We start from the raw sequence: 72,089 nt of genomic DNA, 5'->3' as shown, positions 1-72,089 counted from the left end.
CAATTTAATTCCCAATGTATCCCAGTCCAGTGTAACTTTCCTCAAGTTTGGAGCCAAAACTGACTGCAGTACTCCAGATAAAGTCTCATTGAATTGGTGACATTGATGGCCTCATTTGATGCCTTTTGCCTGTAGTATTTGCTGACTCCTTCCATTACTCCCGTGGAAGCTAAGTACCACCCCATCCCCGTCTGCCAACATGTGTTTGTTGGGAAATATCTGTATTGAAATATACAAATTTATTCCATCTGAACATATGTCATGCTGCTGATGTGAGATTACCAATGGAAATCTGAAATAAACATAAATTTACTCAGGTGCTATGTATTAAAACAGTAAGTGACTAGTGATTTTTGAGAAGATTTGTAGCTCAGGTTGATGATACATCTGTAAGTTAGCTCACTGAGCTTGAAGGTTTGTTTTCAGACATTCTGTCACCATGACTAGGTAACATTATCGGTGAGAGTCTCTGGTGAAGTGCTGGTGGTATGTCCCGCCTCTCTATTTACGGATCTTGGTTTCTTAAGGTGGGTGATGTCATTTCCAGTTTTTTCCCCAAGGGAAGGTAGATAGGATCTAAGTTGATGTGTTAATAAATAGGGAGGTGGGAACTTACAGACTTAACAGTAAGTGACTCCCATTTACTGCTGTCCATAACTGTTTTGCTGCTCCTGGTATTTTAACTTGGGCAGAGTCCTGATGACCCATTATGCTCTATGCTTGCAGTTGATTTTCCTGTTTGGCAATGCCATAATTTAAAGTCTATCTTTCCAATGTCCTTGCGTCCTACAGCCCTCAAAGTTTTCTGGTTTTCACCACTTCTACAGCTTCAATTACAATCACTTCAGAAAGTTTCCTCATCAACCTGTTCAGAGACGTTAATATGCACCTCTGGAGCAGGTGGGACTTGAACCCAGGTTTCCAGTTCAGAGGTAGGGATACCATCACTGCACAACAAGAGCCCTCTAAAATCCCTTCACTCACTGACAATGAAATGCTTTCAGCTGCCAAGGTGCATAACCCAGAAATTAATTCCCAAAACATTTTCACCTTTCACTCCATCTTGAAGATGTTCTTTAAAAACTTTCACCTGCTCTAATATCTTTCTTTGAAAGTTGGTGACAAATTTTGTGCAATAACACCCCTGTGATTAGCTTCCAATGTCTTGTTGTTCCAAAAGCATTGTTGAAAGCAATGTCTCTGGATTCTAGGGATTAAGGGGGTGAATTGCTATGAACATTTCTTTCCCTCAACTGTCAATATTACAGAGAAGTGTCAGAAATGTCTAAAACACACTTCTTCCTAGAGTTCCTGCATATCTTCTGGTGATAAGCAGGATAAAATGTAATGAAAAGTAATGTCCTACAGAGTATCATGACATATTCAGTTATGACTGATGTATTGGCAGCATCCTTGATTCTGAAAACCTACGGACTCGAATCTCACTGTAGAGATATGAGTTTATAATCTCAGTCAAAGTTCCCAGTTCAGGACTAAGGGAGTGCTGCACTGTTAGCGATGCAGTACTTCTGATGAGACTTCAAGTCAAAACCTCTGCGTGGCTGCTCAGGATGATGTAAAAAAAAATAATGTAATCTCCAGCCTCCCCCCCACCACCCCTCCGTCATTTTTGAAGAAGCATTATACTCAAAATGTCGACTTCTCCATCTCCTGAGCCACCTGGCTTGCTGTTTTCTTCCAGCCTCCTGCTTGTCTACTTTGGATTCCAGCATCTGCAAATTTTTTTGCTCTAACAAGGTGAAGAAAAGCAGATAAAGTTCTTCTTGGTACCCTGATCGGTACTCCTTCCTCAATGAGTATCACAAAAGCAAATGACCTGATCATTATCTCTTTGCTGTTAGTGGAAACTTGCTGTCCACTCAGTTGATATTGATGTTTCTTGTGCTGCAACACAGAGTCCACATGCAAGTTATATTATTGCTGCAAAGTGTTTTGTGATGCTCAGAGCTTGTGAAAGGAGGCATATAAATTCAAATCTTTCTTTCTATTTAAGAAGAAATTGGATAAACATTTGAAAAGCCACTAAAAGATGACAGGGAATGAGTAAAGCAATCGGAATAATGCAGCCATCTGCCATTGCCTAATAGATATGATGTACTAAATCGTTTTCTTCTGTGCTGCAAACTCAATGATTCCATAGAATCTATCAGGCTCTGAATGGGGAACAGATAGATTCATGTTTTGGCTTGAGACTTTTAATAGATTTCCACAGGTTTTTCTGTTCAAGTTTCAGAAGTTGGCTGTACTTGGAGTGGGATTGGAAAAAGGGAAAACATAAAAAATTGATAATAGACAGACAGAAATTATAAGGCAATGCACAAAAGAGTGAAAATGCATTTGTACAAATTTGCACTAGCACTGGCTGCTTGGCTATTTGATTGTCTCCACTCCAATGAAATATTACATTGATTTTCAAATGATGAAGGCAGCATAAGACCAAGCTTAATATAGGTGAAGGGCAACCCTGGAGGTCAATTGTTTAATGCTGGCCTTGCATTATATATAATAACAGTAATTTGCATTTAACTAATGTGTCTTATGCAGTGAAACATCTCCAGGTTGTTTCTCAAAAAGAAAAGTGAAGGTTGTCGTGATTGGACATTGAATGGAATGGGATAAAATTGTGCGGACTGAATGCGATTGACCGTCTAGTCAAACAGACAGACTTTAGAAGATTTTTGAAGGGGGGTTGTGTATAAGAAGTCAAAGAAGCTCAGAATGTGGATGTTTGATGTTAAAAGGCTATGACAGAACATGAAGGATGAATGGTAGTGGAGATGATTAATATAGACTTAAATGGCCTTGTCAATGCCTGGTTAGTCGCTCAGGTTATTAGCATCCATGAATGTTTAAACTGCCAAGTTTCTGTCATAAGTTTCATGAACACATTGATAGATTTGTGAAGAACTGGGATTGGGGGAGTCATATTCAGTCTTGTAAATATTAAAAACATCTGTGTCTGCTGTCATTTAATGTGGACCAAATAAACACCAATGTGAAAGTAGAGGTTGTGCACTGAAGGAGTTAATAAGTTCAGGGAGTAGAAAGGAACAGGCATATGGAGATTTAAGGCAAGATGAGACCTGTCAAGGTACGAACTGAATGAATTCTTTATTGTTATAAGGAGCATTATTTTCACTCGGAAGCAACCGGCAAGAGCCAACAGCTCCTGCAAATGGATCATTTCCCAGCAGGTGTGATACTCATTTCCTGGGCTCTTCACCATCAAAAGGATTCACTAGAACATGGCTCTGTGTGTGTGTGCGCGTGTGTGTGTGTCCTATCTTCAACTACTTAGGGACAGCTTGCACATTTCCTAGGGTGTAACTTTTGTTTATTCAGCAAACAGACCTTTGAAATAACCTGCTGAGCACTTCCAGAGAAGGGTGGATTGATTAAGCTAAACAGTTTTTACTTTTGTCTGGGAGAGTGTAGCACCAGACATGTGCTTCTCCCATGTACCCCCTGCATATCCTCATCTTATTTAGACTAGTTCCAGACTTCTTCTGAGCTGATACTGAGTGTGATACCCACTCCTCCCAGCCCACAAAATTCCTGTGTTCCAGTATCTGTCACATGCACATATATGACTGTACTCAAACTTGTACAGTGAAGCAGTTGAGTAGAAGGGTTCTGATGACTAGTCAGTCTTGAGTATCTGACATTGCTTTGAGATGCTGAGTAAGCTCAATGTGTTCATCAGCCCATTGGGAACGTCAAAGCTCAAATTAGTAGCTCAAAATGTACTTGTTCTAAAAGTATAATTTTACTGGCATCCATCAGCTAGAGGCTACATGTATATTTACATGAGCAAGTGAACTTGAATCCGTACCATATGTATTGCGAGTCAATTATATTGGAGCTATATAAAACCATTTTTACTCAATTCTTCTGAATAAGAAATCAGTCCTATGCTGAAATATGTTTTACATGGTCCATGTAATCTTGTGGACTGATTTGATCACTTGAAGTGCTCAGAAACGGACATTCCAGAGTAATGTTCCCCTTACAGACTTCCTTTTATTTTTACTTCTCTCAAGACACTATGTGTTGGTGGGTGAGGGAGAGAAGGGAGGAAATACCTTCTTATAGTGTTCTGGCCATCATGGTGTGAGGTCAGGACCAAGGGACCAGCTTGTCTTTTCTATGTTGTATAGATGTACATGAGTGAATTTACACTAGTTTGTTTTGGCAACCACAGGGGAACATCCGATTCAAACCAGTATCTTTCCTTGCCTTTTATCCACTGTCGCATTTTCCAACATGCCTCATTCAAGACAGATCAGAAAGTGGTATTTTCCTCCTTCCTTAGTATAGAGGGCACTGAGGTCAGTTGTAGTGCTTTGTCAGTTGTTGCTAAACCCACTTGAGAGCGACTTACAAATGAACCTCTGATCTTCCTAATCTGTCTGACGGGTACCATGTAAAATGCAGCATTTACACAATGAATAATAGGCTAACCATAATAATTCCTTTTCCACCTCTGTTTCTGCCACCAATCTTTTGTTGTCTTGGTTTTGGATTGAAATATCACAGACATGGTATGAATGGAGCCCTGAAATTCTGAGTCACAATGACTGATCATTTTTGACCTATTTGAATGCTGCAAGAGATGAATTCATCACTGCTGTAACTGGCATTTTGTAATAAGCTGTAATGATCAGTTCATCTGGAGCCGTAAAATGGGAACCCACAACAAATGTGTAATATATAACCCATTTAGTGCTGAAACCCCTTGAAGTTTCATTTTAGTTCTTTTCGACTCTAATGTGTAGAAGGTGTGAAAAACCTGTTGTCAGTTGGTTGTGTTGCTGTTATACTAGTGTTAGTTCTGCCTCCCAATAAATGCAAGTGCTAAAACAAATGCTGGGTGCTGAATTGTGTTCACACTTCAAGTATTTGGAAAACTTAGGTTATCACATTTCTATAAATTTACTTGCTTCTCCTGATGGCTTTTAAACATTTTACTCATTTTTCATGGAGGCTGTGAAAATACAGGAGCTGATTGGAGGTCTCCCACTAATAGTTGCACTTCAAAGTCCAAACTAATTCAATTTCCAGGAGTTATCAATATTCTAAAATCCTAAAAGTTTGGGCCTGGGATTCTGTAATACAGAGTGCTTGAAGCACCCTCAATTCATCCTTTCTTCTGGAGGCTTTGACTCCTTGCAGTGTGGCTCAATACCCTTATATCTCCTTTGTCTCAGCACCCAATTTTAACTGATAACCCTCCTGGGAAGCATCCAGAGATTGTTTACTGTTTTCAAATTGTGATATGAATTCCAGTTTTTATTGAGGTCACAGTTGAGCTCACTTCTCACATGCAAAGTCTTGTAGCAACAATCTCCAGATATAATAATCCAGAGTGGCAATCATGACTGATTATCTGTACCTTACCCTAGGTACCCAATTATAGCCCCGTGCTACTGTGCAGGCATGCCAGCTCGCTACGGTGGGTCTGAGCTGCTGTTCCTGATGAATCTTGCTGCCACAATCCACTTTGAAGTTGGAAACTACAGTGCCTGCTTGATCTAGTGTGGTATGGGAAGACTACTTCCTGTTCTAACCAGAAGTATTTGTGGTATTCAATACAATACAGTTTATTGTATGGTAGCATACAATAGGAAAGAAAGGAAGTCAATATTTTGCTTGAATTTGTCTCTTCTAAGTCACGTCAGCATCTAACGTTAAACTTCAATCTGTTGTAGTGATTTGTTCACCAAACTGTGCCTCAAGCTACATCAGTGATAGTTGCAATAATTGCCTTCAGCACTTCAGTCAATTGGATATCTCATTGCATATTTCTCCTCCCAAGATGAACTGGATCTCATACTGCTGGAACTCTTCAGTGCTGATAGCATTGGAAAGCAGCTGTGCCTGGGAGAAATCCCCAGACTTATTACAGTTCCAGATTGGTTACCCCAAATTACTAAGCTCGTGTATAAGGAGGGATGAACTGGATCTCATTCTTTATCCATCTGCCTCTTCAATTGGCTGGAACAACCCTTGTTAAAATGGCTTTCCTGCCTTGTAGATATCTTTCTCCAAGACCAAATTATTTTATGGTTTAAAAGGAATGAATTTAACCAGGCTTTCTTGAATTAATGGAAGAGATGAGTCTATTAATTAATAAATGGGAATTTAAGTAATAACTACACACACATTCACACAGATTAGCAATTGGAAATGAAACCAAACAAAAAGATAAAGACTAAGACGTAACTGGATCAGTTTCTGGGTCATTTAGGCAAAACAGATCATGGAATCTTGTTAGGCAGCATCCAAGGAGCAGGAGAATCGATGTTCAGGAATAAGGAGAGTTGTGCCAAGCAGGCTAAGATAAAAGGTAGGGAGGATGGACTTAGGGGAGGGGAGTTGGAAGTTCGATAGGAGGTTAGGTGAGGGTGACAGGCTGGAGTGCGGGTAGGGGCGGAGAGGTCAGGAAGAAGATTGCAAGTTAGGAAGGTGGTGCTGAGTTCGAGGGTTGGGACTGAGACAAGGTAGGGGGAGGGGAAATGAGGAAACTGGAGAAATCTGAGTTCATCCCTTGTGGTTGGAGGGTTTCTAGATGGCCTCCTTCTTCAAAGACCGCAAATTCCCCCAGACGTGATCAACGATGCTCTCCACCGCATCTCCTCCACTTCCCGCTCCTCCGTCCTTGAGCCCCGTCCCTCCAATCGCCACCAGGACAGAACCCCACTGGTCCTCACCTACCACCCCACCAACCTCCATATACATCATATTATTCGTCATCATTTTCACCACCTCCAAACAGACCTCACCACCAGGGAGATATTTCCTTCCCCTCCCCTATCAGTGTTCCGAAAAGACCATTCCCTCCGTGAATCCCTCGTCAGGTCCACACCCCCCACCAACCCAACCTCCACTCCTGGTACCTTCCCCTGCATTCACAAGAAATGCAAAACTTGCACCCACACCTCCCTCCCTACTTCCTTCCAAGGCTCCAAGGCATCTGCCACAAATTCACCTGCACCTCCACACACATGATTTACTGCATCCGCTGCACCCGATGTGGCCTCCTCTATATTGGGGAGACAAACTGCCTACTTGCGGAACGTTTCAGAGAACACCTCTGGGACACCCGGACCAACCAACCCAATCACCCCGTGGCTCAACACTTCAACTCCCCCTCCCACTCCATCAAGGACATGCAGGTCCTTGACCTCCTCCATCGCTAGACCATAGCAACACAACGGCTGGAGGAAGAGCACCACATCTTCCGCCTTTGTTTCCCTGTCCTGAGGTGATCCAGAGTTACGATCCGTGGTCAATAAATCCCACCTAATATAATCATAGGCTCCCATCTCATTGACAATATGAAATAAACATCATATACCATTGCAACTAATTACAAATGACTCTTTTTTGATTTAGGTTTAGCTATGAGTCGAGAGAATCCTATGAAATCTTCTATCACAGGCATTTCACTGGATGTTTCTTGACCAATTGTTTCTTGGCTGGTTGTTCCTTAACTTTCTATGAGATGAACTCAGATTTCTCCAGTTTCCTCATTTCCCCTCCCCTCACCTTGGCTCAGTCCCAACCCTCGAACTCAGCACTATCTTCCTAACCTGCAATCTTCTTCCTGATCTCTCCGCCCCCACCCCCACTCCGGCCTATCACCCTCACCTTGACCTCCTTCCACCTATCGCACTTTCAACGCCCCTCCCCCCAGTCCCTCCTCCTTACTTTTATCTTAGCCTGCTTGGCACACTCTCCTCATTCCTGAAGAAGGGCTCATGCCCGAAATGTCGATTCTCCTGCTCCTTGGATGCTGCCTGACCTGCTGTGCTTTTCCAGCAACACATTTTCAGCTCTCATCTCCAGCACCTGCAGTCCTCATTTTCTCATGGAATCTTGTTAGCTGAGCATTTAATTTTGAGGTTCTTGGCTTAGAAATTAGCTGAAATTATTTTGTCCCAATTCCTTTTGAAGTGGCATGTTAAATGGCTTCCAGCACTCAGAACAAAAGGGTCTTTCTTTTGTTCCATTTTGTTTGAACTGTCTTGCTGGCCAGCTTCCAGCAGTCAGAGTGAGAGAGTCCTTTACCTGCAACACAGTGGGTGGTTCTTCAACTGTTGATATACACAGCACAGTAGAGCTTGAACCCAGGCTAGTACACATGAGTACTTCAGCTCACTGGCATACACAAGCTCTTCAGCATACCTTATTCCATTAGAACACACAGACTTGTCTTTTAACCCCAATATTTGCTTAATCTTAAGAAGAAGAAACTAGAAACATGCCTTTTGCCCTTACTGTTTTCAATCAAGTTGATGTTCAGAGTTATTCACAGGAAATTACAGCCCAGTTTGTAGTACATTATCCCCTTTGGCACTTCCTTGCCACCTTCCGCAGTAACATTCCAGAATTTCTATCCAGGTAGCCACTGAATTTACAATTATAGCCACTTTTTTTTTAGCCGTATTACTTTTTTTTAAAAATAAAAAAGCCTTTGTTTCTCTGTCCTTAAGTGATCCAGAGTGATGATCCATGGTCAATAAATCCCATCTAATATAGTCATAGGCTCCCATCTCATTGGCAATATGAAATAAACATCATATACCATTGCAACTAATTACAAATGACTCTTTTTTGATTTAGGTTTAGCTATGAGTCTAGAGAATCCTATGAAATCTTCTATCACAGGCATTTCACTGGATGTTTCTTGACCAATTGTTTCTTGACTGGGCTGTTCCTTAACTTTCTATGGTGATAACGAAGCAAAATATACATTATTATCACTTGGGAAAGTAAATTTGTAAAACATTTTGCATTCGATTCTTTTAATACAACTTTTTTTAAGTGATTAGAAAATAATTTGGAAAAGTCACTTAAATCAACCATTTCAATGATAGCATGAAGCATGAAAACTAGGAGGGGAAGTTCAAGGTTGCTGTACTATTCAATTAGATCATGGCTGATTCATTTGTTCAGAATTATGCATTCCCATCTACACACAATAATCTTTGATTCCTGAAACAAGAATCCATTTATCGCTGTCTTAAGTGGATGATTCTTACTTTGATGTTACGTCCTCTGGTCTAAAACATTCCTGGAAACTTCTCCAATCTCCTGTGTTTAGCCCACAAAGAGTTTTGTATAATCTTGTTTCAATAATGTCACTTGCCATTCTTCCAAACTTTAACGAGTACAGTCCCAACCTACTCAACTTCTCCTCATAGGAAAACCCTTCAAATCCAGGATCAACTTACTGAACCTTCTCTGATGCGATCAATACCAGTAAATCTTTCTTCAGATAAGGGAACCAAAACTGTTGACAAATTCTAAGTGTGATCTAAATAGTGCCTTGTGTATTTTAGCAAGGCTTCCCTGTTTTACACATTGTTCCCTTTGAAACAAAGGCCAAGATTTCATTTGCCTTCTGTATTACCTCATTAACTTGTGTAGTAACATTTTGTGATGTGATATAGGAAGACTTCTAAATACATTTGGAAATATAAGTTCACTTTTCACCATCAGCTATGTGAGTGAATGTCCATCTACTTGCAGCTATGAGAATGAAAGGTCAGAGCCCAACAATCTTTAGTGGTGCAAGAGGTTACATAGATCAAAGTGTACATTAAGCAGCTCTTGCACCATCTGTAGGCTATGGGTCCTTGGAATTTCCTTGCTACTTTGGTAGTGACAGTGAATTAATCTCGCTGCAATACATTACATAGACAACAGAACTGGAATTAAGTCTTCAACAGTTACCATTTGCTGCCTTTGAGACCAACAATCCCAAACTGTTTCAGCAATCCAAATATGAAACTGGGAAGAATCATTTCAGGAAAATATTAAAGAGTTAAATTAGGAACAAACTTTCTCTGGGATTAAATGTCTGAAAAGATAAGTAAAGTCACCATAGTCGTGCTGTCTCATTACAGAGATAACTGATAGTGGGCTTAATCTGAGGGTCACCATGCCTCAGGGAAGATGTACTGCTGAGAAGGCCAGAACACATGGTAACCTCAACCATTTGTGAGAATTAAATCCATACTATTGGCATTGTTGTGTTATAAACCAGCCATCCAGCCAACTGAGCTAACCAACCCCCAATTTGGGAGGAATATTGTTGGGAAAAGGGTTGAAACTCTAGTTTTCCAGTAATGTATGTTATTTTTGAAACATACGTATATGTATAGCTTTGTTTGTGTTTTCCTTCTTGTAATAAACATGTTATTTCATTAAGAAACATTGGCAGATTGAGTGAATTTGTTCAGTGACTAATCAACATGGGAACAATCTGCAAAAACTACATTTAGGATCTACCAAACCAGGTTTCACTCTGACATCTGCCTTGCTTAATATTCCCATCAGCTGGAATCATTACAACATAGTTTAATTCCTTTTGCTAATGGAAGAAGATTGAGGTCAAGACATGTATTCCGACTGAACAGTGCAAATTTTGATTACGATGTAGGTTTTCTAGTTTTGGCATCCTATAACTTGGAATGTTGCTTGGTCTATATCTTTGATGCTGAGTGCCATGCTTCCTGAACTACATAATTGCAGCATTGTCAGCTGTTGACAGTGTTTTCTTAACCATGACTGCCTGATAACAACGATAATTGTCATGCCTGTAATTCGAAATTTACGAGATGACCATTCATATAAATATCATCTTAAAAAATTGCAAGATCAAATATTTCTCATGGAACAGTTTGGGTTTGTATTCTGTTGTAGACTTTGTATGGATAAACAGTTAATTTTTTGCTTTGCTAAAATTATGTCCCATTTCTGCACGTTTTGTGCAAGTGACCTATATGACAGATAAAACAATTTTAGCAGGGCATTTATCCCTGCAGGACTCCTTTGCTCCACAGTGCTGACAAGGACTTTTAGTAACTGGTGCCTGTCCTAATTACTGTCGAGTCATAGAGATATTACAGCAGAGAAACAGACCCTTCGGTTCAACTTGTTCATGCCGATCAGACATCCCAACTCAATCCCTACCTGCCAGCACCTGGCCCATATCCCTCCAAACCCTTCCTATTCATATACCCATCCAGATGCCTTTTAAATGTTACAACTGTACTAGCCTTCACTCTTCCTCTGGCAATTCATTCCATACACGTACCACCCTCTGAGTGAAAAAGTTGCCCTTCGGTCTCTTTTATATCTTTCCCCTCTCACCCTAAACCTATGCCCTCTAGTTCTGGACTCCGCTACCCCAGGAAAAAGACCTTGTCTATTTATCCCATCCATGCCCCTCATGATTTTATAAACCTCAAAAGGTCACCCCTCAGCCTCCGATGGTTCAGGGAAAACAACCCTATCCTATTCAACCTCTCTCTATAGCTCAAATTCCCCAACCCTGGCAACATCCTTGTAAATCTTTTCTGAATACTTTCAAGTTTTACAACATCCTTCCGATAGGAAGGAGACCAGAATTGCATGCAATATTCCAAAAGTGGCCTAGCCAATGTCCTGTACAACCACAAGATGACCTCCTAACTCCAGTATTCAATACTCTGACCAATAAAGGAGAGCATATCAAATGCCTTCTTCACTATTCTATTTACCTGCGACTCCACTTTCAAGGAGTTATGAACCTGCACTCCAAGGTCTCTTTGTACAGCAACACTCCCTAGCACCTTACCATTAAGTATATAAGTCCTGCTAAAATTTGCTTTCCCAAAATGCAGCATCTCACATTTAGCTGATTTAAACTCCATCTGCCACTCCTCAGCCCATTGGCTCATCTGATCAAGATCCCGTTGTAATCCAAGGTAAGTTTCTCCACTACATGTCCAATTTTGTTGTCATACGCAAACCTACTAACCATATCTCCTATATTCACACCCAAATGTGAATTTATATAAATGACGAAAAGTAGTGGGCCCAGTACCGATCCTTGTGGCATTCCATTGGTCACAGGCTTCCAGTCTGAAAAACAATCCTCCACCACCACCCTCTGTCTTCTACCTTTGAGCCAGTTCTGTATCCAAATGGCTAGTGCTCCCTCTATTCCATGAGATCTAACCTTGCTAACCAGTCTCCCATGGGGAACCTTGTCGAACACCTTACTGAAGTCCATATAGATCACATCTACTGCTCTGCCCTCACAAATTCTGTTTGTTTTTTCTTCAAAAAACTCAATCAAGTTTGTGAGACATGATTTCCCATGCACAAAGCCATGTTGACTATCCCTAATCAATCCTTGCCTTTCCAAATACATGTACATCCTGTCCGTCAGGATTCCCTCCAACAACTTGCCCACCACTGATGTCAGGCTCACTGGTCTATAGTTCCCTGGCTTGTCCTTACCACCTTTCCTAAATCGTGGCACCACGTTAGCCAGCCTCCAGTCTTCCAGCACCTCACCTGTGACAATCGATGATATAAATATCTCAGGAAGAGGCCCAGCAATCACTTCCCTAGCCTCCCACAGAGTTCTTGGGTATACCTGATCAGGCCCTGGGGATTTGTCCACTTTTATGAGCTGTATTACTTGCAATATAGTATACTGTGAGGAAATCGTCTACATTGAGGAAACCAAATGCATATCGGGTGACCATTTTTTAGAACATCTTCATGCAGTCCACAAGCATGACCCTGATCATTGTGTAACTTGTCATTTCAATTCTCTACCTTGCCTCCAGTATAATCTTCCTGTTCTTGGCCTGCTAAAGTGTTCCATTGAAGTTCTGGTAATCAAAGTTGACCAATATTGGGACAGAGTTGGTAGTCTGGGAACCGTAAGCAATATCAGTCTTCTCCTCTGAAGTTGCTGCTTTATACTGCACTACATTTCCATGGGCATTGACTGACCTCTATAATACTCCTGAAGCAGCTGCTATTTAATTGTGTGAGCCTAAGTCTTCTTACATTGGTTCATAGAAACAAAGAAATAGAAGTAGGAATAGATCATGGCTTTCCTATAGAAGGGCAACTACTATTGTATGCAGTAATCTAAAAGTGACCTCACTAATGTCCTGTATAGCCACAACATGACCTCCCAATTCTATTCTCAATGCACTGACCAATGAAGGCAAGCACGCCAAATGCCTTTTTCACCACCCTGTCTACCTGGAACTCCACTTTCAAGAAACTATGCACCTGCACCACTAGGTCTCCTTGTCAGCAACACTCTCCAGAGCCCTTTCCTTATTTGCGTAAGTACTGCCCTGGTTTGCCTTACCAAAATGTAATACCTCACATTTATCTAAATTAAACTCCAACTGTCACACCTCAGTCATAGAGTCAGAGAGTCATAGAGACATACAGCACAGTAACAGACCTTTCTGTCGAATTTATCCATGCCGACCAGATATCCTAACCTAATCTAGTCCCATTGCCAGAACTTGGCCCATATCTCTCTAAACCCTTCCTATTCATATACCCATCCAGATAGCTTTGAAATGCTACAATTGTACCAGCCTGCACCACTTCCTCTGGCAGCTCATTCCAGATCATCCTCTGTGTGAAAAAGTTGCCCCTTAGTTCCCTTTTATATCTTTCCCCTCTCACCCTAAACCTATGCCCTCTAGTTCTGGATTCCCCCACCTCAGAGAAAAAACTTTGTCTATTTATCTGATCCATGCCCCTCATGATTGTATAAGCCTCTATAAGATCCTCCCTCAGTCTCCGACGGTCCAGAGAAAACAGCCCCAGCCTGTTCAACCTCTCCCTGTGGCTCAAATCCTCCAACCCTGGCAACATCCTTGTAAATCTTTTATGAACCCTTTCAAGTTTCACAACATCCTTCCAGTCCAACAAGGTCCCATTATAATCTGAGATAATCTTTTTCACTGTCCACCATACCACCTATGTCATCTGCAAAGTTACTAACCATGCTTCCTATACTCACATCCATTTAAATGATGAAAAACAGTGAATCCAGCACAATGCTTGTGGCACGTTGTTGGTCACTGGCATCCAGTTTGAAAGACAACTCTCTACCACCACTCTCTGTTTTCAAACCAATTTTCTGTCCAGTTGGCTAGGTCCCCCGGATTTCTTGTGAACTAACTTTGCCAACCAGTCTCTAGGTCATTCTGCTATAATGCAACAGTTGCGTTCCTCTGCCACCTTGCTCTATAGAAAATCAAACAATGGAAAACCGCTTTGGAAAATCACACTGTTGAAGATCACTAATAGAAAATAGCCACACCTGCTCAGCAGAAAGATTGCATAATCCAAACAACATCCACAATTCGTCAATCATGTTATAACTAAGTCATGCTGATGGAACGCGCGTTAGACTAGAATGATCCGTACAATGCAGTACCTTGTTGAACATTTTGCTGAAGTCTGTATAGACAATGTCTACCGCTCTGCCTTGATCAATATTCTTTGAGATCTCTTGAAAAAACTCAATCAAGCTAGTGAGACACATTTCGCATGCACAAAACCATGTTGACTATCCCTATATACATCATGCTTTTCCAAATGCAGGTAAATCCTATCTCTCAGAATCCAACAACCTCCTCATGGCTGATACAAGGCTCACTAGTCCATAGTTCCCTGACTTTTCTTTCCTGTCTTTCTTAAATAATGGCACTAGTTTGGCTAACGTCCCGTGGTTGTCAATGATACAAATAGGAGAAAGTGAGGACTGCAGATGCTGGCGTTCAGAATTGAGAGTGTGGTGCTGGAAAAGCACAGCAGGTCAGGTAGCATCTGAGGAACAGGAGATTCGATGTTTCAGGCATAAGCTGTTCAACGGGAATGAAGAGCTTATGTCCAAAATGTCGATTCTCCTGCTCCTCGGATGCTACCTGACCTGCTGTGCTTTTCCAGTGCCACACTCTTGATGATGATACATCTATCGCAGGTAAGAGGCCTGCAATCTCTTCCTTAGTTTCTCACAAAATTGTGGGAAATATCTGATCATGTCTCAGGATTTACCTATCCTTATGCATGATAAGCCCTCCAGCACCTCCTCTTCTGCCATATGAACTCTTTTCAAGTCGTCACTATTTATTTCCTCAAGTTTTCTTGTCCTTCTCCACAGTAAATACTAACACAAATATTTGTTTAGTATCTCACCCATCTCTTGTGGTTTCCCACATCGATGGCCATATTGATCTTTAAGGAGACCTATTCTCTCCCGAGTTACTCTTTTGCCCTTAATGCATTTATAGAATCTCCTTGCATTCTCCTTGGCTCTATTTGCCAAGCTGTCTCATGTGCCCTTTTTACCCTCATAATTTCCCTTTTAAGTACGCTTCAAGTACACTTATAGACTCACTTGACCCCAGCTGTCTACACCTGATATATGCCTCTTTCTTTTTCTTGACCAGAGCCTCAATTTCTCCAGTCATCCAGCATTCCCTGCATCTACCGGCTTTGCCCTTCATCGTAACAGGAACATGCTGCCTCTGAACTCCTGTTGTCTCATTTTTGAAGGCTTTCTACTTCCCTTTATTTGCGAATAGTCTCTCCCAATCAACTTTTGAAAGTTGTTGTCTAATACCGTCAAAATTGCTCTTACTCCAATTTAGAACTTTAACTTTTTGATTGGTTCTATCCTTTTCCATAACCATTTTAACAGTATTATGACCACTTGGCCCAAAGTGCTCTCCCACTGACACCTCAGTCACTTGTTCCGCCTTATTTCCCAACAGAAGGTCAAATATTGCTCTTTGTCCACTAAGTACATTCACATATTTAATAAGGAAGTTTTCTTGTATGCGCTTAACAAACTGCTCTCCATCCAAGCTCTTAACATTATGATAATCTCAGTCTATGTTTGAAAAATTAAAATTCCCTACCATTATAACCCTATTATTCTTAGAGATGAGATTAGATTCCCTACAGTGTGGAAACAGGCCCTTTGGCCCAACAAGTCCACACCGACCGTCTGAAGAGAAACTCACCCCCCTATATTTACCCCTGACTAATACAGGTAACACTACGGGCAATTTAGCTTGGCTAATTCACCCAACCTGCACATTTTTGGACTGTGAGAGGAAACTGGAGCATCCGGAGGAAACCCACACAGACACACGGGGAGAATGTGCAAACTCCACACAGACAGTTGCCCAAGGCGAGAATTGAACCCCAGTCCCTGGCACTGTGAGGCAGCAGTGCTAACCACTGAGCCACCGTGCAGCCTATCTGAGATGTCCTTACAGACTTGCTTCACAATTTCCTGCTGAACAATAGGGTGCATACAATACAATCCCAACAACGTGATCAATCTTTTCAAATTTCTCAGTTCCATCCATATAGTTTCACTGGATGATCTCCAAGTAATATCCTTCCTAAGTAGAGCCTAATGTTATCCCTAACCAAAAACGGCACTCCTGCCTCCCTTTCTATCTTGCCTATAGCATCTATACTTTGCAACATTTTGGCTGCCAGTCCGGTCCATCCCCGAGCCACATTTCTGCAACGGCTATGATTTCCTAGTGCCATGTTCCCAACCATGCCCTACATTCATCTGCCTAACCTGTCAGGCTTCTTGCATTGAAGTAAAAGCAATTTAATTTAGCAGTCGCTAACTCATTCTCTGCTAAGCTCTTGTCTGTCTTGACAATTTTACTTCCTCCCCTTATCTACTGTATCACCCTGAACCTTTTCTCTTTTCTCACTTTGCCTTGGCTCCCTCTCTCTCTACAAGTTTGAAACCTCCTGAGTAGCACTGGCAAATCTCTCCCTGAGGATATTGATCCCCTTCCAAGTCAGGTGGAACTCGCTCTGCTTATACAGGTCATTTCCACCACTGAAGAGATCCCAATGGTCCAAAAGTGTGAATCCTCGTCTCCTCCCCACCCCCCCAGCACTAGCAACTCTTTAGCTGTTGATACCTTCAGTGTATGCACAATGATGAAAAGTTTCCCAGGTAAGACTGCTATAATTGTACCCTTCTGCTACGATGGAATGCTTCTGAAGTTTCATTTGCTCAACTAACCGAAATCATAATTTGTGTTGTGTTTTCGGAAATATTTCACAAACTGTTAACACACTATTATTGCCTGGAAGGCAAACGATGATGATACAATGATTAATCCTTTAAATACTGTGTGCCCTTTGATGATTTCAACACACGCACAATTTCTGTGGAGCATCTGCAAAAATGGGGCATTCTGGAACATTCTGCTGCTGAATGCTCTAAAGCAGAATTAGAGAAACATATGGTTCCATAATTAAATTCTGCAAACTCACTAGATTTTTATTTTTGGAATAGGCAGACTTGGTTGTGTTGCATCAAAAAGTCCAAATCTTTCTGGTTATTATTCCTTAAATTTATTTTACACAGACTTGTAGCTGCTATAAAGTTTACTTCATTAAACATTTTATGCTGTCTGCCGTTCCTTTCAATCTCTCTGCTGACCCATCACACAAAGATTGCAGCCAGATGTTTGCTGCAGAACTGTATGATCATTTTGTTTTGGAACACTGTCTCTCTACAAATGGGAACTGTGGTCAGAAGCGACCCAGCTGGATGGGGATTGGCGGTCTTGTTATCCTCTGATGTGGGACTGGGTAGTACAAAGTGTTCGAATATTGTCATTTCACCTTGGGGACCTTGGCTCAAATCCAAACCACTCTGATGGGTTGGAAGTTTCTTTCCCACAGTGTCACTCATGCTTCTTAATTCTTTGGGGACAATGACAGCACTCAGATTTTAAAGTGAAGCTGTGCGACAGAATTGTGGAATCATTTAAAACAGCACTGAAAGAGGCTACTCAGCCCATTTAGCCTATACCAGTTCTTTCAAAGACTCACTGATCTTTCAGAACTCTACAACTATTTTGTCCTGCAGGTATTAAGTAAAGACTGTGAGACCAGCAGGATTCTAAACAGGTGGAGAAGGAAAGTGAAAGTTCAGTTGGGGCAGTGTTGACCAGTGAGACCAGTATGACTATTAAGAGCACTGAGAAGGAAGGAGAGAGTTCAATCAGAGGAGCATGCTCATTGAGACCAAGGAGAATATGAACTGGTGGAGAAGACTGGTGAGAGCTCAATCGGAGCACTGTGGATGAGTGCGGATCAATATGGATCAGTGTGGATCAATATGGATCAGTGTGAATCTGTGAGGATTAGTGTGGATCTGTGTGAATCTGTGAGGATTAATGTGGATAAGTATGAACCAGTATGTATCTGTGTTGATCTGTGCAGATCAGTGTGTGCCACTGTGGGTCTGTGTTGATCAGTATTGATCACGTGGATCAATGTGAATGAATGTAGACTTGTGTGGATCTGTGTAGATCAGTGTGCACCACTGTGGGTCAGTGTTGATCAGTACTGATCATATGGATCTGTGTGGATCAATGCTGATCAGAATGGATCAATGGTGATCAGTTTGGACCAGTTTCGAACACTGTGGGTCAGAATGGAGCAGTGTGGATCACAGTATTGATCAGTTTGGATCAGTGTGGATCTGTGTGAATGTGTATAGATGAATATGGATCATGGTGAATTTGTGTGGATCAATGCGGATAGTATCGTTCTATGTGGATCAGATTGCATCAGCGCAGATCAATGTGAGTCTGTGTGCATCAGTATGGATCAATGTGGATCAGTATTGATCAGTGCAGATTGATGTGGATCAGCTTTGACCAGTGTGGATCAATATGGATCAGTTTGGATTGGTATGGATATGTGTGGATGGGCATGGATGAGTATAGATCTTGATGAATTTGCATGGATTATTGTGGATCAATATAGACCAGTTTGACCAGTGTGGATTAGAGTGGATCAGTGTGGATCAGTTTGGATCTGTGTAACCTGTGTGGATGAGTGTTGGTCAGTGTGGATGAGTAGGCATTGGTTTGGATCAGCGTAGATCAGTATGAATCTGTGTGGAACAGCTTGGATCAGTGTGGCTCTATGTTTTTCAGTTGGATCTGTGCTGATCACTGTGGATCAATGTTGATCAGTGTAGATCTGTGTGTGATGAGTACAGATAATATTGGATTAGTGTGGATCAAGGTGGATAGTATGGTTCTATGTGGATCTATGTGGATCAGATTGGATTAGTGCAGATCAATGTGAATCTGTGTGCATCAGTATGGATCAGGGTGGATCAGTGTTGATCAATGTGGAATAGAATGGATCAATGTGGATCAGTATTAATCAATGCAGATTGATGTGGATCAGAATAGTCCAGTGTGGATCAGTTTGGACCAGTGTGGACCTGTGTTACTTTGAGCGGTTCCGTGTTGATCAGTGTGAATCAGTGTTGATCACGTTGGATTTGTGAGGATTTGTGTTGTGGATCAGTGTGGATCAGGTACATCAGGGATAATTCCCTGACTTTTCTTTGAAATATTGTCACGGGATCTTTTGCATCCACCTTGATGCAGGCAAGGCTGGGGTTTAACATTTTATTTTCGAGATGGCACTTTCAATAGTGCAGTACTCTCCAGTCAGCTTTGATTTTGTCCTTCTCAATAATACCAAACATGATTCAAGGATGATCTAGAAAAGAAAGATTTTGCATTCAGCATCACACCTTTCAAGGTGTCAGGCTGGCTCAAATGCTACACGGCCAATGAAAACTGCTGCAGTGTGTGGTCAGCAAATAGTGAAGGAAATAGAAAATAGGTGATGCATACAATAAGCAGTTTGCTGTATCAAAGCTTACTCAAAACCTGCCTGGTGTGCACCCAAGGTACTGTACTAAATGTCACTGGCCTGTAATGTACAGAGAATTTGGCCCATTTGTGCTGATCCAGCTCTCTCACACGTATCCACTTAATCCTATTCTCATGTGCTTTCCCTTCTGAATTTATTTTCGTGAAGCTGTGTCCTGACCTTCTTGTCTGAAGTAAACCTCCTCTACAATAGGTTGCCCCACTAGCGGGTTGATGTGCTGCAACACGGCATGAAATCAGGATCAGTTAGCCACAAAGCAAAGGCAGCAAATATTGACCAAAATAAAAGATAATCTTGAGCTAAGTTGACCAAAAAGGTTCAGTAGAAGATGCAGTGAGTAAAGGTTCCTGATGCAGTACTGAGTCATGTACCTCAGAGGAGCCGAAGAGTGATGCATCTGTACTGATCTCTGCTATAATGCTGCAATCTGCATGAAGAGTGATCTAGACTCGAAACATTAGCACGTTTTTGCTCCATGGATGCTACCTGACCCACTCTGATCTCCAGCACTTTTTGTTTTTAGTACAGATTCCAGCATCTGCAGCAATTTGCTCCTGCACAGAATCATCCCTGGCTCAGGATGGGCATAGATCAGTCAGGGTTTCCGTTCCAGAGCCTGATTCAATTGTTCTTATTGGAAAAGTATAGCTGCCTGATTGTGGGCTCAAAGCCAGCTTGCTCCTGACATCCTGAGGGGGATTTTTTATAAGAGAATGGGGAACTTGACAGCTTGATAACTGCTGGGTCCTGACTCCACAACTCCTCTATATCACTCACTATGTTTCACTATTCTGAAACATAAAAACATTTCATTGGGCCCAAGGTAATCTCAGCACCAATTAGTGGGTCTGAGTGATGTGTCTCCAGGAGACAGGAGCTGCATTTCATGCGCAGGTGATAAATGCAGATGGCAGCCATGATGGGGCCTGCTGCTGCCTTGCAGAGGGCCTTCAGCAGAAATATTGATGAAATTGGCTAGACAGCCAAATGAGAGCCAATGCAAATGTGCCATCCAGGAGCTTGAGACTTTACAGACCATTTAAAATAATTTACACTTGTACCTGTTTTAAATTTGACAGGAGGATGTGAATGCACACCATATTGTTTGGATTCACTGATTTAACATTTGAACCTGCATTCTCACCATTGGTGGTCCATTGATGAGATCCTCCACGAAGTTATTCGACCCTTAACTGAATGTGACTTTGGTTCCCTATCCCTCACCTTTTGAAAATTGGGGCATGTTTGAGACATGATGCGATCCAGAAATGCTGCCTGAAAACATGGTATAATTTGTGCCTCTTTCCATCCTCAGTGACAATTGAAAACCCAACACCAGAAAGAGACAGATTTAATCTGATCTGTGGACATCTCTCAAGTTCCCTCTAGTGGTCACTTTGCTAAATAGCATTCAGTATTCCAGTCCATGTGGATCTAAACATGTAATTAACTGAGGTGGTATTGTACACAACAAAGAATAAATATTCAAGCCTGTCTAGCAGATTCGGTCCAATTACACTGCTTTGAGACATGTTTGTGCTGTTAGTTAATTAAATTATATTATATTCCAACTCAAAGCTATCCCCATGTAAACATATGAGAAGTCCAACTTTTATGTAAATTACAGGAATTATGATTGGACGTTAAACTGAATAGCTACAGAAACCGTTCTGATGAAGAGTCACCAGACTTGAAACGTTAACTCTGCTTTCAGCTCACAGGGGCTGCCAGACCAGCTGAGTTTCACCAGTTTTGTAGAGCTATTGAACTTAACAAGAATGATTTTAACTCTCAGCAATTGCATATACTTGGTAATATTGAATAGGGCACACCATATAAAGTTTGTCCACATTTATTTCCAGTGAAGAGAAAATTCAAAAAAGGACCGTGAACTTGTGTCTGATCTGTTTATGCCTGCTTAGCACTATCATTCAAAAACAAAATTACCCTAATGTTTATGGCACATTGTGAAAAACAGCTCAGTAACTTCAGACATGCAAAGTTACAAACATTGAATACTGAATGTTACAGGATGAACGAATTTGCTGCCAATTGACAGTTTAATTTATTTGTGGAAATTTTTGCCCTTCGGTTCCAGAGATCAAGGAATTGTGTTAAATTTACATCATTGAGTGAACAAATGTTAACAGCATTTACTTTTTGATTAGCAATGTCAATGATTAAATCATCCCCATGTGGAAGAGGAACCACTTTGGAACCTATCCCAAGCCATTTACTGATCCAAAGCAAATTTCTTCATAATCCATTGTATTCATTTTGATCACCTCTCTGAATAAAAGAGATCTTGGCTTTTATGCTTCTCTGACACTTGTCCACTTGGCCCACTTGCTCACTGAGCCAGAAGGAGACTCATAATGACACATTTCCAATGTTTTTTATATTCCCGGAAGCAAGCCAGACTCATCCAGCCTTAAGACAGAGGCCCACAGCTCACAGATTGCTATTACATTAGGTGACATCTAAATGACAGCAGTTGAAAGAAGCGGAAGACCAGAATCTCCAAATTGTAAAGTATAGACCTTGACCAGACGTGTAAATATATGATTGTCAATGTATGGGCAGCTCACTGAAACCACAGAGGCTGTCAGTGCTGACACATGCTTGCCAAATTACTTTACTGTGGTAGTGACAGGGCTCAAATTTCTGTCCTCCTTAAACAGTAATCCAGAAGGAAGTAATACCATGTCAGTTTACAGCTAATGACTCCCTTCCTGCTCTCACTGTACCCTGGGGCCTGCAGGCTTCCTGAAGCACTTTGCAATAGCTTAACCCTTTCATTAACCTGTAGGTGGGTATGAACAAAGGGGCCTCCAGAACAGCAGGAACATTATTTTACTCTTTGGACAGCATTCTGAGAATAAAAACATAAAATAGATGAGCTACAAAAACAAAGCTTGAATTTTGCTGAGATCCAAATGTCCATCTTAGAATGATTTTTCTCAGCTGGTAATATTAGAAACTAGTTTTAGAAAAAAAAACTATACCCTTTTGCACTCGACAATCTTGCATGACATGGCAGGTACAGTTCCATGGATGTGGATGACCCAGTTGCAGTATATTGCGTAATTGTCCATCCTCTTTAAGTGAACCTAGGCTATAGGGTTTGGCACATCAACTGTCTTGTGGGGTATAACACCCAAGTACATGCAGTCCTATTCTTAGGGGTCGCTACATTCATATTCTTTCCAATAGAGATTTGTGGATAGCAATCAGAAAAAGTAACATAGTTTTTAATCTTCCCTCTGGGGGAGATGGTACAGGGTTGAATACACCCATCCTCCTCCCCACTGTTTCAACCCAGGGCACTACTGTGCTGCCAATTATCACACGGTGGATACCAGTCTTGCTTCCGAGTTGCAAGATTGTGGACTCAAGGCTTATATTATGAATAGAGCACAAAACCTGGCCAGATCTTCCAGAGTGTTGCATTGTTAATGGTGTTGTATTGTGGATGAAATGATAAACCAAGGCCGTGTGAAGAATTTTCTCTTGGGTAGACTTTAAAATAATTCCTTGACACTTTTTTGAATAATGTTTTCTCAAGATTCCTGGACAATATTTATCGCTCAAAAGAAATCTTTGTTTTTTTAATCTCTTTCACTACCGAGCTTATCCTATACCTCTTTGTTCTTTCTCCCCATCCCCCCTTTCCAAAGATATAAACTCCATCACATTTCTACCTTCCTCCAGCCTGAAGAAGAGTCATATTCAATTTGAAATGTTAACTCTGTTTATCTCTTCACTAATATTGACAGCTCTTTATGTGCTTATTGCAAATTTGCAGCATTGGCAATATTTTGGCCATACCGGAAACAAATTATTTAGTCATGATCAAGTTCCTGGTTGTGCAAACTTGTTGTGTGGAAATTTGTTGCTATTTTTCTAGCGACAGTGACAGTGCTTCAAAAGTATTTAATTGACTGTAAAGTGACATCAGAAATAATGCACATTGGAGAGAACAGGTAAATGAAGCTTATAGAAACACAGTCTGATGAAGGTCTGCACCAGAACCTGGGTGTTTCCAGGACTTTTGTTTCAGTTTTCTAGCATGATTCTTGAAACTGCTGTTAGCAGGCATGCAAAATCTTCTGTCTGCTTAGGTAATGGAAGTCAACAAGTTAGCACATCCTTCAGACCCAGCAGACAGAGGAATGTCCCACAGAGTTGAACAATAACAGCTTAGACTCAGCTTTAACATAGGAAACCATCTCAAGATATTTTAGGAAACTCATTCACCCCTACGGGGAGGGGTGACTCAAATTATGGTCAAAAGGTCAGTTTTATGGAAGATCTTCAAAGGAAGAGAGGAAAGTGGAGAGACATTGAGGTTTAAGAGAGGAATTATAGAGCTAAAGGGCCTGCATGGCTGAAAGCAAGTTGAAGAGAATAAGGATTCAACAAGAGGCCAGAATTTCAGGAATGCAGATATGTCAGAGAGCTGTAAGTTTGGGGAAGGTGGGATGAGGCCACAGGCAAACTTAAACACACGAAGTTAAATTTTAATTGGTCACAGGAATTCAACTAAATGGCGGAGGTGCATCAGGAGAGAAATTGTGACCACCCCCCTTATGCAGCCCCTACCTGATCTTGGCAGGATGAGGTCCATGTGATTTTTACCTCCTGGGTTTCACCTGCATGTCATCCTTGTCAGCCGTGGTTGCCTTGTCCTACCCTTAGCATGCTTCTTCTCCTTTGGGATGAATTTCTGCTGTGCCCCCTGAACTACCCCCAGAAACCCCTGCTATTGCTGCTCCACATTTTCTGGAGCTGGAAAGCCAAGGATAGGGAAGTCTATCTTCGTTGTGAGGCCCCAGAGGGTATGGCTGCTTGTCCTGACCCCAGAAACTGTGAAGAAACTGTAACATATGGGGCCACTTTGGTCTTTGAATCTGCTTCCCACCAGCTTCCGCAAGCTGTAGAGGCAGAAGGATTCAGGACTGGAGTTAAAATTATAGACAGGGCCTGATAAATGGGTAAGTGACTTGGCCAATTTTAATTCTCCAGGTTCTGCTGTAGATGGTGGAGTTAACATTGCACCTGAGGATAATACTCTGCTTTTCAATTTGAAGTCCAGTTGGAAGAAAGCAAAAGTAAATGGCTTGAAGGCTTCATTTAAATACAGCACTTTCTTATTGTGAGAATTGTATGGTGTAATTCAGAAGGGGTTTAGTGGTTATCAATCCATTTGAAAAGGGGTCCTTCAACTATTGATAATCACTGCACTAACATCGTGATAAGTGATTCCTAGGTTTTAAGCTGTTATAATTTAATCAAAAATTGAGGCCTTTAATGAAGATGTGGCTATGAGTCATTTTACAGTCTGGGTGAAAGAATTAGAAAGGTTCACTGAGTGTTTGGAAAACCTTTTGAAGTGGATGTGATGATATGATCCATACCGAGATGTCCTATTGTATCAGTGAACACTCGAAAGTTGTCTGTGTCTGATACTGATTGTTGTGATGTAAATGGGTATGTTGCTCTTCACCTTTTCTGTAACCCCAACCTAGAGGGAAGGTTTCCTTTAACAGAAGTGACAGCACACAGAGGGGGGAGGCAGGGCAGCACAAAGGGCCTATAGATGCATGGAGTCCCCTCTGTGTACAGCCATTTCCACAGAGCATCATGGAGCCTGAACCTACTTACAGTATTATCGGGTCAAACAAATATTAGCTCCCACCCTCCCATGGAGCAGATTTGACCTTTTGTTTGTCTAACTACAGCTTAGAGATTAGAGCCTGGCCTGAGTCAAAGGCCCAATGAAAAGGGATTTGTACATTTGAAAAGATGTCATTGTCCCCACAAAAACCACAGACATGAGTGAGTTTGAAGGTCTTTCTTACACCCTATTTACTTTGAAGGGACACTGTCTGCTACTCACATGTGGCTCTTCCATCATTAATACCATTCTCTGATCTCTGTAGTCAGGAAAACATTTATTGCCCATCCTAAATGTCTTTAAGGAACTGATGATAAAATACTTTCTTAATTCATAACAATCTGTGTGGCGTCACTACATCTACTGGGATTTCACAGTGAATTAATTACATTGAATTGACATCCAGAAACAGACCAGTCTGCCCAAAGAGTCTTTACTGGTGTTTGAGATCTATGTGAGCATAGATCACACTCTATTTCATCCAATTTCCTAAATGATGTTCATTACTTTTCTTGTCATGAAAACATCAGTGTATGTGGTAGCAGGTTCCATATTCTAATCATTGTCTGGGTGAAGAAGTTTCTCCTAAATTTCCAGTTAGATTTATTGGTGATTATCCTGTACTTATGTACTACAGTTCCTGGATACTGATGATGGCTGAAAGGTTGCCTCTAATAATCAAGCACTGTGGGTTGATCTGCTAACGTGTGATGTGCAATAGTGAAATGAGTCAAACCTAATAACGCCCACAGTGAGCTCAAAACTAATTCCTGACCCAGCTGTGGCTACCCTTGATGCGCAGAAGCCAAACAAATTGAAGGGAAGTTGAAAGGAGAATCTTTTTTGTAATTATTATGTTGTGGGGGAGTCATGCCAGTTCTGACTCTCAGCTCTGGACTTCAGAAGTTAATGGATGCCAGACCCTATCCCATTCTGTGGGCCATTCACTGGGATGCAGGGCCTGTTGCTGCCATGGAATTCTGCCATCTGAGCCTCCACAGACATGAATGAGTTTGAAGGCCTTTCTTACATCCTATTTACTTTGATGGAACACTGTCTGCTGCTTGTTTGTGGCTCTTTCATCAGAAATGCCATTCTCTGATCTCTGTAAAATTGGGAAAATTGGAGATGGAGGAGAATAGTGGTCTCAGGGGCTGGAGAGGGATGGATGGGTGGTTGGAGAAGTAAGAAGCTCGCTACTCAAGTTGAAGAAGACCCTCAATTCAAAAAGCCCAAGCAACAGCAAGACGGAGATGGAATAGCGAGATGTGGACACAGGGAGTGAGAATGCCCTGTGGATGGGTACAGAAGATCCCCCCGACACACACACACACACACACACACACAAACACAAACAGTTAGCAAAAGAGAAGGAATGGTTACCAAAAGCAAGGTAAGCTGCAGGCTTGAGATCCCATGAGGGAACGGGAGAAGCTAAGGACAGGAAAGTCTACCTTCCTGGTGTGTGGAGAAAGTGAGGTCTGCAGATGCTGGAGATCAGAGCTGAAAATGTGTTGCTGGAAAAGCACAGCAGGTCAGGCAGCATCCAAGGAACAGGAGATTCAACGTTTCGGGCATAAGCCTTTTCTTGTGTGTGGCCTAGGGCGTATTGCTGCTTATCCTGACCTCCGAGGGAAAGTGAAGAAACTTAACAAGTTGGGCTATGTCTGTTCTTGAGTCTGCTCCCTACACTTGTCCGTTCAGGCTAGAGTTAAAATTATAGATCGGGCCTGTTTCAAAGTGAGTCAGTCACCAGAAGTAAAAAGCTTCTGTAGTACCTTGAGGAGAACACTGTTGAAGTTTCAGGTATTTGGAGATATTCTGGAAGTGCTGATCCCAGGACGAGATGAACAAATCCCTTTAAAATGTACACATCCATCCCACTGCCATCATACTTTCAATAAAAAAGGCAAGCACTTTCACCATCAGTGACTTACTAGGCATGCAGATTGATGTGTTAGTGAGATATATCAAAAATGAATGTGACACAATCAGCTCTTGTTCTGTGCGAGAGTGTCAGCTGAGATAGATACCACTTCACCTTTTGATTGTTTTTCACTCCATGTCAGTTTTCCAATTGTTATCTCAAAAATAGTTGATTTGAAGTGTGGGCAATATTGAGTTCAGTGATGATGTACTTTGCCATACCCTGCTGGTATTCTGTACAGTGGCTCAGTTACTACTGAGTTGGAAGGTTGTGGGTTCAAGTCCTACTCCAACACATACATCCAAGATGACAGGCTGCTGCAGAACTGAGAAAGTCCTACAATGTTGGAGGTACAGCCTTTCAGATGAAATGTTAAACCGAGGACCTAATTGTCCTGCCACACAGAAGTAAAAGTTCTCATGACCTATTACAAGGATGAGCAGGAGAATTATTTCTGGTTTTATTGCCAGTATTTATTCCTTAACTAAGATCTCAAAAACATGATCTGGTCATTTATCACATTGCACTTTGGGAGATTGCTTCAGCTATAGAGGAAGTGTCTGAGACATAAATGGAGATCCTGCCTACTTTCTCAGGTGAATGTAGATATTAGGAGAAAGTGAGGACTGCAGATGCTGGATTAGAGCCAAGAGTGTGGTGTTGGAAAAGCATAGCTGGTCAGGCAGCATCCGAGGAGCAGAAGAATCGATGTGGAGGAGGGGCTTGAAGGCTGGGTGAGCAAGTTTGCGGATGATACGAAAGTCGGTGGAGTGGTGGACAGTGAAGAAGGATGTGGCAGGTTACAGCGGGATATAGATAAGTTGCAGAGCTGGGCAGAAAGTGGCAAATGGAGTTCAATGTAGCTAAGTGTGAGGTCATTCACTTTGGTAGGAGTAACAAGAAGATGGATTACTGGGCTAATGGTAGGCTACTTGGTAGTGTGGATAAGCAGAGGGATCTTGGTGTCCATGTACACAGATCTCTGAAAGTTGCCATCCAGGTAAATAGTGCTGTGATGAAGGCATATGGCGTACTGGGCTTTATTGGTAGAGGAATTGAGTTCCGGAGTCCTGAGGTCATGTTGCAGTTGTATAAGACTCTGGTGCGGCCTCATCTGGAGTATTGTGTGCAGTTTTGGTCGCCATACTATAGGAAGGATGTGGAAGCATTGGAACGGGTGCGGAGGAGGTTTACCAGGATGTTGCCTGGCATGGTAGGAAGATCGTATGAGGAAAGGCTGAGGCACTTGGGGCTGTTCTCATTGGAGAAAAGAAGGTTTAGGGGAGATTTGATAGAGGTGTACAAGATGATTAGGGGTTTAGATAGGGTTGACAGTGAGAACCTTTTTCCGCTAATGGAGTCAGCTGTTACTAGGGGACACGGCTTTAAATTAAGGGGAGGTTGGTAAAGGTCAGATGTTAGGGGTAGATTCTTTACTCAGCGGTTTGTGAGTTCATGGAATGCCCTGCCAGTAACAGTGGTGGACTCTACATCTTTATGGTCATTCAAGCGGGCATTGAATAAGCATATGGAGGTTATTGGGCTAGTGTAGCTTAGGTAGGCTTCGGTCGGTGCAACATCGAGGGCCGAAGGGCCTGTACTGTGCTGTATTTTTCTATGTTCTATGTTCTATGTTTCGAGCATAAGCTCTTCATCAGGAATGTAGACATTCTCAAACTTTCAAACAATTTTATTTAATTTGATTTATTGTCACATGAACCTAAGTACAGTTAAAAGTTTTGTTTTGCATGCAGTACAGGCAGATCATAACATGCACAACGATCACAGGGTGATTGAACAGAGTGAGGAATTCAAAGTTATGGCAGCAAAGAAGGTGTACAGAAGGCAAGATCAACATTAGATTTGAAATTTGAGACGCTCATTCAGGTGTCCAATGACAGTGGGGAAGAAGCCGTTCTTGAACCTGCTGGTACATGGGTTTAAGCTTTTGTATCTTCTGCTAGATGGAAGAGATTGCAAGAGATTATAACGGGTGGGAGGGGTCTTTGATGATGTTGCTGTCTTTCCGTGGCAACAAGATGTGTAGATGGAATCAATGGACGGAAAGTTGGATTGCATGAGAGACTGGGCTGTGTTCACAACTTTCAGTAGTTTCGTATGGTCAACATCTTTAAAACAGCTTATGTGATCATTATCGCATTGCTATTTGTAAGTGCTTGCTGTGTGAAAATTGCTTGCAAATTTCCTACATTACAGTAGCAACTGCATTTTGAAACTACCTTATTGACTCTACAATGTTTTAGGCTGTAGATCATGCAAGGGACCAAGAAAATTTAAGCTATTTATTTTATTATTACTGATTCGGTAATATCAGTATATGTTGATATAATTAATTTAAATATTGCCACAACATACTTTTCAGCAGCATTGTCAAACAATCCATTCTTAGCTATTTTTAATTCTGGAAAAGATACTTACTTCCACTTCTGTGAAACCGTGAAGTGATGTTGGAATTAAGCCTTACTTAGTGGTCTGATGTATGTGCTTGTTCTATTGACCCATGTGTGACTGACAGAGCTCAGCAACACAGGAACACCTGCAGATATAATGATCTCAAACTGTCATGTAGGTAGCAAGGAAGAAAGACAAAGTGAGGGGCAATTTCCAGTGATTACCAGTTGCAGCCGGATGGTCTCATTTTCAACAGAAGTATTTTAAAAAGTTTTAAGGCTGAGTTTTACAATCACATAATTAACCAGTGATCGCTCAGTATTGGGTTCGAACCTTTTATTTGTTAATGCATCATCAGAAAATGATGACTTTATGATTAATTTTAAAGGCCTTAAGCAAGAACAGGGGGAGGCAGAGGGCTGCATGGTGAATTATAAAAATAAACCATCAAATGTCATGGGACGCATAACTCAAGTGTGTTGAAGTCATGAGTACTTTATTTTCCATAAATCACCAGGTCCCAAAGCCATTTCTGCTTATAATAACAGAGTCTTAGTAACAAATATGTTTTCAAGATAATTTCTGTTTTTGGTCAAAAGAAAATGGGATTGCCTAGTTGGTTTCTCTTCTAAAGCAGACAAAGGATGTCAAAGTAATATCAATGTCAAAATAGACTAAGGACGGTATGAGGTTTGATTTGTGCTGGGTTAACTAATATCAGACAAATGCTATTCGGGACTCTATGAGTGACCTTGGCTTAGGATGGTCTTCACAGTAGGTTCTGCAATCTGTGCTGCAGCTCATTGGCATGCCACTGGGTGACCACATTGGCACCTGCATGATGGAATGTGAGGGCCCCTTCCATGTTGCACCTTTCAATTGAGCTCACTTGCTTGTAATAGTCCCCCATTATTGAGTAGTGTGCTGACCTTGAAATGGCTGCAGCACTAAAAGAAAAATTCAGTACTGGTTGGATCATATCCCAAAAATGTGCTCATGGAGGATCATTTATAATAGGTGAATTTCCTAATGAACATTTAACTTGCTTGAGCAAGTTTGCTGTGTTGTTTTTAAAGTAGGAAAAAGTGAGGACTGCAGATGGTGGAGATCAGAATCAAGAAGTGTGGCACTGGAAAAGCACAACCATTCAGTCAGCATCCAAGGAGCAGGAAAGTCAATGTTTCAAGCATAAGCTCTTCATCAGGAATGATGAGTCTCTTGCTCGTTGGATGCTGCCTGACCAGCTGTGCTTTTCCAGCACCACACCTTTCGATTGTGTTGCTTTTAAAGTCTGGTCCCATTAGCAGAGGTCTGTAGACAGGAAATGGGTTGTAATAGAGAATGTATATTGAGTTGGCAAAACAGATGGAAGAGTTTACAGATGACACAAATGTAGGTGGAGGGACAGGTGGTAATGAGGAATCAGGAAGTCTGCAGAAGGGGTGACATGATGGCACAGTGCTTAGCACTGTTGCCTCATAGAGCCAGGAACTTGGGTTCAATTTAGCCTCAGGCGATTGACTGTGTGGAGTTTGCACATTCTCCCCCTGTCTGTGTGGATTTCCTTTGGGTTCTCTGATTTCCTCCAACAGACCAAAAGATGTGCAGGTTAGGTGGAGTGGCCATGTTAATTTCCCATAATGTCCAGGGATGTACAGATGAAGTGGGTTAGCCATGGTAAATGTGGGGTTACAGGGATGGACTGGATCTGGATGGGATGCTCTTCAGAGAGTCAGTGCAGTCGATGGACTAAATGGTCTTCATCTGCACTGTAGGGATTCTATTATTTGGACAGGCTAGGAGAGTGGGCAAAGAAGTGGCAGATAGAACACAATGTGGGCAAATATGAGGTGATGCACATTGGTAGGAAGAATAGTTAAAGAAAGGATTTGGAAATCTGAAGCACAAAGGTACTTAGGTGTCCTACTTCAGGATTCACTTTAGGTCAATATGTAAGTTCATAGAATCATAACAGGCCATTCAGCCTGCACCAAACCTCTGAACAGCATCCTTCCCACACCCACCATATCCTTGCAACCCTGTAGTTCCCATGAATAATCCACCTAGCCTCCATATCCATGGACTCTATGGGCAATTCAGCATGGCCAATCTAATCTGCACATCTGTAGACTGTGGAAAGAAACTGGACCACCCAGAGGAAACCCATGCAGGCAGGGGGAGAATGTACAAACTCCATATAGACAGTCACCCAAGGGTGGAATTGAACTCAGGTCCCTGATGCTGTGAAATAGCAATGCTAACCACTGAGCTACTGAGCCACCATGCCACCCTGTTGACAGCAAGAAAGGCAAATGTTAGCATTCATTTCAAAAGGGTTAGACTACGGGAGCAGAGACATATTACTATTGACGCTGTATAAGACTCTGGTCAGATGGGATTTGGAATATTGTGAGCAGTTTTGGGCCCCGTATCTGAGGAAAGATGTGCTGGTCTTGAAGGGGTCCACAGGAGGTTTACAAGAATTATCCCAGGGATGAAGGGCTTGTTATATGAGGAATATTTGAGGAGTCTGGGTCTATACTTGATGGTGTTTAGAAGGATGAGGAGAGAGTTAACTGAAACTTGTAGAATACTGTGAGGTCTGGATAGAGTGAGCACTAGTCGGACAGACTAGGACCTGAGGGCATAGCCTCAGAGTGAAGAGATGACCCTTTAAAACTGATCTCAGGAGGAATTTCTTCAGCTCGAGGATAGCGAATCTGTGGAACTCATTGCTGCAGAAGGCTGTGGAGGCCATTTAAGACAGAGATAGATTCTTAATTAGTAGGGGATCAACGGTTATGGGGGGGAAAGCAGGAAAATGGGGTTGAGAAACATATCAGCCATAATTGAATGGTGGAGCAGACTCATTGGGCTGAATGGCTTAATTATGCTCCTATATCTTACAGTCCTATGATTGAAAAAGAGTGAATGATAGTTACCAAGCGAGGAAGAACTTGCATTTTAAGAAGCGCCGTTCATATCTACAAAATGGTCCAAATCACTTTATAGTCAAAAGGAGTTTATGCAGACTGATAAATGTTTGGCTCTGTTCAAAAAAGCAAGTACAGGCCAGTCAGTTTAATCTCGGTGATTGATGCACTTTTCAAAATGATAAGCCAGGACCAAGTTAAGTCAACAAATGGAGGCTACTTTTTAAAGACTGGCTAGGACAAATTTTGGTTAACTAACTTGCTGGAGGTTTTGACGAGAGAATAGAAAGGGTTCATGAGGATATAATGCTGTTGATGCAGAGTACATGGACTTCCAAATGGCATTTGATAAATTATGTATGAGAAACATCTGGACATGGATAATTAATGGGCTTGGTGACAGCTAACTGACAATAATACTCAATTTTTGGGGGTTGTAGGCTGGTTTATATAGGATGCTACATGTTTAAGTGCTAGAACCCTGCCCTTTCTGATATATTAGTGACTTGAATCTTAGTGTGTGGGGCACACTTTCAAAATTCTGGGACTATTCTAAACTTAGAAATGTTGTGAACTGAGGAGGAGGATAGCGTAGAACTTCATAAGGCCATAGATTGGTCCAATTGATGGACAAGTATCAGAGGTGTCGGAGGTGATTCACTTTGGGGGAGAGAGCTTATTATTGTCACTAAATTAGCACTCAATTCACTCTGCATTTGTGATACTCCAATCACTTTTTCATATTATTTATTACATCTATGACTCTATAACTTTGGACACATTAAGGCTATAAAGTGGAAACCGATATCTACCGATTTTACTATTTTTGTTACTGATGGAACAAATTAATAGTTACAATGTACAGAAAACACAGTAAGCGGAATTCTATGCATTAATATGTCACTGTGGGCTGGTTGCTTGAAGCGGGTGACATTTAAAACAAATTGCTGATGTATCATGCTTTAATACTCAAATATGAGGATAGATTTTCCCCTGAGTTCTCACTCAAAACAAGCTCTCAGGCCTATCATGCTCATTGGCAGTCTTCCTGAACTTTTTCTAAACCTAATTTGTGGTAAGGCAAGGGTTAACAACTCTCCAGGACTGTGATGGAAATTCCAGAAATTAAAGAGTCACCGTTGTCTCAAGTAACCCTGGGAAAAAATAAAGTCATAAAGGCATTTTTTTTTCCATTTTTTTTCATTTATTAGTTACAAGGACAAAGAAATGGCTGTTTGACTGGGTGGGGTCGTTGGAAAAGTGAGATCATGTGATGAAACCTCCAAGCATATACAAATCAAAGTTGACAACTTAAGGGACACCAAGAACCTCAATGTAGATGAGGATGCAGAAAAGCTACTCTCTCATATCCGCTGTAGAAAGTATCAATGACTGACCCAGATACTCAACATAAATGCCACACAAATGCCCACCACTGAAAAGGCAAATGCTAACAATAAACTGAAAGTTCCCAGTTCTTTTTCTGGTCTGCTTGGCTCAGCTAGGGAGACACAGTTGTCCTCTCTCAGTGGCTTAGGCTAGTACAGAAAAGATCCACAACATTGCTTCCAATCTCTATGCTGCCACTAAATGTCATATGTGTGTGTGTGTGTGTGTGTGTGTGTGTGTGGTGTGTGCGCCCGCGCGCGTGCTCACACTGTCCAGAAAGGCCAGTACTTGCTTGGTTCTGGTGACGTTAGCTCTCTAGGCTCTGATGTGATGGATGGTAACATGAAGGTCAGAAAGCACATTGGTCCTCAAGAGTGATTGCCCTTGCCCTGGGTAGAATCAACGCTCTCAAGATTGAAAAAGTTAGAATAGAGATGAAAATGAAGGAAATAAAAACATTACAGGTCCCACTACCATATTCTGTCATTATCCCCAGAGACACATTGACCCGCAACTACCGAATCTATGTGGAGCATTTTTGTACATTCAGACGCTGCTTCATTCAGGAGACTGTTTAATGCTGCAGATATACATTTAGTCACTTGTAACTTGCATGGGAAGGAACAGGATAGCTTTCTGTCCAACATTAGTTTTTGGTCCTGGTTTGGCATTTCCGTTCTTTCGAATGGCGACGTACCAGTTCCTTTCCATATACTCCTTTGACTTGTAAGTGTTATAACCATTCTCCTCCAATGTTTCGAGGAAGAGACATTCATCTGTCAGGGTCAGCTGTACAGGAAACAGAAGGAGGAGAAACAATTAACAATGAAAAGAGCTCCCCCCAATGGTTTAGTAGGTAATGACACTGTGCTTGAGTGTCACAGGTGGGAAGATCCCAGTTTGAAGTCATGAACCTAGCACCATTTAAGTTAACAGAAAGAGATGGTGAGAAGTCTCACAGGCCAGCACAAAGAATGGTTCACTCAGTGCTTCTGAAGTGTTGCAAACAATTCAGATATTTTTGTCTTTTGTATGTGCGCTGGATTCTGCTCTCACTGGGGTCAGGGACATTTATGGAGCTTGCTCATCACACCTTTTGTTTAACTGTCCATCACCATTCATGACTGGATTTGACAGCACTGTGGAGCCTTGTTTTGATTTGTCGTTTGGTGTGCTGCACTTATTGCTTGGCATGCCCATGTTGTGACTTTGCCAGTTTGGCACCACCTTTTTGACTACATCTTGTAATGCCCCTTGCATGATTATCTGCATTCCTCGTGAGGTTATAGGTTGTAGATGAGTGCAATTTTGCAGCTGCAGATGGTCAACAATATCTTAACTGCTCTCTTTGTTCTGAATTGATCCCGTTTATCACACAAACATAATAGGAGCTGTCCCCACTGTGCAACTAGGACTCAGGACTCCACAGGAGCAGTTATAGTAATCATTCCAGAACGCAATAATCATCCTAATCTAAAAGGATTGTAAATTGTAATTTCCATCACATCCAATGGGATGCCACCACCAGACACACATTCCCTCCCCCTGCCTTGTCATCCTTCCATAGGGACCTTTCCATCTGAAGACAGACTGTTTCCAATGGTCAGTATCCAGAGACCATAGCTTAAGGTGATTGACAAAGTGGTTACAGTAGTGTTTAGGATTTGGAATGCATTGCCTCATAGGTGGCAGATTCAAATCCAATGCTCACCTTCAAAAGGCTATCAGATAAATATTTGAAGGATAAGGAAGTGAAGGGGAATGGCAAAGAGCCAGGGAGTGAAACTAACTGAAATAAAAATAAAAAATTCTGGTGAAACTCAGCAGGTCTGGAAGCATCCGTGGGAAGAAAGCAGAATTAATGTTTCGATTCTGATGATTCTTCATCAGAACTGATAACAGTTAGGAAATCTAGTATTTATACTGAAGACAAGGTTGGTTGGGGAGCAGAAGTGAACAAACAGGTGGATATGGAGCCCAGAGACAGAGAGGGAGAGACAGAAGAAGAGGTAGGTAAACAAGGGGATTGTAGATAGCAGGCCAGGACAGAAAATAAGCTGAATAAGTGATCATGAGAACTGAGAGTGTCAGAGAATGGATAGTCTATGCTGAAAGCAAACCATGTAATGGATAACAGACCTGAGAATGGGTGACAATCAGTTGAGTGTGCTAAAAGCAACCCACGTCATAACAGGACTGGGTGTAGGGTGGGGACAAAGAAGGATGGAAACAGCCTCTAACGATGTTGAGTTCCAGAGGCTTCTGGGTGCACATGTGGAAAATAAGATTCTGTTCTTCCAGCTTGCGCTGAGACTCACTGGAACACTGCAATGGAATGGCATTAGAAATGTTAGCATGGAAACAAGGTGGTGTGTTGAAGATGCAGGCAGCTTGGGGTCATTTTTACAGATAGAACATAAGTGTTCTGCAATGTGGTTGACCAGTCTGCATTCTGTTTCCTCAATGTAATGAAGGCCAAAATGTTAGCAGCGAATATAGAAGGGTAGATTGAGTGAAATGCAGGTAAATCACTGCTTCACCTGGAAGAGGTGTCCTGGGCCAGGGATACTGAGGAGGGAGGAGGTAATTGGGTAGGTGTTACACCTTCTATAACTGCATGGGAATGTGCCATGGGGGGTGTGGGAAGGTTTTGGAAATGGAGAAGGAGTGGACCAGTGTGTTTCAGATGGAACGGTCCCTATGGAAGGATGACAAGGCAGGGGGGAATGTGTCTGGAGGTGGCATCCCACTGGATGTGATGGAAATGACAATTTACAATCCTTTGGATGTGGAGGTTGGTGGGTGGGACATGAGAACTCAAGAGACTTTATGGTTATTGTGGGAGGGAAGGGAAGGGGCAAGATCAGAAGTGTGGGACGTGGGTCCAACATAGCTGAGGGCTCTGTTGACTGTAGTAGCGGCGAATCCTTGGTTGAGGAAGTAGGTGGACGTTTCTGATTGCCACTTTCTGCAGGGGCTTTGTCGGAACAGATACGATGGAGACAGAGAAACACAGAGAATGGGATTGAGTCCTTACAGGAAGCATGATGTGGGGATGCATAGTCTAAGTTCCTGTGGGAGTCAGTGGGTTTGTGATGAATACCGATGGCCAATCCATCCCCAGAAATGGAAACAGAGGTGTCAAGGAAAAGACGGGAGGAGTTGGAGATGGACCAGGTGAAGTTGAGGGCAGGGTGAAAATTGGAAGACAAATTGATAAACATTTCTAGCACTTATATCCTCGAGAAAGAGTTTAGTTGAGGGATCCGAGTAGGATTGGCACATGGAATTTTCCATGTATCCCACAAAAAGAAAGGTCTAACTAGGACTCATGTGAGGACCCATGTCCCCACCTTTGACCTGAAGAAAACAAAGGAGTTAAAGGAGTAGTTTTTCAAAGTGAAGGTGAACTCAGTCAAGCAGAGAAGGGTGGTTAGGGATGTTTCAGGCCTATCCTGAGTCTATCCTGATGGAGGATGGACATGTATAGCGATTGTAGAAGACATGGTGAAGAGGAGGTGGCTGGAGCCCGTGAACTGGAATTTCGAGACTGTCTTAAAGAGTCACAAGAATTGCGGATGTAAGTGGGGAGGGACTGGACAAGGAGAGAAAAAAATCAATTCAAGAAACTAACTGCATAGTTCTTCAATGACAGGCTGCAAACTCAATGGGCCTAATCACTTCCTTCCTGTTGTACTATGTTATGATGAGGGCTATGTGGTAGTGGCAATGTCACAGTAGTTCAGTGGTTAGCACTGCCACCTTACAGTGCCAGGGACCTGAGTTTGATTCCACCCTTGGGTGACTGTCTGTGTGGAGTTTGCACACTCTTGCTGTGTCTGTCTGGGTTTCCTCCGGGTGCTCCATTTTCCTCCTACAGTCAAAAGATATGCAGGTTAGGTGAATTGATCAAAGGAGATGCAGGGTAACAATGATAGGGTAGGGAGGTGGGTCTGGGTGGGATGCTTTTCAGAGGGTCGGTATGGACTCAATGAGCCAAATGGCTGCTTCTACCTCTGGCCAGAATGATTGGGTTCAAGATCCACCTGGCCCAGAAGTGTGTCGTGACATGTCTGAATGGGCTGATGAAAATAATGAGGAAGCAATGATTCTAGGCTGTCCAACGTCCAGTACAATGTCATTTAAGTGTAGTCAATATTGTAGTACATGAGACAATAAAAATTTGAATTGGGCTGTTCACACTATTAGTCCTGTTTCATAGAGTCACAGAGACAGAGATGTACAGCATGAAACAGACCTTTCGGTCCAACTTGTCCATGCTAACCAGATATCCTAATCTAATCTAGTCCCATTTGCCAACACTTGGCCCATATCCCTCTAAACCCTTCCTATTCATATACCCATCCAGACGCCTTTTAAATGTTGTGATTGTACCAGCCTCCACCTCTTCCTCTGGCAGGTTATTTTATACACGCACCACTCTCTGTGTGAAAATGTTCACTCTTAGGTTTCTTTTATATCTTTCTCCTCTCACCCTAAACCTATGCCCTCTGGTTCTGGACTCCCCGACCCCAGGAAAAAGACCTGGCCTGTTTATCCTATCCATGCCCCTCATGATTTTGTAAACCTCTGTAAGGTCACCCCTCAGCCTCTGATGCTCCAGGGAAAACAGCCCCAGCCTATTCAGCCTCTCCGTATAGCTCAAATCCTCCAGCCCTGCCAACAACCTGTAAATCTTTTCTGAGCCCTTTCAAGTTTCTTAACATTCTTCCAATAGGAGGAAGACCAGAATTGCACACAACATTTCTATATGCCTAACCAATGTCTTGTACAGCCACAACATGACCTCTCAATTCCTATACCCAATATTCTGACTGATAAAGGACCACATACAAACACCATCTTCACTATCCTATCTACCTGCCACTCCACTTTCAAGGAACAATGAATCGGCACTCCAAGGCCTCTCTGTTTAACAACACTCCCCCGGACCTTACCAGTAAGTGTATAGGTATTGCCCTGATTTGCCTTTCCAATATACAACACCTTACATTTATCTAAATTAAACTCTCCTATTAGACTGTAACTGATTTGTATCTCAATACAACCCTGCTCAACTTGATTTCATTTCCTTTTACACCCATTGATGATAAAACTTTTAACAGCATTTTGAAACTTTCTATTGACCTAGCCTGAAGAGTTTTTTTTATTTTATAGAGTCATAGAGATGTATAACATGGAAACAGACCCATTGGTCCAATCTGTCCATGCCGACCAGATATCCCAACCCAATCTAGTCCCACCTACCAGTACCCGGCCCATATCCCTCCAAACCCTTCCTATTCATATAGCCTAACCAATGTCCTGTAAAGCCACAGCATGACCTCCCAAGTCCTGTACTCAATACTCTGTCCAATAAAGGAAAGCATACCAAACACCCTTCTTCACTGTCCTAGTACCCATTCCAATTTTCTCTGGGGAAGGTGGTGGTGGTGGGCTGCTTTCTTGAACAACTGCAGTCTGAGATAGAGTACACCCATTGCGATGTTAGGAAGGGTGTTCCAGGATTTTGACTTAGTGACAGTGAAGGAATAAAGATATAGTTCCAAATCAGGACAGTGTGTAATTTGGAGGGGAATGTTTTGAGGCTAAGAGTTTCAGACTTTCACAACCCTTTGTACAAGGACAGGGTGTCTTGGTATTGACCTGCAAGTGTATCATTCTAATAATAAGGCTTATGCTCCTGTGTTCTGGAAATTGTTTTTCTCTACCTACCCTGCCAAACTCTAAATCTCTTAAATTTTCAACAACTCATCAGCTCACTCCTTATTTGTATATTTAAGGGAATACAATACCCACTCTATATGACCTGCCATCACAATTTACTGCTGTTAATACCAGTATCATTCTGCTTGTTGGTGTGGGGTCAGATCCTCTCAGTCAGAGCTACAGCTGGTTTCCAATTGCCTTCAATACCCTTGGGCTAGGGAGGGAAGGAAAAAGCAGCCAGGGTTCTTGTTCACGAATATCACCGTGATCCTGTTTGTGTCTGGGCTGGCGTGAAAGATGAGGGCAGATGAACCTAAAGGTGACATTCCCTCTCACAGTTAAATGACCTGCCAGAGATCATCAATGGGATTCAGATAATAATTCCTTCAAAGAGGTGATGAAGCAATTGCCATCAGCTATAGAATTGTAGTGCAGCATGTCTCTGCGTTGCTGGCAGGGGCAAGGAAAAGTTTAAGGGAAAGAAAATATCAAAAAGTAACAAAGTGGTTTTATTCTGAAGCACATGGCTTAGTGAGAGAAATGGAAGTGTAGAAGGGGGCTAACATTGGGAGATTGGAGTTATATTGAGCTTCTTATAATCTCAGAACCTCCCAAAGCAATTTACAGTCAATAACATTTGACATGCACAGTCATTACATAGGAGGGTATGCACAAAGCCAGTCTTAACAAACTGTGAATGAGTGACTAGTTAAATCTGTTTGGCAGACTCTGGTTGAAGAAGAATATTGATTGTGGCATCAGATGCCACCCCTTGATTGTTTCTAAGAAATTATTTACATATAAGTGCGTGGGCAAACATCTTATTACTTTTCCCAAAGGTTGGGAGCACTATTCACAGAATACTCCTTCATTTGGAATTATGACTTAGGAACAGAATATCATGAATGGAGTCAAGCTGACCCTCAGAACATACACATTACATTCTGTGATATTAGGAAGAAGGATATTTATCTATACATTATATCCATTTGAGATGACACCTATTTATTTGAACTTGTGTTAAAATAGTAGAGGAAATTTTATATGAATCAATTAATGCAGTTATTACTGATATCAATTCTGGTTGCTTTGTTGGAGCAACATGCGCATAATCTTTCTTAAATTACAAAGTACTATTTTCAGGAAAATGGGAAGAGTAGGCCATTAGTCCTGCCAATCTGTCCCACTATTCAATTTGATCACTGAACTTTGGATTTAACTTTATCAATCTGCCTTGGATCCATAAAACTTCATTTCTTGCCTGACAAGAACACCTACAGTAAATACCAAATATACATTGGTAATATGTAATGGTCATGTATCAAAAATATTCGGCTTTCCCAGTCTTGTCACCTTGCAATTTCATGAACACAGTTACACGTAGGAAATATCACACTTATTGAGAATATTTTAGTTGCTATTCTTGTGACAAAAGTGAATGACCTCATGCTCCCCCCATTATATTCCATCTGCCACCTGGTTGTTGACTCAATTTAAGCTATATCGCTTTACTCCTCCCAGTCCCAGAAGCAGCTATTTATGATGCTATTCTTTTTGGTGTTAACATGCTCAAACCATCACTGTACCATTATATGTGACCTGAGAATGTAATGGCTTCATACTTCATCTTTTCCCAGAATCACTTGAAAGATGAATTGCAACTAGAAGCATGCTACTCAGTTGCAACCTGATTCCTGATGCCTGAAACATCGATTATTCTGCTCCTCGGATGCTGCCTGACCTGCTGTGCTCTTCCAGCACCACACTCTCGACTCTAATCTCCAGCATCCGCATCCTCACTTTCATCCTGAAATCTGATAGTGTTATATTAACCCAGACACTGATATCATGGAAGGCTATCATCATAGAACCTCTACAGTGTGGAAGCAGGCCATTCAATCCATCAAGTGCACACTAACCCTGTGAAGATCTCATTTCCCAAGGCTAATCCACCTAACCTGCACATTCCTGGACACTATTGACAATTCAGCATGGCCAATCCACCTAACCTGCACATCTTTGGACTGTGGGAGAAAACCCATGTAGACGTGGGGAGAATGTGCAAACTCCACATCGCCTGCTCCCTGGCACTGTGAGGCAGCAGTACTAACCATTGAGTCATCAAGCCACCCCTGATGTACCTATAAAGATCAAATTTGCATAAATTATCTAGCTGTAATAAACACCTGTGGGATTCTACAATACCATGATATACACACTTAATTTCTTATGTTGTGAAGGATAACAGAAACATTGCTGTGTCAGGTACCCTTACGGAGACTAAATTCTGATAATGACTAATAAGTGCTGATTAAAACTGCATTTAATTTAGAATTATTACATTTCTGTCAAATGCACCTCCACTTTGCTTCAGAAACCGCTGACTTACTGACTTCCAATGCTATAACATTGTTTAACTCTGTGCCTCAACTCAAATCCTCACCCATGTCTTTCTTCATCTCTAGACTTGGCTATTATAATGCACTTCTGGTTGACTTCCCATCTTCTACCTTGCTTCACCTTGACATCATTCAAAATGCTCCAGCATATTTCTTAACCATTTGTCTTGTTTCCATACTCCTCAGCTTACTGCCTACACTAGCTCTAGGCTTGGAAACACACCTTCAAAATCTTATCCTCGGGTTTCGAATCTTTCCATGCTCTCAATCTTCCTCACACTGTTACCTTACCCAGTTGTACACCTACCAGGATCCTGAGCTTATCCAACTCTGGCCTGTTGGGTAAGCAAGGGGGTATGAAAGGTGCACAGAAATTTGAATAGAGGTTCCAAACATATAATTCCTGATGAAGGGCTTATGCCCGAAACGTCGAATCTCCTGTTCCTTGGATGCTGCCTGACCTGCTGCGCTTTTCCAGCAACTCATTTTCAGCTCCCTTCCAAACATATGGACATGATCTTATTAAACAGCAGAGTGAGCTTGAGGGACTGAAAGACCTCTAGCTTCTGGATCATATGTTCTTACAATCTCCAATCTTAATCATTACAATGTTGATGACCTTCACATAAATAAGTCTATACTTTGGAATTTCCCCCTTAACTTTCTCCATCTCACTCTTCTCCTTAAAGATGTTCCTTCAAAACTTACTATTTGAATAAACCTTTAAGTCATCTGCCTGAATATTTCCTTTGGTGTCAATTCAGTTCAATAACACCTCACTGACTAAATACTCTATATCAATACAAATTGCTGTTGTGATGAACTTCATTATTGTCTCTGTTTTCTGCACCAAATGGACATGATTTCTCTCTGCACTTTGACATTATGGCTCATAGCTGGGCAAGGGCTGGGGTATAGATATAGGAACAGAGGCAGTATTCAGTCACTTAGTCTGATTTGTATCTGAACTCCAGTTAGATTATTTCACTCTGCAATTCTCAGTACATTTGCCTAACAAAAGCAAATCATTATAAGTCATAAAGTTGTACAGATCAGGAAGCTGAGTTAACTAAGGTAGGACAAACAGTTTGTGCCTGGATGATGTTGTTATTACCTGGGAGTTTCTGTTCTTGAAAGCTATCAAACAGTCTCTATAAGATTAATATTGTGTTTGACAGTGATATGTTTTCTGGAGTTCCTCATGAAGGCACAACATAAACCATAATTTTAACCCTCCCCTGCCTGGCAGAAAAGATAGTGATCATGGGGTGAATGGAGCAGTTAAAGCAGCCCTCTGACCTCAGTGCTTTCTCAATGTGTTCCAAGTTAACCTGTGCTATTTGAGTTAAATGGCCTACTCATCAAGAGCCAATCCACACATTTAGCCAGAACTGGGAAAATGTGATGACTTTTCTGTCAGGCTGGATCTGCAGGAGGGGATTTATGGTCTGGTACAGGCCTATCAAGTACGTTTTAAAATTTCATTTCCAGTTTCTTTATGAGTTAAAGGGGAATCCTTCATTGGGTATTACAAAGTTTCCTACTTTGATAATGACATCCACCACCACCAGTCTTGATCCTCTCCCTCTCCCCACTTCCCTAGCTCCCACATCTTAATCAGGAATCCTCCTTCTTTAACTGTGACTGCTCAAAGCATTATCAGGGACAGCAATCTCCTGTTGCCTGAATTCCTGATCATCTGGCAAATTGTCCAGATTACAGCTCACAGAGAGAAGCTATGGAAACTCAGTTTAGTCATCAGCTGGACCCCAATCTCCTCAGACTCCTCTGGTACACCAACCTCGGGGGTCTTGCAGATCCTGTAAAATTCGAGTCCCTGTGCTTTTTTAGTGAAACACTGGAGGGTTGTGAGAATCCATGCTTGTGAAGGATCCCTGTCTTTGTGAAGGCAGGTTCAAGAATCACACGACACCAGGTTATAGTCCAATGTTTATTTGAAAACACTAGCTTTCATAGTGCTGTGTCTTCATCAGGTGTTGGTGAGAGAGGAAGACCTTAAACACAAGGAAGACCTTGATCCTTATAAATTTTGGATCTCCGAAAGCTAGTGTTTTCAAATAAATCCATTGGACTATAACCTGGTGTCATGTGATTTCTGACCTTGTCCAACCCAGTACAACACCGGCACCTCCACATCATGGCTATGTGAAGGGACAACAGCAGGCAAACTGGCAAGAAAGCCTAATCTTCAATCCTGTCTGTACTGCCAATCATGATAATCATTTTTTGAGCAGAAACAAGACAAAACTCTACCGTTACTGGGAGTTGGAGAAGTTTGTTTGCTAGTTAAAACACTGTGATTTGATCAGTTTTCTTCAGTCCAGCAACTGTGAGTTTGATAGTTGCTTTTCCCCAGTTGCTCGTCCAGTTTGTTTTGTGTTTATTTGGGGTGGGGTGAGGGGCTGTAGTTTTCCTGAGCTCAAAGAGGACAGGTGAGTCCTGTTTCCTTTGTCTCATAACAGTAATTTGCAAAGACGTTACCTCCCCTATACTTATCTCTTAGAGCGGAGTCAAGCTGTGGGATGTGATTAATGGCCTGACAGGAAGGAACAGGAGAATAGAATAGCAAAGAAGGAAAGCAAAGAGAGGGTGGAATGAGAGAAGGAAGCTGTTATGGACAAATGTGTCATTGTGAAGGGCCCTTTGTGATCAATGTATTGGACAGCACATACATCTGTTTCAACTGTGGTGGAGGGGAAGGTTAAGAGAACACCTGTTTTACTGACGTTTGTTGGATGTTAAATATTGGCCGTAGGAATTGGGAAAACACCTCTGCTCTTCTCTGACGCAGTGTCATAGGGATTTAAGACTCACCAGGCTCGGATTTGTGTCTCATCTGAAAGACAGCACCTCCAACAGCACGCTGTCAGTACTGCATCAGCAGGGTCTGCCCAGATTGTATGGCTCAGCCATACTTAGCCTGAGGTAGGAATTTCATTCCGTCCCCTCACCTTACCATTGTTGTTCCTCAGTGCCAGACATATTCGGAAATCTTACCTATTAGTTGCCATTCATCAGCCAGGTTATTGAATCAGGAGTTGAGCCAAAGAGATTATGGACTTCACACACTTGATACTTTGTCTCCCTCTCTCATGAAGGATGACCTTAACCTGCTGAGTCAATGCCTTGCGACAACAACATATGGCACCTTTAACATAATCAAACATCTCAACACACTTCACAGGAACATTATGCAGCAGAGTATGCACTGAGTCACATAGAAGATATGAAGTCAGGTGATCAGAAGCTTTGTCAAATTGGCAGATTTTAACAAATGCCTTAAAGAGGAAAGTGAGGTAAGAAGGAGAGAAGGGGAGATGTGGGGAGGAACTTCTTGAGTTGGGGGTTTATAAAACTGAAGTACGTGCATCATTGATGGAGCAATGATGATTAGTAGTGGGCTTCGGCAAGTACAAAACACAAATGCTTTTGGTGATTGAGGATTCTGATTTGCTTGGGTCTCTGCCTATGGATTAATTGCTTCTTCTGGCAAATGCTTAATGTAGAGAACTGGTTCTCAATTAATTGAAACATAAATCATCAAGGCTCTTGTAAGGATTGATGTGAGGAAAATGTTTCCTCTATGGCCCGTTTAAAGAGATGAGGCTTTTTTTTCCTCACGCTGGTTGGGAATCTTTGGAACTCATTTCCTAAAAAGGTGAGAAAGCAAATGCTTGAATCTTTTTACGGCGGAGATTATACATTCTTGGTAAGCAACAGAGTAAAAGGTTATCTTGGTGGGGGAAATCATGGATTTGAGATTACAATCAGATCAGCAGCAATCTTAGGGTCATAGAGTCATATGGCACAGAATCAGACCTGTCAGTCCAACTTGTCAATGCTGACCAGGTATCCTAAACTGAACTAGTCCCATTTGCCTGCTTTTGCCCTGAACTCCCCTGCTGAACTTCTCCACTTCTATGTATGTCTATCTGTCTGCCTGTCTCTCTCCTCCTTCAAGATCCTTCTTTAAACAGACCTCTTGGACTAGGCTTCCAGTCACCTCTCTTAATATCTCCCTTTGTGGATCAGTGACCAAAGAATCACCTCATGATATCTTTAACTGCACTGAAAATGTTATATCAAAGCATAACTGTTGTATGACTGTAATGCTGCTTTCCTGAGATTAGATCCTAAAGGTGAAATCCTGGAACTCTATCACTAACAGCAGAATAGGTGGATTGCAATGGTTTAGGAAGGTGCTGCCTACCACCATTTCCAGGCAGTGGGAGCTGGATTAACAAATGCTGGGCCTAGCCAGTGACATCCATGTCCTGTGAAAGTATAAATATAAAAATGGATATTGACTAGATTTGTCCAACAGAATTTATTTGAAATCACAAGCTTTCGGAACGTAGCCCCTTCATCCCAAAATTAGGGAAAGGATAAGTATAGCTAGGTACTATTGTTGATCACGATTATAACACATTATTGAATTTGGCTTGATGGGCCAAATGACCTACTCCCACTCCTATTTCTTATTATGAACAGTTCCACCTACAGATTCAAATGCAAGCATTAACTTTTAGGATAGGAAGGGGTCAAGAGATCCCATTTGGGAATCCATCAAAAAAGAATTTGATTAGGGCTACTTTATTGAGCAACAGTGTTATTTTAACTGCAGATACAGAGTATAATAAACATTCAAATGTGAAAAGTGAGCAAAATACAATAGGGGTGTCAACTTACTGAGGAATTAAGCTGTCCCAGTTCGCTCATTGCTAGGTAGCGCCCAGATTCAATCCCTTGAATGGTCACCACTCCTCTACTTACAGCCTGTAGCTGGAGGCGAACTGGAGAGGGATGAATTACATTCAGGATGACACAACCAAACCTAAAGATACACCAAACACAGAGTTCCATTCTGAACTGCATTTGTCGTCTGCATGGATCCCTCTAATGACAGAAGATCCCATTAAGGAAGTATTACATCTGCACGAACATTTTGCTGTGCTCTGTGAACTGCACATTGACAATACCAAACACTAAACCACTAGATAGTCTCATCATAACTCACAGTGAACCACACCATAGAGTCATCCTGTTTTGAAATGTTGAATAAGATTAAACAATGATGATTTGTCCTACAGCTTTAGGAGGTCAGTGCATTTGATGTAGCTGCTTTGATAGTTTCTGACTTCTTCCTTTCCTTATTGTGGACTGTTGTTAAATTAACATACTGATGCAGAGAGAGAGAGAGAGAGAGAGAGAGAGAAAGAGAGAGAGAGAGAGAAATGCAAAAGAGATAGAGCAGAAGAGAATACAACCAAGTGAGCCTAAGTTGCATTCATATCAGGTTTTGGAGGCAATTCTAAAAATTCAATTGGATCAGTATTCAGTTTGTCATAAAAGCATAAGAACTAGGAGCAGAAACATGCTGTTGAATCCATCAAGCTTGCTCTGCCATTCAATGAAATATAACTGATCAGAGTGTGATCTTGGCTTTACCTTCTTGTCTGTGCCCCATATCTCTCAACTCCCTTAAGTCAAGCCCTTAGACACATTTGACCTTAAAATTTACCTATTATGGTGCCATGCAAAAATGTAATCCATTAGTTTGGTAACATTGTAATGTTTCATCTATATCTGCTACCTCTGCCCTCTTACAGGAAAATAGACACAATATTAAACTGCACCCTTGAGGAGGTCCCAGGATGCTGGTCCATTGCAATGTTACATTTGCAAGAATGCTTCCGGGAATGAAAAACTTCAGTAATGCAGTTAGACTTAAGCATGTGGGATTGTTCTCCTTGGAAAGAGAAGGCTGAGAGGAGGTTTAATGGATATGTCAAAAATCATGGGTGGGCTGGGCAGTGTAGGTAGGGAGAAGTTGTTCTCACTCATAAAAGAGATTTAAAGTGATGTACAAACATGGCAAGGATAATGTGAGGAAATACTTTTTACACAGCAAGTGGTTAAGGCACTGCTTGGAAATGTGGTAGAGTTGGAATTGAGGCATTCAAGATGATATTTGATGATTATCTGGAAAATAATGGTGAATAGGGATGGAAAAAAGGCAGGAGATTGATATTGGGGAATAGAGCTGGTAGGGGTGGGCTGAATGGCCTCAGTATGCATTTTAACAATTTTGTGACTCAGTGAGGTCACATTGTGATTCTCGCCAGTTTTGCACTCTCCCCAACCCTATCTGGCAGGATTGCCTCCTGCCTGCCACTCAGGTGGTCTATTTGCTCAACTTTTGGGTGGGAAATAGAGCTAGAATATAAAGCCATTAAGATTGATGGGGCATCATTACCCCTGGACTTTGGTCATTTTCAGTTTCATGTTCACTTCCCCTTCCCCGCCTTCAACTCTTAATATAAATAGTGGGACTCCAGGCTATGAAAATACATCAGCAGATCCAGATGAAAGGAGGAATTGCATTAACTGGGTTGTCACATATGTTTAAATTGTTCCCAGAGATGAAAAAATGACAAATTGTCTCTTGGGAACAGAACCAAGATAATGTGGGCCTGGGAGAGGAAAAATGATAACAAGATTATAGAAAACTAATTTGAATTTAGAGTTTAACATTTAAGACAGATATCAATAGATGTGTAGATATTAAAACTTTCAAGGGAAATGGGCAGTGTGGGAAAATGGATGGTGTGGGAAAATGACTTGCAGGGAGAAAATCAGCCATGATCGACTTGAATGGTGGAGCAGAACTGAGGGGCCGAATCACCTCATCCTGCTGCTATTTCCTAAGTTGCTTGTGCACTTGCAGTGAGCAACAGTCAGCTTCACTGTGAAAACTGCATGGTCATTGTCTGTAAATTATAAATGCTTTAAGAAAAAGTTCAAATGATTGTACTGAGAAACTAACAAGGCATTAGCATTTTCAGATTTTTGTCTCCCTAAAACGCCACTGGAAACCTTGTTCTCCTGACTGCTAAGAAGTCCTTAGTGAATTGAACTTGGAACGTTACGAAGCAGTTACCAAGCAACACAAGCCCAAACACACACATAAACACACACTTTAACAATGCAGTATACATGAAGGCTGAAAAAGAATTCTCACTGTATGCATCGCTGCGGTCTCTCGTCCCCTCTACTTGTCCGTCAGGGAGAAGTCGAACAAAGTACCCTCCATTTGCACAGTACAAGAGCTTTGGGTCTTTGTAGTTCACCAGAAAGTGATTAAAGGAATTGGACAAGTCTGATAAACTTGTCACCGTTCCAGCATCCATGTTGCCTCCAGCACAGTGTTCATATGGCTCTTCTCCCCTGCAATAAATCAATGGGCATATAACAAACCATGCACTTTAAGGAATGCCAGTTTAGGAAACAAAAATATGAGGAATTAGAAGTCTACATCACAACTGTAATTATGTATTTTCTAGGCTTTTTTTTTCACCCTGAGACCTATTCCCTTCTTTCTCCACAAGTTCTTGTATCTTCCCCAGATAGTTCACAGGCACTGGTAAGCTATTCAGCAGCAAAAGGACACACACTCATATCTGATCTTTTTATCACCTGAAACAAACACATACATAAACAGCTTAGGCATGGGCAGGAAAACTCATACAAACTTTCTAGAAGATTCCAGCAATCAGGGTCAGAAATGTGGGTGATTTTCCATTAGTTTATTCCAACCACTAGTCCAGCTGCAGCATGTAGTCTGAAGGATGCACTGCAGCAACTCATCAGGGTATCTTCAACAGGAGCCTCCAAAGCCATGATATTCACCATCTGGAAGGGTTGAGGCAACAAGTGTATAGGAAAACCATTCATTTCCAGTTCCCTTCCCCTGTCACATCTCATTCCAACTTGAACATTTATTGCTTGTTTGTCAACTGACCAAAATACTGAAAACCCCAAATTAGAAGCCCTGCAGGATCATCTTCAACCACATGGACTGCCTCAAATCAAGAAGATGACTAACTGCTACCGTAATTCAAGGTGGGTCACAAAGCGTTGGTTTGCCAGGGAAGTGGGACTGCAGCGGTTCAAGAAGGCAGCTCACCACCACCTTCTCCGGGAAAACTATGGATGGGCAATTCATGCTGACCCAGCCAGCGACACCCACATCCCCAAATGAATAAAAACAATCCTGGAAACCAGCAATAAATACAGTTTGGACTAGAATCCTGTTTAAGGCTGAAGGGAAGTCAGGTAAACCAATTTCATTTGCACTTCATGTGAAAGGAGATGTATTTGTCTATCAACTTTTCTCAGCCATACATGGTTGTCATAATTGTGTTTAAAATAAAAATATACTGATCAGGCAGACTGCCAGAAGTGAACTGAACCAGATGTTGTGATTTGTACCAATAAGGGACACTCATTTAAATATAAGAAGCAACAAGAATTTAATGCAAAAAGCAAAAGCTAATTTTTTTCAAGACCAGAGGAACTTTCCCCACTGTACTGGCCAATTACTTACTCCTCAGCCAGCTTTACACAGACTGATTATCTGGTCATTAATCACACTGCTGTTTGTGGGAGCTTGCTGTACACACATTGCGTTATTTATGACATTACAGGAACTATTACACTCAATTGACTCAATCACCTAAATGACTTAAAGACATCAAAAGAACGGTGGAACTCTAAATCTTTAATTCGATTAAGTAAGAATCAAACTCCACTTTTATTTTTTTAAATAAGAAGTTTGCAACAAAAAAACTTGACTTTTTTTGAAGAAAGGCTTGGCCCTGTAGGCTGCACTGGCATTTATAGCTCATCCCTAGTTGCCCTTGAGAATGTAATAGTGAGCTGCCCTCTTGAATTATTACAAACCATTTATAGAATCATTGCGTCATATCGCAACTTCTTCAGTCATTCCTCATTACTGAAGTTTCTCATTCTTGGAATCATTCTTGTAAATCATTTCTGGTCTCTCTTCAGTGTCTTCACATCTTTCCTGTATTGTGACACCCACAACTATACACAATACTCCAGCTGAGGTCTAACAAGTGTCTTGTACAAGTTCAGCGTCACTTCCTTGCTGTTGTATGCTTATTAATAAAGCTGAAATCTCTGCACACTTTACTAACTGCTTTCTCCACTTGTCCTGTCACCTTTAATGATCTGTGCACATGCACGCCCAGGTATTTCTGCTCCTGCACCCACTTTAGAATTGTATTCCTATTTTGTATTGTCATTCAATGTTCTTCGTACACCTTATAGATGCACATGGTACATGCAGAAAGCTTATTTCACCTTATGGAAGAGTCGAAGACCAGAGGGGAAAATCTTATGATGAATAGAAGGTAGTTGATGAAGCAGCTGATGATTGTTGGATCTCGTAAACTACCCTGAGGGACTCTTTTGGTGCAGTGGTTATGTCCCTATGTCTGGGGTTCAAGCCCCACCCGCTTCAGGTATGTGTTATAGCATATCTAATCAGGTTGATTAAGAAATATCTACATTGAGGAATTCCTGTAGAGCTGAGATGACTGACCTCCAACAACTCCAACCATATTCCTTTGTGCTTGGTATGACTCAAAGCAGTGGAACATTGCTACCAATTCTAGTTTTGCTCCTTGACACTCAATCAAAAGCTTACTTGATGGCCAAGGCAGTCACTCTCACCTTCCCTCTATAATTCCACTCTTTTGTCCATGTTTGAATCCAGATTGTTATGAGGTCAGAAGTCAGAAGTTGAGTGGCCCTTGCAGATCCTAAACTGAGTGACAGTGAGCAGGTTATTGCTAAGCAAGAGGTGTTTGGCAGCACCGTTGATGACACCTCTCATTACTTTACTGAAGTTTGAAACTAGATTGATGCGACAGTAATTGGTTTGTTGAGATTTATTGTCAATTCTGCACAATTTTCCACAGTGTTGGGTAGATGTCAGTGTTGTAGCTTTACTGGAACAGCTCGGCTAGGGGTATGGCACATGCTGAAGCTCCAGTGTTAATTATTATTGTTGGAATATTATCAGGACAAACAGTCTTTACAGTGACGTGTCATTAGCAGTTAGGAACCTGTTTTTGCTTAGTATCTTCACGGTTTGTATGTTGCTCATTGGCTGAGTGGCTCTGTATCCATCATGGAGACTGCAGCTAATTCTAATCATTTTTCCAGCAAATTGTGGTGTGCATACACCATTGGAGGTACAGGGAACAGGTTCATTTAGGGGTATTCACTACCAATATCACTATTGTAGTGAAAATGTTGCTTCAACAATCCCTCGGCTAGGAGAGGAACATTTCTCTAACAGATGAGCCTTCTTGTGTTAACACACAGGGTGTCCCTGATTTATGAACTTCCGACCTACAAACCTTTGCACTTACAAATATAATCCTAAATATGTGCTGTAATTATAAAGACCTGACATGCAAACATTTCCTGTACTTACGAACAGCTGCTTTATATTGTTCTGCATTGTGTTCCGACTTGTGTACAAATCGACTCACAAAAGAATTCAGGAACGAAACCCATTCACAACGTGGGGACTGTCTGCACAGCACTTGCTATAGATCTTCATTATGAGTGGCGCAATCAGCTCACAAGTTGCCCAGAGCAATAACTAGGTTTTAAGGAATATGACCCGACCATTAAATTAGCGTTGCTTTGTGGTAGAATGTACAAAAGTTTCACAGAAACTAAACGTAAACCACATTGTTTCTCTGCAGTGACAGGAAGCAGCAGAGAACACAATAATAAATGACTGAGACAACCGCCTCCAACTGAATGCCTTAAAATCCCTCGGATTGTCTGAGGTCATGTACATATTAGGACATGTCTGAAGCACTCTGTAAGCAATGAGCTGACTTGGACTGGGCAAGACCTAGTAAGAGCACACAGTTTTTGAATGTTTTTGAGATTTATAACACAAGCACAGTATCCACTAATTAAAAGAGTTTTGAGGAGCTGCTGTATAACAACGATAAAAAGTTTGAACAATTCCAATTTTGGGAATGCTTTCTGGGCCATCATCCAAGACTGTGCCAAAATAAAATGATGACGCTGCTGGAAGTGATGAATTTTCTCATCCAGTTTTATAAATACCAGCTTGACATCCTGTTTGTTCAGCATTGACTGTTTCTTCAACAGGATAGGTTCAGGAAGGACGGTTCCCCTTGATGGGGTTAAATTCAAGTGGTAACATAATCTCAGAAAAAGGGGTCGCCCATTTAGAAACAAGATGATGATGATGAATTTCATGGAGATGGAATTTCTGTTTTGGAATTCTCTAACCCAGAGAATTGTGATTGTTGTTTAATTAAATATATAGATTTACTGGAAAGGGTGCAAAAAGGATTTACAAGGATGATACCAAGTCTGGAGGTTATAAGGAGACTCTGGATATGCTAGGAGTTTTTTCTCAAGGAGTGTAGGAGGCTGATTTATAAAATTGTGAGGGGCATAGATAAAGTCTTTTCCCCAGGGTATGGGAGTCCAAAACTAGAGTGCATAGGTCTAAGGTGAGTGGGGAAAGAATTAAAAAGGACCTGAAGGTAATGCTTTCACACAGAGGGTGGTGTTTATATGGACTGAGCTGTCACAGCAGGTGGTAGAGGCAAGTACAATTACAAAATTTTAAAAGCATTTGGACAGGTACATAGATAGGAAAGGTATAGAGGGATGTTGATCAAATGCAGGGAAATGGGACGAGTTAAGTTTACCAACCTAGTTGGCATGGACAAGTTGGAATGAAGGGTCTGTTTCCATACTGTGTGACTCAATGACTCTATTTATGAATGAAATATGTTCATTGAATATGTACAAGACAGAGACCAACAGATTTCTAAATATTAAAGACATCAAGTGACATGGGGGATAGTGTGGGAGAATGGCATTGAGACAGAGTCAACCATGATCCAGAATAATGGCAGTGCAGGCCAAAGGAGCTGTTCCTATTTCCTATGTTCCAAAGGTCAGGTGTTGTGGATTGAAAGATAAATATTAACTGTTATTCTCCTGGTTTTCTTTGATAAAATTCCTTGGGATATTTTACATTCAGCTAAGATAAAAGTGAGGCCCTGATTTGGCACCTGATCCAAAGGATGGGACCTCTGGACAGTGCAGCCCTCGTTCTGTACTGTAACAGACTGCCAGTCTTGATTTTGGACTCAAGTTTTTGGAGTGGATCTTGATCTATGTACGATCTTAGATTCAAAGGTAGAGCGAGTTACAACTGAACTATAGCAGTAACCATGAACCCGGGGAGAACAGATAAATATGAGTTACTCTGGAGCGAGCAATAACAGGCATGGGGAAGTTGTAGAGAAAGATACGAGATACTTAGGACTTGAGATTCATAGTGAAGCTTTCTAACAACTATTGACATTACAAAAGATCGCCATACATCTGGTAATCCAACGGGCCCTATGATGAAGCTCCAATAATGGATAATATTCTTAGCTAAGCTACCAATGTTGACACAGCTTGCAAAAGAGTGACAGGTTTGCTTGGCTGACATTTTTTATTCCCTTGTAGTGTTTTTCTTTTATTTTCTCTTTGAATAATTTTTCAATGCCTGCATGTTTATTTCGATAAGACTAGGAGTTGTGAAGTGTATAAAAGCTTATTATCATTAATACTGTGCATGGCTGTGCTTGATTAACGTCTACTTGAAGTTTAAGTTGTACACTTTTACGCAGCAGATTTTCTAAATTTTGTTCATTATTGTCTCAACTCAATTATAATTTCACAGACTTTCCAGACTTTGGGAAAAGCTTATTCACTCCTTGAAAATTGGGAGAATGGCATATAGGATACATGGGGATACGGAAGGCATTAGGAGTATGAAGGGTGATGGAGGGCACATGGGAGACATGAGGACACATGGTGTCATGTGGGTGGCTGGGGAATGAGGGATGACGGACTTAGCTAATAGAACAAATAACAAAGAACAATATATCACAGGAATAGTCACTTCGACCCACTGAGCTTATGCCGACACAAGATGCTTTCTAAATTAAAAACCTTTTGCCTCAACATTGTTCAAATTCATCCATTTCTTGCCTATTCATGAATCTGTCAAGATTCCTCTTGTGTGTCACTTTGTAGCTGCTTCTACATTTTCACTGGCAGTGCATTCAGCCTCTGTTAAAAAGAAATTGTCTCTTGCATCTCCTTTAGTCTTTCCTCCTTTTACCTTAAACCAATGTCCCCGAGTGATTGACATTTCTACCCTGGGAGAACCCTTTGACCCATTTTATCCATGTCTCTCAAAGTTCTGTAGATCTCTGTTGGGTTGCCCCTCAGCTTCCGATGTTCAAGTGGAAACATTCCGAATATGTCCAATCTCTCGTCATAGCTAACACCGTCCAAAGGTACTGCCTGGTTAACCTTTTCTGTACCTTCTCCAATGCTCTCACATCTATTGGATAATGTGGTGACTGGAATTTTGCATAATATGCTAAATGTGGCCTAAGTAAAATTCTAACAAGCTGCAACATACTTTGCAAATTTTTCTACTCTATACCCCAAACAATGAAGGCAAGCATACCATATACCTTCTTGATCACCTTATGAACTTATGTTGCCATTTTCAGGACCTGTGTGCCTAAATCCCTCCAGATCTTGATCAGTTGGGTCAATGGGCCGGGGAGTGGCAGATGGAATTTAACTTAGATAAATGTGAGGTGCTGCATTTTGGAAAGGCAAATCAGGGCAGGACTTATATTCTTAATGGTAAGGTCCTGGGGAGTGTTGATGAACAAAGAGACCTTGGAGTGCCGGTTCACCAATTCCTTGAAAGTGGAGTCGCAGGTTGATAGGATAATGAAGAAGGCATTTGGTATGGTTTCTTTAATTGTCAGAGCATCAATTAAAGGAATTGGGAGGTCATGTTATGGCTGAACAGAACATCGGTTAGGCAATTTTTGGAATAATGTGTGCAGTTCTTGTCTCCCTCCTATCGGAAGAATGTTGTGAAACTTGAAAGGGTTCAGAAAAGATTTACAAGGATGTTACTAGGTTTGGAGGATTTGAGGAATAGGGAGAGGCTGAGTAGGCTGGGGCAGTTTTCCCTGTGCATCACAGGCTGAGGGGTGACCTTAAATCATGAGGGGCATGGATAGGATAAATAGACAAAGTCTTTTCACTGGGTTGGTGGAGTCCGGAACTAGAGGATGAGCGGGGAAAGATATAAAAGATATATAAGGGACAACATTTTTATGCTGAGGGTGGTCCAGGTATGGAATGAGCTGCCAGAGGAAGTGGTGGAGGCTGGTACAATTATGACATTTAAGAGGCATCTGGATGATGGGTATATGAATAGTAAGGGTTTAGAGGGATATGGACTAAGTACTGTCAAAGGGAGTAGATTAGGTTAGGGTATCTAGATGGCACGGACGAGTTGGAGCAAGTTATTTCTGTGTTGTACATCTCTATGATATTATGACTCTATGTTCATGATTCTAAGGTTCGGCCATTTACCATTTATTTTTCTCTATAATTGGACCTTCAAAAATGCATCCCCTCGCATTTATCCAGATTAAATTTCATCTGGCATTTCTCTGCCCAAGTCTCCAGCCTATCTATATCCTGTTGTATACTCTAGCGATTCCCCTCACTATCTGCAGCTCCCTCAGACATTGTGTCATCCACAAATTTACTAGTCAGACCACTTATATCTCTTCCAAATCATTCATATATAATATATATATTGCAAACAACAAGGGTCTGAGCACCAATCTCTGCGCAACACCACTGGTCACGGATCTCGAGTCAGAAAAACATCATTCCACCTCTACTATTTCTTTGCAACCATGCAGTTCTGAATCCATCTTATCACCTTACAGTGGATCCCATGTGACTTCATCTTCTGTATCAGTCTGCCATAAGGGACCTTGTTAAATGCTTTGCTAAAGCCCATGTAGACAACATCCACCACCATACCCTCATCAATCATCTTTGTCAGTTTCTCAAAAATCTCAATCAAATTTGTGAGCCATGGCTTCCCCTGCCCAAAACCACGTCAACTGTCCATAATAAGTCCATTATTTTCCAAATCCAAGTTAATCCTGAACTTAAGAATCTTCTCCAATAACATTCTTATCTCTGATGTAAGGCTCACTGGCCTGTGATTACCCAGATTATCCCTGTTGCCTTCTTAAACAAAGGAATATTGACTATCCTCCAGTCCTCTAGTACTTCACTTGTGTCTAGAGAGGATATAAAGATTTCATATTCGGCCCCAGCAATTTCCTCCATTGCCTCTGTCTGTCTTCTGGGATAGAGCCCATCAGTTTTTGGGATTTGTCTGTATTAATGCTTTTCAAAACATCCAGCACCTCTTTTTGTATTGACATACCCTAGAATTTCAACATAACTCTCTCCAGAATCGCACCCCCATTGTCCTTCTTCATAAATTCATCAAGGACCTCACCACACCCTTCGGCTCCATGCATAAATTTTTTCCTTTGACCTTGAATGGACCTACCCTTTCCCTGGCTTGCTCCTTTTATGCACAAAAATAAAAAAAACTTAGGATGTTCCTTAATCCAGTTTACTATGGGTATTTCATGTCTCCGTTCAGCCCTCCTAACTCCTTGTTTAAGTTCTTTCCTGCGTTCTTTGTAGTCCTTGAGAGCTCCATTTGTCTTCAGTTTCCTAAATTTCACATATGCTTCTTTTCTCTTTTTGAGTCAGCTCATAACTTACCTTGTCATCCAAAATTCCTGAATCTTGCTATCCTTATCTTTTACTTATTCCCACATGGACTTACCCTCAAACTCCAGTCAACATGCCTCAGTTCCTGCCTAATATTGTTGTAGTTAGGTTTCCACCAGTTTAGTACATTCACCTGAGGATTTATCCTTATCCTTAAGCACCTTAAAACTTAAAGAATTATGATCACTGTTCCCAAAATGCTCCCCCATGGAAGCTTCAATCACTTGGCCAGGCCCAGTAACTGGAGATGGGCTTTCTAGCCTACGTTGCTGCCTTGACCCTACCTCCAGGGTGTTGGATCAGATTTCACCTTCTCGTGCCTCACCAGAGGAAAAAATAAGGCAGCTCAGTCCTCCTTGAATGCAGATGGACCTTTGGAGCCAGGCATGTTCCTATCTCATGCTTCAAAACTCCTCCTTTTTCAGTTTCTATAATTACATTATACTCCCTTATGATCAGAAAAACAGCACAGTAGAGGATCAATTTCACCAATGATTACAGAAGTGAGAACTCAAAGTAGTCACTGTCCATTCTATTAAGGTAGAAGGTAATATACCTGGTAGAGGAATTTCATTGTATAGGGTACAATACTTTTTGATAGAGAAAGATTTTGATTTCTAATAATCTAGTTATGTGTGAGCAGATAACCAGAACTCTGCTGTTAAAGCTTTGTGGAGTCAGCTGTCCTGGATACTAATTAACTGCAGTTCACGTGGAGACAGAGATCACAGTAGCCAGTAGTAAAACCTTTATTAGTCGAGTCTAAGTAAACTAGCCAAAGACGACTTGAATTTATCCCATCCCTTATCAGCTTATACCATCGCTGCCTGAAAGCACTTCATGCTATGAATTATATTTGGTGCATAGAGGATGTTGCCTTTAGGGAGTTTTACAATGATCTCCTCCAGAGACAAGTCAGGAACTAATACCAATAATCACTTCAAAGTGGCAATCTAACTGCACCCTTTATGTATTTGTTGCCTCATTCAAACTTCCTGAGCTAGTATTAGTTCTTTTACTGCAGCATTTCTTTCTTTTTGCAATTTTTCTTCCTTTTTAAACTGTTGGGAAGACCATAAACTCTGTTCCCTAAACATCCATCCCACCACCTCTCTGGCTATTGCATAGCATTATGATCCTTGTGGAGAACATTAACATGTGAAAAGAAATTAATTCTACCAGTGAATAATTGCAAAAATTGCACAAGGTTCCACATTTTAAGATGTTTACTATAACAGTCAAATTAAAAGCCACGTTGACGAAATACTATTTCAACAGACAAATGATACTCTAAACTACAGAAAAGATTCCTTATTTAAGTTTTTAAAATTATTGAAAATTACTGTCACAGTTACACTTTACTGTGGTCCTTAAGCAGGCATTCTACTCTTCTGTAACCAGTCCTAAATTACTCTCAGATCTTGTTTTCTTTCTTTTCCTTTCAAAGTCAGGCAACTCTTAATCTCAGAATTGACATTGACCGTAAGAGATATAAGAGGTTTTTGCCTCTTGTTCACAGTAGGTAACTTTGCCAGTCTTATTTAAATCTTTAGGAAATTGGTCTGTTCAATTTGAGTGTGAGTTCTCACCATATGGTGAAATATAGATAACTTATTGCCTTAATCTTCCTGCTCTCTCTCTCTCTCTCAGATTCGTGCTCCAACTCTGTGTGAATTTCAATGATATTTAAGAATGTCTGCATTGAACAACTTCCTATGGACTCTTTCTCTTCCATGTCCATCTCCGTGGCAAGATGAATCATATTGGGTTTGTATTAACTCTAAACTGCCTAACACCATTCTATCTTACAAATAAGCAGATGGTTTAAAGTATAACCATTTACGAAACCATTTTTAGCATCTCCCTGGGACTTGGAGACTAAGTCCATCCACTGTCAGCGCAGCAGTTTGAGTCATTGTCTCCAAATGTGAATACCTTATACCTTCTTCTCAATAAGATAACTGGCCCTGCCCCTTTAATCTTTAGTAACCAACCAACGAGAGCAGGAGATTTCAGAACAGGTCACATGACTCTTTCATTCCTCTATTTTAAATTAAACTCACGTCCCCAGAACAAAGCGATTTTATAAAATCCTGCCTTTGTAATGCTTTGGTTGACTGTGCCTGTGTAGACACATAGCATTCTTCAACCCTGCGTTGATTTTCTGACCCTGTACCTTCTCCATCATAAACTATGTTTATTCTGTGTAATCACCCAATTTAGTTCTGTCTCAATTCATCTGCTGAAACTCTTATCTGTGCTTTCACTGCCTCCAGAGCTGCCTCTTCCATTGCTCTCCAGATGGGTTTCTCCTTTCATGCTGCCCACGAATTTGAGCTGATCCTCAAAAATGCTTGTTTGATTTCATAATGCTCATCAAATCCCATTGGTCCATCACCTTTGCACTCACTGAGGTACAATATTTTCTTAACACCTTGAATATATAATTCTCAATCTCTGCAAGGTTTCACTCCTCCCTATCTCGAACCCACCCAATCTAAAATCCTCTGAGGTCTTCAATCTTGTGCATCATGATTTATTTTTACTTATTTTTAGATTAGATTACCTACAGTGTGGAAACAGGCCCTCCGAAGAGTAACCCTTCCAGACCCATTCCCCTACCCCCTATTTACTCCTGACTAATGCACCTAACACTGTGGGCAATTTATCATGGCCAATTCACCTGACTTGCACATCTTTGGATTGTGGGAGGAAAACCATGCAGACACGGGGAGAATGTTGCTCAAGGCAGGAATTGAACCCGAATCCCTGGCGCTGTGAGGAAGCAGTGCTAACCGCTGAGCCACTATCCCACCCCTCTATCTTTTGGCTGCTCTATCTTCAGTCTTCAAGCTCTCCTCTCTAGGATTCCCTCTCTAAACCTCTAACACCAAGCTCTTGGTCACCTCTCTCAATATCTCCTTCTTGTGGCTCAGTCTCAACACGTTGGTCCATTTTATCAAGGGGTGCCACAATAAGCCACCCAAAGGTGTACTCTTTCAGTACAGGAGTGATTCAGCAGGGACTTTGGGGGTTGGAGTGTTCGGTGAGATTGAGTGACCCAGGCCATTTTTATCTTACCCCACCCAGTGAGGGTAAAGGTAATTGTAATTCATTTCCCCCTGTTTGAGCTGAGTTCAGCCAACTTAATCTTCATGTAAGATTAATACCAGGCACCTTTATGGTTTGCCGGCCTTAGATCTTTACCGAATGAACGATCTGGGGAAATAAATCTACGCTTTTAATTTGGTTCTGGCTGCTGTGGCTGTGAGGAATAGACTTTCAGAGAGAGACCGCTTAGTGTGTCTCATTTTTAGAGAATCTTTAATCTGTGGAAAGAGGTGAAATCTGTTTTTTGTTGAAAAACACCAACTAAAAAACTTAATTGCGATGCAACAATTAAATGTTGAATAATCCCATCCTCCCAAACCAACATTGACTCAGAAGAGCAAACCCTAACAATTAGAGGAGCTACCGTGCCAGGTTGCTCTGCCACCCAATAAGATCATGGATGTTTCACAAACACAACATATTGCTTTTTCCCCATACCTCTTGATTCCATTAGTAACAAAATCTATCAGTTTTGGTATTGAATATACTCAGCAACTCTGAATCAATAGCTTTCAGGGATGGAGAATTTCAGTGGTTCACAAACCTTAGAGCGAATTAATTTCTCACTCATCATTATTCTAAACAATTGAACTCTGAGACTGTAATCCATAGTACTAGACTCCCCAGGCCAGGAGAAATAACCTGGACCCACTCTGTCAAGTTCCTTAAGAATTTTACATAGCTCAATTAGATTACATCTCATTATTTTAACCACTGGGAGTGTAGGCCTGGTCTAGTCAATTCTTTTCATGTGATAGTCTCCTGTACCCTGGATATAAAAGTAAAATCAGCAAGAAAATTGTATTTAAGTTAGATTGTTTCATATAATCAAAAACTTCCAAGTTAAAATGTCTCGTTTCGAACTGATGAATATACTTTAACTGATTGGTGTCTATCTTAATAAGACTTGAGCTGCTCTTGAATATTTCGTAGGGGCTTTAACAGTAAAAAAAGTCAGACCACAAAGATCTTTCTCAAGAAAGACTATCTCCAATCAGACTACAGCCAATCTATTGGAACTTAGTTGGATAGATTGAAATGTCATGGTTCCAGAAGAATTGTAGACTTACCGATCGTTCTGTGACTGACTTGGCCCCAGAATTAGCAACGATCAGCTTTTTGCTTTGAAATTCATGCAATTTGCACAGGGGCCTCTTTGAAAAGACAAACCGGGGCCTTTCAAACGTAAACCATCTCATTTTCCCCAGAGCATTCTGTGCATTCCTTTCCCCATTTTACCACGAAGTCCTTGTCATTTTTAAATTAACTCCCTCCATACGAACTTTCTGCAGGGATCTCATTCCAGTTAAATGATGCTGCTTGAAAATATTAATCCTGTTTTGATAAATTACCCTCCAGACGTTTTTGCTTGAGATAAACTTTAAAGAAGCTGTATCGAGAAAATACAACAGACCATTTAAAATTTAAATCAATTGAATTCCTCAACATCAATGCTCAAGCTATCAGAAATACCTATCTAGGAACAAAATCTGTCCTGTGTCCAGCTTGACACATGTTGATTTTCTCCAAGCAGAAAGAAGAGATGCAATAGTAAATGGATTCTAGAGCAAATGGAGCAGGAGAGAGAGTCTCTTCACAAAGATATTTCTTTCTTTTTCACCAGATCTGCCTGTGAAGTGTTAAATGACAGACTGAGAGAAATAAACAACTTAAATGACATGGAGGTTACATCCGCTTGTCCAACGATAAGGAGACCAAACTGAAAGTTCAGAAACATGAACATACTTTATCATTCACAAACAGATGCTCAGAGAAGAGAGAAAATTATTGCTGGTATCAGATTCTGCTCTGGCCAACAAAAGTTTGGATATCAGATGACAGAACAAAAACACATTTTAAAAAGTAGGATGTGTTTTCACATTGTTAAGATGGTTCACTTGCTGTCACTTTGACCTCTGAGACGGAAGATAGCAGGGTCAAGTTCTGTTCTGTAGACCTGGGATTGTGTAATCTTAAATTGGCACTGAGGTGGAGCAGAGAGCAAATGCTCTACTGTTGGAGGTGGTCTACTTCAGCTGAGATTTCTAAATGGGGCCAGTTAGGGTGGATGTAAAACATTGCAGTGTGCGATCTAATGATTGGTTTCCTTGCTCTCTTTGCCAGCAGTACTGTTTCATCTAATGTTCCTGGAAAAGTGACAATTTATCTTGTTTTTATATCTGGGGTATTTCTGTGCAGATAATAGTTGTTGAGTTGTTTACAAAATAGTGCATTGTAGATTTCATAATAATTTATTGTGAAGCCAGTGAGACAGGACTGAGAGATATGATAATCTATGCATCTTTACAGACTAGAGAGAGGCTCTCTAATTAAGTAAAACAATTACAGAGCTATTGGGAAAGAGTTAAAGTGTGGGACTAATTGGTCAGCTCTGTAGAGATGTTCAAACATCTATGCTGGTAGTTTGGGATGGGCAACAAATGTTGGCCTGGCTGGGTAAATCCACATTCCATAAGAAAACTTGTAAAAAGACACAATACTTAGTAAAGTTTCGATTGCATTATTCCCCATTTCCACCCTTGGGTGAAAGTAGCCAACCTCCAGAGCTGAGGACAACAGGTCGTTCGGCTATAATGTGCATTTCGTTAATGCAAATTCGCTACAACACAATTGACGAATTAGGGACTTTGTTTCTAAAGTTCAAAGTTTTAAACTGTGTATTGATTATAACCCGATTCTGATCCCATTTGTTTAAATGGTGCTGCCACTACGCGATCTGCACAAGAACGGAACTCCTGCGCTATAGTGAAACTGACTGTATATACCTGAATAATCCAATGGATGAAACTTGCTAAAGGATGATGCTCAGAAGACAACTTCAAAATAAACATTAGCTTAACTTTTTCCTGTTTTGCTTCTACTGAAAGGACTCTTGTTATCCTGAAACATCAAATGAGTGATAAGTATTTGGACAAGAAAAGGTTTTTACATATTGCCCTTAACATTTTTCCTCACACATTTTGGACCAATCTCATCAACTTGTATCCCAGAATTCCTAAACAACCAACCACATGAGACTACACAATTTGAATAGTTTTTAATCCTTTTGCAATGTAGCTGTTGCTGGTCAGACTGACATTTGTTGCCCATTTTTAATTACCCTTGAACTGAGTTGATCCCATGGCTGTTTCAGAGGGCAGTTAAAAACTCGTCATATGTCGTGGGTTTGGAGTCACATGTAGGTGCAGCAGAGTACAGATGACAGATTTCCTCCTCTAAAGAACATTCAGAAACCAGATTCTGGATTGAGTTTTACCATGTGCTTTCATTCTCATACCGAATTTTGTGACAATCAACAATAGTTGCCATTAGTCTAGCTTTCCTTTTAATTCCAGATTTTTATTGAATTAAAATTTCATGATTTACCATCGTGGGATTTGAACATGTCTCTAAGAGAATCAACTTGGGACTTCACATTACCACTTCAGTGACAGTACACTATACCAACTCTAACCCTTAAGGAAAAGGGATCCAAGCTTTTTGTCTTGAACTTATCAGGACAAACAGAAGAATGCCAAATTTCAGACAATCACAACACGTTATACTACAGGAGAAAGGCTGTTGATTGGCCAAGGTATTGTTATGGAGAAAGCAATAGTGAGCTACATGCTTCTTAAGCTCCTGAGTGATTTAGAAAAAGGCGCAAGACTTAAAACAGTTTCCAGAAAATGAGTTCCTGAGAATTAATGTATATCACTCTAGCAATTGTACATAAGTTAGGTTATGATCTCGACTGCTTATCTTAAATTGCTGTACAGCTATTAATGACAACCATGATCGTTTCGCAAATACTGTCCAATTACAGTATCACATTCAACAGTAGATGTTTTGTTTCAGGTTTTGCAAGCCCAGACTGGCTGAGTACATTCTGTACTCTGTCTATAATGAACAACGAAAGAAAGAGTCCTGACCAAGTTAATTAAAAAGGGTGTTGTTACATTATTAAAGAGTAGTCATTCAGGGATACGAACATAAATGTTAACATTTAAACTGGTATGGTTTGCAGCAACACAAGCATGTTTCTGCATTTTTATTTCAGTTTTCACGCAAGCCAAATTAAAAAGAAATTGGAGGCATTGAAATTAGTGATTAAATAACAGGACCACACTAATTACAGTTCTGCATCTTATCCTCATGCATAATCCTGGAATGACCCTTTAAACGAAAGACAATTACCCTCCTCAAGTCAAAATAATTCAAACTGACTCCGCAGAAACATCCTGCCATCAGTCCTACTCCCTCTGTGGTCCCAGCAAGGCTATCGGATCCATCCTTTAGTCTGCAGCTGTTATTAATTTAGTTCAACAGCTCACATAGGGCAGCAATGAATTGAAACATTCTGGTTTGAGTTTTACCATGTGCTTTCGTCCTACCGCTTAAAGGAGGTATTCACACCTGTTCTGCAGGCTGCTGACTATGGGTCACTTTATACCATCAGAAGGACTGGAGAACTATTATTTATTAAAATATTTCAACTATTTAATAGGCACTATCAGTTTTGTTTTAGATGTCAGACCCGGTTTCTTGTTAAGTACATGACAATAATAGAACAACTTTGAACTCTGTACTTGCCTTATTGCCAGTGGCCTGGAAACAACCAATAACAGGAAGTAATCAAAAATGATTATAAGGGAGGGACGAAAGAGTCAAGCGCAGCGTGAGTAAATTTAGCTTGAAGCCGCCTGTTGTTAAAGTAACGATCTCCATGGTAAAATTTTATTCATAAAATTATTGAATCTGACAGCACTGAAGGAGGTCATTTGGCCTATTGGAGTTTCTGCCTCAGATTCATTACCATGGAGATTTCCAGCGACTACACCGATGCTAGGATGTGTGCCATTTTGATGGCCGGGTAAGGCAAACTCAAACGATTTGTAGCCTTAACAGACATAGTGTAAGTCAGCAACCTGACTGGCACCCAGTAAGGCCACTGGCGAGGTGCCTCTTATTAAGTGCCACACACTCCTGTTCTTGTGACAGAAAAGTGAACATGCTGGAAACATATATCCCCATTACTCAGAGTCCTATTCTTTCTTGAACCGATTAAATACGTTTCACTGAAGTTTTGCATTTGTTTGTATTGTGATCATAAATGGTATTTCCCATTGACCAATTTTTCTTTATCACTCATTCACAGGATGAGGGCCAGGCCAGCATTTATTATCCATCCCCAATTGTTAAAAGTCAACCACATTGCTGTGGGTCTGGAGTCACATGTTGGCCAGACCAGGTAAAGATGGCAGTTTCCTTCCCGAAGCAACATTAATGAACCAGATGCGTTTTTCTTGACAATCAACAACGGATTCATGATCATCATAGATTCTTAATTCCAGATATTTACTGAATTCAAATTCCACCATCTGCCATGGCAGGATTCGATCCCAACTCTCTAGAACATTACCTAGGTCTCTGGATTAACAGTACAGCCATGATACCACTAGACCATCACCTCCCCCACTATATTAACAACTGGATAAAAGCAAATTACTGCAGATGCTGGAATCTGAAACCAAAAGAGAAAATGCTGGAAAATCTCAGCAGGTCTGGTAGCATCTGTAAGGAAATGCTGCCACTTCCCAAAAGATTTGCCCTAGATTCCTCTGCCCTCACTAACCATCATTCATTGCCACCCTTGCTATAATTCTGTGGGTCAACAATTTCCAACTGTGGGAAAACAATTTCTGTTATATTTAATTTTTCCTTTCCTTTAGTTTGTCTCAGAGGCACAAGGGCTCACCTTGCAGTTACTGAGTTGTTCTGAACACACAAGTAAAACTGATCAGGTTTGTTCAGTCTTTAATGGTTTAATAGTTCAATTCTTTAATAGTTCTGCTCTATCTCGCTAGTATTTTTTTCACCTCCTTCCAAGCTCACTGCCTGCGCTTTTGTGTCTGTTTGCACGTAACCCTTATCTAACTTCTCGTTATGAATTCTATCCTAGCTATTTTTGCACATTCTGACCCTTTTTCCAAACTGCTAACATTAACCTCTTCCCAACAGATTTGTCCTAGATTCCTCTGCCCTCACTAACCACCATTCATTGCCACCCTTACCTCAGTTCCTCATCTGCTGAAACCTTCATGCAACCCTTTGCCAACTTCAGATAATATCTGTCTAATTATCACTTTGCAAACTTCGCAAAGTCCATCCTCCATTACCTTGAGCTCATTCAGAACTCGGCTGCCAATATCCCTACCCAACAATAGGTCCAGCTTGATCATTGCCCATTGATTATATTCTGATATACTTTGAGTCATGACCCCTTCTGCACTTCAATGTTTTCAACCCTCCCATTTTTTGTCTCCTCCTTCAGTCCTAAATTTCTCAATTCTATTGACACTGGCTCCTTTGTAAATTACAATGCATGTCTATTTCTTGAGCTGTTGAGGTTTCAATAATTAAACCTTCCCTCCTTCATTTGTACTTCTATGCCATATTCTCCTGTTAGACCTTGCTTCAATCTCAACTCATTGACCAAGTGTTCTTCCTGATACCCCCCTCTTTATTCCTGCATTAATTAAAAATAAAATTCCTTTTGTGAACAATCTTACAATGGTTTTCCAAGGTTAAGCTTCTATATAAATGCAAGCTTTTGCTGCTGCTTCCAGTTTGGCGTCATTGTAAACCACAATAATATGGTAATATGAACTGAAGTCAAGATTCACATGTTTTAGCCAATATGTGAGTTAGAATCATAAGCCACTGAACATTCAGTGTAGAGCATTATTCAGCTTCAGAAAGGAGGGTATTGATTGAACTAATGTACATGGACTTACTTTAAAATACCTTTCAAGAATATAACATGGGTGTAACACATTACCTTGTAGTACTGTGCATCAGAATTCCATGCTCTCTATTGGTTGTATTCCATTGAGTATCCCATGAGCATCCTTTTTGCTCAAAGTTCAAAGATCAAAGTGTTTTGCTTTTTAACTTACACCACTAGATGGCAGCATTCCTCAATAGAACTCTAAAATCCATTTTTGATGGGTTGTGAACTAGTATTTTGTATAACGTTATTCCCCTTTCTTGATCTCCTCCTGTTCCTCTCAGGCTGTGATCCCATGGGCATTGATTACCCTTCTAGTTTTGTGACTTCTTGTTTATTCCTCACAAATAATGTGCTTGGACAGCAAGTGGGATCAGAAGTGGAAATAATACATTACTCTATGCTGTGTCTCTTTCAGTGTGTACTTTGTGACTGTCCAGGGAAGGGGAGAAAGGTATGTCCAGGGTGATGAGATCAGTTGCATACTCTTGTTGTATTCAGCATTCGTACTTCATGATATGTTAATGGACATATCTTCAATATACTGACTTGCTGCAGTTCTGAGGTGACTGATTGCAATGTCACTGATACAAATGGGGTTTTATAACAATCCCCGAAAATGTGTTCTCTTTGTTTTGTGTTTATTCACAACCCCTTCTGATGCAGAATCCCAATATCTACAACCTCCAACTGAAGAAGGTTCTCCTGATTTCAGTGATAATGATTGACCAGCCCCACCAACCTTATGATTAGATTTCCCACAATATGGAAACAGGCCCTTCAGCCCAACAAGTCCACACAGACCCTCCGAAGAGTAACCCACCTGGACCCATTCCCTCCTCTATATTTACCTCTGACTCATGCACCTAACACAATGGGCAATTTAGCATGGCCAATTCACCTGATCTGCACATCTTTGGATTGTGGGAAAAAAACAGAGCAAGCCTGCACAGACACAGGGAGAATGTGCAAACTCCATACAGACAGTCACCTGAGGCTGGAATTGAACCTAGGTCCCTGGCACTGTGAGGCAGCGGTGCTAACCACTGAGCCAGGATGCTGCCCATTATTGGAGACTTAGTTGTGTTATATTCCCCAGACAGGGAGACAACCTATCAGGGCTTACCCTGTGAAACTGCTTCAAAATCCTGCGTGCTTCATAGAGATCTCCTCCCATTCTCATTCTTCTGTTATTGAGAAATGTTTTGGCTTGTGTTTACAAGGTTTAAAAAAAGTTAGGGTAGGAGCATTACTAGACAAGCCAGCATTTATTGCCAACGTCTAATCATTGATGAGGTGGTGGTGGCCATCCAACTTCTTGAGCCATTGTAATGGAGAAACACTCACAGTGATGTTGAGTGCAGGATTGGAGTGGAAATTCCAGGATTTTAATCTGGTGATCAGTGAAGGAATGGTGGTTTGGATGGATGGGTAGCGTGTGGTTTGAAGTGATCACATGCCAGTGGTAATGTTTACTTGCATTTGCTGTCCTTGCCCTTTTAAGTGGTTGATTGTGGGTTTGGAGAATTCTGTTGAAAGAGTTTGGGCAAGTTGATACAGTGTTTTTTGTAGAAGATACATGTAGAAAGATTGGTAGGAGCTTTTAGGAGGATCAATAGGGATCAACACAAGACAAATGGAAACTGTTAGCATTTATTGCCTGCAGACAATAAGTTGAAGCATAATATAGCAAGGCTTCAGCTCTCTAGTGGCTTAGCAATGGTGTCCCTAGCTATCCCACTCGCTATTGTTAGTAATAGCTAGTAATATAGCTACTACTAAGCTAGTATTATTCCACAAACTTCCCAAGTTCATTCTTCCCACAAGTTATTAGCCTCGTGAGACACTTACAGTTTTCTTTCAACTCTCACTTCTCCCTGTCTCCCCTAGACTTCCAAATTTCTTACACCCACAGCATCAATCTCCAGCAATATTCTTGGTGTCCTTGGAGGCTGTGTGGGAGGCAAGTGCTTGCTGATCATGCGGTGCTTTTGCAGATGATCACATCTGACAGCTCTTGCTGTTTGCCACATTGAGCAGATGTGGTTCTGGTTCAGGTTTGATTGAGGTAATTGTCTACCACCAACTCCTCCTTTGGCGCGGGCCTAAGCGCAAATAGTACAGTGATTATTGGTAGAGGACAGACCATAACAGAGTATCTCCAGAACAGACTCTGTTCTTACATAACAAGAAGGTTTATTTCATGATAGCAATAAATACAACTACATTCAGTCAGCATAATTACCAGGACTTAGGGAACTCGTAAAAGTACACATGTAGCCCCCAAAAGCTAGAGTCCTTATCTCCATACACACACTGTCTATGACATCAGTAGCATGCGTGGAGTCAGTAGAACATGGACCACTACCGAATCCAACATTTTCCCCCCATAGTAAACCCATTACCAATCATGAAGATAACAAAATTATATTTACCCCTACCCCACCTTTCTCCAAGTCTTTGACTTCAAAATTTTGCATGATTGCTTTATCGTAAAGAAAAGACTAGACCATTGAGCCCTTTGAGCCCACTCTGCCATTAAATCTGATCAAGACTGATCCCCCAACTTTGTACCGTGTTCCTGCTCTTTTATTTAAATTCACTCGTGAGATGTGACTGGTGTTGCTGGCTGGGTCAGCATTTCTTGCTCATTCTTAATGTTAGTGGTGAGCTGCCTTCTTGAACTGCTGCAGTCCATGTGCTATAGGTAGATTCAATATGGCATTAGGAAGGGAATTTCAGCACTTTAACCAATACCCTTTGACCCCTTTTGTCCGAAGAACTATATCTATCCTCTTCTTAAAAGCATTTGATGTTTTGACCTCAACTTGAGTAATCCAAGATGGAGGGTGGGAAAAATTTCTGGCTGCAAGAGGCTGCTCCTCTTTTGAGGTATTTTCGGTGCTGGAGGTGATTTCCTCTCATTCCAGGGGCAGCAATTACTGTTTTAAATGCTGTTGCAATTGTTTTGGAACATTGAAAAAAAAAATCAGAATAACAGCACTTTTAAAAGAGAGAAAGACAGACAAAGGGAGTGAGCACATTGTCTTTAAGGGAGAGAGAGAAAGAAACCTACACTGCTAACTGACACAGCGGTGAATCTGTGCAGTTCCTGACTCTGCTGTTTGAATTCATGTATAGCTCAACATTGGAGAGTGTCTAGGAAATCTTAACAAATAGCAAAATTCACAACTGATGTTGGAGAAGCCTGTTTGGGAGCGGTCCCAGTCAGAAACAGATAAGTAAATAGTATTAAGTATAGCCTTGCCAAAAATCAACGCTAGTGAGTAGAGTGGGTTTTTTATTGATTATACTTTTTTATTGGGATCTGTCTCTTGATTGAATTTTAAAAATATAAACCATAAGCATTAAGTTAGCCTGGAGCAGTGTTTTATAGAGCAATAAGACTGTGCTATTTTCTGGGTCTGTAGATTGGAAGGAGCAAAATGGCCTTTAGTAGAGTATAATGCTCTTCTTGTCAGATGTGGGAGTTTTGGAAGAATTTAAGAGTTACTGAGGATTATATCTGCAATAAATGTCATTGGTTGCAAATCCTGTCACATTGAATGGATTGGATAGAGCTACAGAGGCAATGACAAATTTACAAGAGCTGTGGGTGTGATGGATGGCAGTTATAGGAAGGGATAAAAGCTACAAATACAGTCACGTAGGTGGGTTAACTCCAGGAAAGGTAAGAGAGATAGTCAGGTCGTTGAGATGTCTTTTGTGATTATCCCCATTTCAAACAGGTATGCTGTTTTGGAAAAGGTAGGAGATGGCTGACTTTCAGGGGAATGTACCATGATCAGCCATGTTTCTGGTATCTAGACTGGCTCCAATGTAATGGGGGATATGTCAGGTTCCAAGAAATCAATTGTGTTAGGGAACTCTCTAGTCAAGATCACAGACTGATGTTTCTGCAGCCAGCAGTGAGAAAACAGCATGGTGTGATGTCTCACTGGTGCCAAGATCAAAGGTTGTCTCAGGGAAGGGTGCAGAATGTTCTTAAAGGGGAGATGGGGGGAGGTCATTGTACACATTGGAACCAATGGCATAGGAAGGGAAAAGGATGACATTCTGAAGGGAGAATATAGAAAGTTAGACAGGAGTTTAAAAAAGAGGTCCTTGAGGGTATTAATATCTGGATTACTCCTTGTACTACAATCAAGTGAGGGTAGGAATAGGAGGATAGAGCAGTTGAATACATGGATGAAGAGCTCGTTAATGGGAGAAGGATTCACATTTTTGGATCATTGGAATCTCTTCTAGGATAGAGGTGACCGTACAAGAAAAATGGATTGCATCTGAATTGGAAGGGGACTAATGCACTGGCAGGGAGATTTGCTAGAGCTGCTCAGGAGGATTTAAACTAGTAAGGGGTTGGTATCTAGAGAGATACTGAGGAAGGAGTATGTAAGTCTGGTACAGTTGAGAACAGAAGAGAGTCAAACAGTCAGGGCAGGCAGGAACAAAGCAGAGAACAAGGTAGGACTGACAAATTAAACTGCATTTATTTCAATGCAAGAGGCCT

The 72,089-nt window shown here is 41.2% G+C and overlaps 1 protein-coding gene across 5 annotated transcripts; it reads right to left on the bottom strand.

Moving 5' to 3' along the window:
• Positions 1 to 33,449: 33,449 nt before the first annotated feature.
• LOC132823253 (fibroblast growth factor 1-like) lies at positions 33,450 to 62,094 on the bottom strand. Of its 5 annotated transcripts, none has more exons than XM_060836901.1 (5): positions 52,391 to 52,656; positions 49,613 to 49,776; positions 49,106 to 49,311; positions 46,774 to 46,877; positions 33,450 to 34,723 (listed from the first exon to the last, which is right to left on the bottom strand). In XM_060836901.1, the coding sequence occupies exons 3-5, from the start codon at positions 49,272 to 49,274 to the stop codon at positions 34,529 to 34,531; spliced, it is 468 nt and encodes a 155-aa protein (XP_060692884.1). In that variant the 5' UTR covers positions 49,275 to 49,311; positions 49,613 to 49,776; positions 52,391 to 52,656; the 3' UTR covers positions 33,450 to 34,528. The 5 variants fall into 5 exon arrangements, with proteins under 5 accessions (XP_060692884.1, XP_060692885.1, XP_060692882.1 ...); XM_060836902.1 differs by having other exon boundaries at positions 49,617 to 49,776; XM_060836899.1 differs by lacking the exons at positions 49,613 to 49,776; positions 52,391 to 52,656 and adding an exon at positions 61,839 to 62,094.
• Positions 62,095 to 72,089: the final 9,995 nt, after the last annotated feature.

This window comes from Hemiscyllium ocellatum, chromosome 16 (assembly GCF_020745735.1).
Source record: "Hemiscyllium ocellatum isolate sHemOce1 chromosome 16, sHemOce1.pat.X.cur, whole genome shotgun sequence".
Taxonomy (NCBI): domain Eukaryota; kingdom Metazoa; phylum Chordata; class Chondrichthyes; order Orectolobiformes; family Hemiscylliidae; genus Hemiscyllium; species Hemiscyllium ocellatum.
The sequence above is the reverse complement of the archived record's forward strand: the minus strand, read 5'-3'. Positions and strand labels throughout refer to the sequence as shown.

What these genes read in the sequence shown, in the direction of transcription:
- LOC132823253 (XM_060836899.1), bottom strand. Translation starts at nt 49,274, where the DNA reads ATGGATGCTGGAACGGTGACAAGTTTATCAGACTTGTCCAATTCCTTT. An exon ending in AGACCGCAGCGATGCATACA is followed by an intron (nt 46,878 to 49,105) that starts GTGAGAATTCTT and finishes ATCCCTCTCCAG; the next exon opens with TTCGCCTCCAGCTACAGGCT. An exon ending in TGGGACAGCTTAATTCCTCA is followed by an intron (nt 34,724 to 46,773) that starts GTAAGTTGACAC and finishes TTTCCTGTACAG; the next exon opens with CTGACCCTGACAGATGAATG.